The sequence below is a fragment of the Pseudorca crassidens genome, chromosome 11 (genome assembly GCF_039906515.1).
Source record: "Pseudorca crassidens isolate mPseCra1 chromosome 11, mPseCra1.hap1, whole genome shotgun sequence".
Classification (NCBI taxonomy): domain Eukaryota; kingdom Metazoa; phylum Chordata; class Mammalia; order Artiodactyla; family Delphinidae; genus Pseudorca; species Pseudorca crassidens.
The window spans coordinates 78,162,595-78,234,683 of record NC_090306.1 but is presented as its reverse complement, the minus strand read 5'-3'; the positions used below and the strand labels follow the sequence as shown (position 1 = coordinate 78,234,683).

General features: G+C 40.5%; 1 protein-coding gene and 1 pseudogene across 1 annotated transcript; one reads left to right on the top strand and one right to left on the bottom strand.

The window, feature by feature from the left end:
* Positions 1-20,044: 20,044 nt before the first annotated feature.
* On the top strand, positions 20,045-22,746 carry BTG1 (BTG anti-proliferation factor 1). Its single transcript, XM_067697525.1, has 2 exons — positions 20,045-20,523; positions 21,435-22,746. Exons 1-2 carry the CDS (start codon positions 20,376-20,378, stop codon positions 21,800-21,802), a joined length of 516 nt encoding a protein of 171 aa, XP_067553626.1. The 5' UTR covers positions 20,045-20,375; the 3' UTR covers positions 21,803-22,746.
* A 39,785-nt stretch (positions 22,747-62,531) lies between these two features.
* LOC137202934 (large ribosomal subunit protein eL39-like) lies at positions 62,532-69,752 on the bottom strand (annotated as a pseudogene).
* Positions 69,753-72,089: the final 2,337 nt, after the last annotated feature.

The following is a 72,089-nucleotide window of genomic DNA, read 5'->3' as shown; positions in this document are numbered from 1 at the left end:
GTGTAACTTTTCTTTTTTTTTTTTCAAAATGTCTCAATTATTTTTAAAAATTTATTTATTTTTGGCAGTATTGGGTCTTTGTTTCTGCGCACGGGCTTTCTCTAGATGTGGCGAGCAGGGGCTACTCTTCACTGTGGTGCACGGGATTCTCATTGCGGTGGCTTCTCTTCTTTCAGAGCACTGGCTCTAGGCACGCGGGCTTCAGTAGTTGTAGCAGGCGGGCTCAGTAGTTGTGGCTCGCGGGCTCTACAGTGCAGGCTCAGTAGTTGTGGCGCACGGGCTTAGTTGCTCCGCGACATGTGAGATCTTCCTGGACCAGGGCTCGAACCCGTGTTCTCTGTATTGGCAGACGGATTCTTAACCCCTGAACCACAAGGGAAGCCCTGGGTGTAACTCTTAATATGCTTAAAACTCTTGGGTGATTTCCTAGTTATTCTTTGGATAAGATTAACATCTTAAATACACCTTAAATGCAATTTACAAGGTGCCTCAGGTTCTAGCCTCACATACTTTTCCAGTCTTACCTTTGGTCTCTCTCTTACTCTCCCTGTAAGGACCACAGGATTCTGCTTTGGGCAAACCTGTGTCCTCTTTGTAAATTCGTTTCATTAGTCTGGAGAGCAATTCTCATCCCCTCAGGTCCCATCCAGGTTAATTCGTACTCATTTTCAGATCTCTGACTTTTTACTGCTGTAGGAAAGACTATTCTGATTGTCCTTCTGTCCCATCATCTAAATTAGACTTTAATAGTGCCTGTATTTCTCTTTTACACCAATTTTCAAAATGGCAAATATATACTTACACTATTTACTTAATTTCAGTATTCCTACCACATTCCATAAAGTGTGGGACAGGTCTGTTCTGTTTGTGGATGGATCTTCAGGGCTTAGTCAGTACCTTATTATTATTATTTTTTAAACATCTTTATTGGAGTATAATTGCTTTACAATGGTGTGTTAGTTTCGGCTTTATAACAAAGTGAATCAGCTATACATATACATATATCCCCATATCTCCTCCCTCTTGCGTCTCCCTCCCACACTTCCTATCCTACCCTTCTAGGTGGTCACAAAGCACCGAGCTGATCTCCATGTGCTATGTGGCTGTTTCCCACTAGCTATCTATTTTACATTTGGTAGTGTATATATGTCCATGCCACTCTCTCAGTTTGTCCCAGCTTACCCTTCCCCCTCCCCATGTCCTCAAGTCCATTCTCTACGTCTGCGTCTTTATTCCTGTCCTGCAACTAGGTTCATCAGAACGATTTTTTTTTTTTTTTAGATTCCATATATATGTGTTAGCATACGGTATTTGTTTTTTTCTGACTTACTTCAATCTGTATGACAGACTCTAGGTCCATCAACTTCACTACAAATGATTCAACTTCATTTCTTTCTATGGCTGAGTAATATTCCACTGTATATATGTGCCACATCTTCTTTATCCATTCATCTGTCGATGGACACTTAGGTTGCTTCCATGTCCTGGCTATTGTAAATAGAGCTGCAATGAACATTGTGGTACATGACTCTTTTTGAATCATGGTTTTCTCAGGGTATATGCCTGGTAGTGGGATTGCTGGATCATATGGTAGTTCTATTTTTAGTTTTTTGAGGAACCTCCATACTGTTCTCCATAGTGGCTGTATCAATTTACATTCCCACCAACAGTGCAAGAGGGTTCCCTTTTCTCCACACCCTCTCCACCATTTATTGTTTGTAAATTTTTTGATGATGGCCATCTGACCGGTGTGAGGTGATACCTCATTGCAGTTTTGATTTGCATTTCTCTAATGATTAGTGATGTTGAGCATCCTTTCATGTGTTTGTTGGCAATCTGTATATCTTCTTTGGATAAATGTCTGTTTAGGTCTTCTGCCCATTTTTGGATTGGGTTGTTTGTTTTTTTGTTATTGACCTGCATGAGCTGCTTGTAAATTTTGGAAATTAATCCTTTGTCAGTTGCTTCATTTGAAAATATTTTCCTCCCATTCTGAGGGTTGTCTTTTCATCTTATTTATGGTTTCCTTTGCTGTATAAAAGCTGTTAAGTTTCATTAGGTCCCATTTGTTTATTTTTGTTTTTATTTCCATTTCTCTAGAAGGTGGGTCAAAAGGGATCTTGCTGTGATTTATGTCATAGAGAGTTCTGCCTATGTTTTCTTCTAAGAGTTTTATAGTGTCTGGCTTTACATTTAGGTCTTTAAATCCATTTTGAGTTTATTTTTGTGTATGGTGTTAAAGAGTGTTCTAATTTCATTCTTTTACATGGAGCTGTCCAGTTTTCCCAGCACCACTTATTGAAGAGGCTGTCTTTTCTCCATTGTATATTCTTGCCTCCTTTATCAAAATTAAGGTGACCATATGTGTGTGGGTTTATCTCTGGGCTTTCTTTCCTGTTCCATTGATCTATATTTCTGTTTTTGTGCCAGTACCCTACTGTCTTGATTACTGTAGCTTTATACGATAGTCTGAAGTCCAGGAGCCTGATTCCTCCAGCTCCATTTTTCTTGCTCAAGGTTGCTTTGGCTATTTGGGGTCTTTTGTGTTTCCATACAAATTGTGAAATTTTTTGTTCTAGGTCTGTGAAAAATGCCATGGTAGTTTGATAGAGATTGCTTTGAATTTGTAGATTACTTTGGGTAGTATAGTGATTTTCACAATGTTGATTTTTCCAGTCCAAGAACATGGTATATCTCTGATCTGTTTGTATCATCTTTAGTTTCTTTCATCACTGTCTTATAGTTTTCTGCATGCAGGTCTTTTGTCTCCTTAGGTAGATTTATTCCTAGGTATTTTATTCTTTTTGTTGCACTGGTAAATGGTAGTGTTTACTTAATTTCTCTTTCAGATTTTTCATCATTAGTGTATAGGACTGCAAGAGATTTCTGTGGATTAATTTTGTATCCTGCTACTTTACCAAATTCATTGATTAGCTCTAGTAGTTTTCTGGCAGCATCTTTTGGATTCTCTATGTATAGTATCATGTCACCTGCAAACACTGAAAGCTTTACTTCTTCTTTTCCAGTTTGGATTCCTTTTATTTCTTTTTCTGCTCTGATTGCTGTGGCTAAAACTTCCAAAACTACGTTGAATTATAGTGGTGAGAGTGGACAGCCTTGTCTTTTTCCTGATCTTAGAGGAAATGGTTTCAGTTTTTCATCATTGACAATGATGTTGGCTGTGGGTTTGTCATGTATGGCCTTTATTATGTTGAGGAAAGTTCCCTCTATGCCTACTTTCTGAAGGGTTTTTATCATAAGTGGGTGTTGAATTCTACTGAAAGATTTCTCTGCATCTATTGAGATGATCATATGGTTTTTCTCCTTCAATTTGTTAATATGGTGTATCGCATTGATTGATTTGCATATATTGAAGAATCCTTGCATTCCTGGGATAAACCCCACTTTATCAAGGGTGTATGATCCTTTTAGTGTGCTGATGGATTCTGTTTGCTAGTATTTTATTGAGGATTTTTGCATCTATGTTTATCAGTGATATTGGCCTTTACTTTTCTTTCTTTGTGACATCATTGTCTGCTTTTGGTATCAGGGTGATGGTGGCCTTGTAGAATGAGTTTGGGAGTGTTCCTCCCTCTCTATTTTGGAAGAGTTTGAGAAGGATAGGTGTTAGCTCTTCTCTAAATGTTTGATAGAATTCCCCTGTGAAGCCATCTGGTCCTGGGCTTTTGTTGGAATATTTTTAATCACAGTCTCAATTTCAGTGCTTGTGATTGGTCTGTTTAAATTTTCTATTTGTTCCTGGTTCAGTCTCAGAAGGTTCTGCATTCCTTCCGGGTTGTCCATTTTATTGGCATATAGTTGCTTGTAGTAATCTCTCATGATCCTTTGTATTTCTGCAGTGTCAGTTGTTACTTCTCCTTTTTTATTTCTAATTCTATTGATTTGTCTTCTCCCTTTTTTCTTGATGTGTCTGGCTAACGGTTTATCAATTTTGTTTATCTTCTCAAAGAACCAGCTTTTACTTTTATTGATCTTTGCTATAGTTTCCTTCATTTCTTTTTCATTTATTTCTGATCTGATCTTTATGATTTCTTTCCTTCTGCTAACTTTGGGGTTTTTTTGTTCTTTCTTTAATTGCTTTAGGTGTAAGGTTAGGTGGCTTTTTTGAGATGTTTCTTGTTTCTTGAGGTAGGATTGTATTGCTATAAACTTCCTTCTTAGAATGGCGTTTGCTGCATCCCATGGTTTTGGATCATTGTGTTTTCATTGTCATTTGTTTCTAGGTATTTTTTGATTTCCTCTTTGATTTCTTCAGTGATCTCTTGGTTATTTAGTAGTGTATTGTTTAGCCTCCATGTGTTTGTATTTTTTACAGGTTTTTTCCTGTAATTGATATCTGGTCTCATAGCGTTGTGGTCGGAAAAGATGCTTCATACAATTTCAATTTTTTAAAATTTACCAAGGCTTGATTGTGAGCCAAGATATGATCTATCCTGGAAAATGTTCCATGAGCACTTGAGAAAAAGTGTATTCTGTTGTTTTTGGATGGAATGTCCTATAAATATCAATTAAGTCCGTCTTGTTTAACGTATCATTTAAAGCTTTTGTTTCCTTATTTATTTTCATTTTGGATGATCTGTCCATTCATGAAAGTGGGGTGTTAAAGTCCCCTACTATGATTGTGTTGCTGTCGATTTCCCCTTTTATGGCTGTTAGCATTTGCCTTATGTATTGAGTACTCCTATGTTGGGTGCATAAATATTTACAATTGTTATATCTTCTTCTTGGATTGATCTCTTGATCATTACGTAGTGTCCTTCTTTGTCTCTTGTAATAGTCTTTATTTTAAAGGCTATTTTGTCTGATATGAGAATTGCTACTCCAACTTTCTTTTGATTTCCATTTTCATGGAATATCTATTTCCATTCCCTCACTTTCAGTCTGTATGTGTCCCTAGGTCTGAAGTGGGTCTCTTGTAGATAGCATATGTATGGTTCTTATTTTTGTATCCATTCAGCCAGTCTATGTCTTTTGGTTGGAGCATTTAATCCATTTATATTTAAGGTAGTTATCAATATGTATGTTCCTATTACCATTTTCTTAATTGTTTTGGGTTTGTTATTGTAGGTCTTCTCCTTCTCTTGTGTTTCCTGCCTAGAGAAGTTCCTGTAGCATTTGTTGTAAAGCTGGTTTGGTGGTGCTGAATTCTCTTAACTTTTGCTTGTCTGCAAAGGTTTTAATTTCTCCGTTGAATCTGAATGAGATCCTGGCTGGGTAGAGTTATCTTGATTGTAGGTTTTTCCCTTTCATCACTTTAAATATGTCCTGCCACTCCCTCCCGCCTTGCAGAGTTTATGCTGAAAGATCAGCTGTTAACCTTATGGGAATTCCCTTGTATGTCATTTGTTGTTTTTCCCTTGCTGCTTTTAATATTTTTTCTTTGTATTTAATTTTTGATAGTTTGATTAATATGTGTCTTGGCGTGTTTCTCCTCGGATTTATCCTGTATGGGACCCTCTGTGCTTCTTGGACTTGGGTGACTATTTACTTTACCATATTAGGGAAGTTTGCAACTATAATCTCTTCAAATATTTTCTCAGTCCCTTTCTTTTTCTCTTCTTCTTCTGGGACCCCTGTAATTCAAATGTTGGTGCATTTAATGTTGTCCCAGAGGTCTCTGAGACTGTCCTCAATTCTTTTCATCCTTTTTTCTTTATTCTGCTCTGTGATAGTTATTTCCAATATTTTATCTTCCAGGTCACTTATCCATTCTTCTGCATCAGTTATTCTGCTATTGATTCCTTCTAGAGAATTTTAAATTTCATTGATTGTGTTGTTCATCATTGTTTGTTTGCTGTTTAGTTCTTCTAGGTCCTTGTTAAACGTTTCTTGTATTTTCTCCATTCCATTTCCAAGATATTAGATCATCTTTACTATCATTACTCTGAATTCTTTTTCAGGTAGACTGCCTATTTCCTCTTCATTTGTTCTGTCTGGTGGGTTTTTACCTTGCTCCTTCATCTGCTGTGTGTTTCTCTGTCTTCTCATTTTGCTTAACTTACTGTGTTTGGGGTCTCCTTTACGCAGGCTATACGTTCGTAGTTCCGGTTGTTTTTGGTGTCTGCCCCCAGTGGCTAAGGTTGGTTCAGTGGGTTGTGTAGGCTTTCTGGTGGAGGGGACTGGTACCTGTTTCTGGTGGATGAGGCTGGATCTTGTCTTTCTGGTGGGCAGGATCACGTCTGGTGGTGTGTTTGGGGTGTCTGTGACATTATGATTTGAGGCAGCCTCTCTGCTAATGGGTGGGATTGTGTTCCTCTCTTGCTAGTTTGGCATAGGGTGTCCAGTACTGTAGCTTGTTGGTCATTGAGTGGAGCTGGGTCTTAGCATTGAGACGGAGATCTCTGGGAGAGGTTTTGCCGTTTGATATTACGTGGAGCCAGGAGGTCTCTGGTGGACCAATGTCCTGAACTCAGGTCTCCCACCTCAGAGGCTCAGGCCTGACACCCGGCCAGAGCACCAAGACCCTGTCATTCACACAGCTTAGAAGAAAAGGGAGAAAAAAAGAAAGAAAGAAAGAAAAATAAAATAAAGTTAATAAAATAAAAAATAATTATTAATCATTAAAAAAAATTAAGAAGTATTAAAAAAAAGAAAGAAGAGTGCAACCAAACCAAAAAACAAATCCACCAATGATAATAAGTGCTAAAAAACTATACTAAAAGAAAACAGAAACAAAACCAAAAAACGGACAGACAGAACCATAGGACAAATGGTAAAAGCAAAGTTATACTGACAAAATCACACAAAGTCCACTGTCTCAATTTTGGAAAGATTCATTGTCTATCCAGGTATTCCAGAGATGCAGGGTACATCAAGTTGGTTGTGGAGATTTAATCCACGGCTCCTGAGGCTGCTGGGAGAGATTTCCCTTTCTCTTCTTTGTTCCCACAGCTCCTGGGGTTCAGCTTTGGATTTGGCCCCGCCTCTGCATTAGGTCACCTGAGGGTGTCTGTTCTTCGCTCACACAGGACAGGGTTAAAGGAGCAGCTGATTCGGGGCTCTGGCTCGCTCAGGCCGTGGGGGAGGGAGGGTTACGGAATGCGGGGTGAGCCTGCGGCGGCAGAGGCCAGAGTGACGTTGCATCAGCCTGAGGCGCGCCGTGCGTTCTCCCAGGGAAGTTGTCCCTGGATCATGGGACCCTGGCAGTGGTGGGCTGCACAGGCTTCCTTCCGGGAGGGGCGGTGTGGATAGTGACCTGTGCTTGCACACAGGCTTTTTTGTGGCCGCAGCAGCAGCCTTAGCGTTTCATGCCCGTCTCTGGTGTCCGCACTGATAGCCGCGGCTTGCGCCTGTATCTGGAGCTCGTTTAGGCAGTGCTCTGAATCCCCTCTCCTTGTGCACCCTGAAACAATGGTATCTTCCCTCTTAGGCAGGTCCAGGCTTTTTCCTAGACTCCCTCCCAGGTAGCTGTGGTGCACTAGCCCCTTTCAGGCCATGTTCACGCAGCCAACCCCAGTCCTCTCCCTGGGATCTGACCTCCGAAGCCTGAGCCTCAGCTCCCAGCCCCCACCTGCACTGGTGGGTGAGCAGACAAGCCTCTCAGGCTGGCGAATGTTGGTCGGCACCGATCCTCTGTGCGGGAATCTGCTTTGCCCACTGCACCCCTGTTGCTGTGCTCTCCTCCGTGGCTTTGAAGCTTCCCGCACCCTGCCACCCACCGTCTCCGCCAGTGAAAGGGCTTCCTAGCGTGTGGAAACTTTTCTTCCTTCACAGCTCCCTCCCAGAGGTGTAGGTCCCATCCCTATTTTTTTGTCTCTGTTTTTTCTTTTTTTTTTTGCCCTACCCAGGTACATGGGGAGTTTCTTGCCTTTTGGGAAGTCTTAGGTCTTCTGCCAGCATTCAGTAGGTATTCTGTTGGAGCCGTTCCACATGTAGACGTGTTTCTGATGTATTTGTGGGGAAGAAGGTGATCTCCACATCTTAACACCTCCGCCATCTTGATGGTCTCCAGCCAGTACCTTATTTATCAATCAAACTTGTGGAATGAATTTATGAACACCACAGAACACTCATACATCAGACAGTTTAACAGTGAACTTATTCTCAGCTCTTGTTGGGAGGGTCAAATTAAGAATGCACTACCTGAAGCATGTTTCCCTGAATGTTTTATATAAGTATGTAAAATTGTTCTATGTTATAAATTGATAAATTTATCAGAATTTAATGCTAATACAATTTTGGGGGAATAGAGTCCTTTTTTTTTTAGTTAGCAAGAGCAAAATACTTTGTTGTGTTTCTCTTTTTCCTGGACTCCACGAAGCTCAAAAGTAAATATATGGCTTATTTACAGGAATGTTCTCCAAACCCAGATTCCTGGTAAAAATTCTTTCTACTTTCTTTACATGGCATATTAGGCCTTTTATTTATTTATTTAAAAAATCTGTTACTATGTAACAACCTAAGTGGGAAAAGAATTTGAGAAAGAGTAGATACATGTATATGTGTAACTGAATCACTTTGCTGTATACCTGAAACTAACACAACATTGTTAATAAACTATACTCTAATATAAAATTAAAAGTTAACATAAAAAAATTTAAAAATCTGTTAGATATTTGCTTCACATCAAGTTGCCTCAATTTTGAGTAATTTTATTTTGATTGTGTTGAAGATATAACTTTTCTCATTGTAGTAAGTCCAGAAAAATATATAAATAGCACATCTTTGGCCATACCTGAACAATTGCTAAGAATGGAAGCTACAACCAGGCTCAGATGGTTCCTTTTTTTGTTTTAATTAATTAATTTACTTTTGGCTGTGTTGGGTCTTCATTGCTGTGTGCAGGCTTTCTTTAGTGGCAGCGAGTGGGGGCTACTCTTCGTTGCGATGCTTGGGCTTCTCATTGAGGTGGCTTCTCTTGTTGTGGAGCATGGGCTCTAGGCACGTGAACTTCAGTAGTTGTGGCTCACAGGCTCTAGAGCACAGGCTCAATAGTTGTGGTGCATGGACTTAGTTGCTCCACAGCATGTGGGATCTTCCCGGACTAGGGCTTGAACCCATGTCCCCTGCATTGGCAGGCGGATTCTTAACCACTGTGCCACCAGGGAAGTCCAAGATTCAGGTGGTTCTGAGTGTCCTGAATGAAATTATATGATGGCCTTAGGCGTGGGAAAGAGGTTGGGGAGGGTAGATGTCCTTGAAGTCGCTCTTTTTTTAAAAAAGCAGCAAAATAAACTGGAGTCGGTTATGCACTCCTCATGAAATTCAAACAACTTATTAGTACACTGTGGAAGCAACTAGGCAGAACTCAGCTTCTTGTGCCATAAGTGTGGGGCGTAGCCTTGCCTGTGTGTATTCAGTTTGAAAACTAGGACCTGCTGGGTCAATTCTTGCTTCCCTGATAGGCAGGTTTTCAAGTTACTTCCCTAAATAGAGCAGGGGGTTGGGGATGGATGGGAGAGGAGGTGACTTAAAGGAACTCATCCCTTTAGGAGGTGGGGGAACTTAATCATAGCTCTGCACTTTCTTCAGATTATTAAACAATGAGTGTTTATGAAATCAAGAAAAATATTTCCCCCCCCAGAGCTTTCTTTTCAAAGAGTCCTCTGTGTGCTCTGGCTAATTTAAAAAGAACCCCACAGGGTGCTTATTTTTTTACACATATATTGCCAGAGTAGTTCCTGTTTTGGTTTAAATGTGTTCCTTCTTTTTAGTCAGATGAAAGAGAACTTTCTTTAAAAAGAATTTGTCTGCTGATTCTGTTTGTTCGAATGAGCCTAAATAAAACTTCTGTTAAGAGTTTAACTGTTGAGCTAAGTCCTCTCAGCTAAATTATCTGGCAATTTTCGTTCTTAGTTGGACTATGTAACTGGAGTGTTCTTATTACCCTCTTTCCTACCTGAAATGTCTGCCTCCCCCGAAGACTCCTCTGAAGTAAATGTATTGAGGAAAGGGCTTTTTCCCTCAATTCGGTTAGCATATTCCTCATGGAGTGTGATGTTAGGGTGTGGGTGTGTGGAATATGCTAGGCGCCATAAGTAAGCAAGTCATTCTGCAGCAGGCAATGGCCTGGGAGAGGAGTGACTAGGTCAACCTATGGAGAAATGACATCTTGAAGGCTTTAGAGATGGTGACAAATGTCTAAAGGAGAAGGGCCGTGGAAAGAGGATGTAGAAGCCCCCAAAGTTGTCCCCCATCAGCCTAGCATGCAACGATAACATGAAGCTTTCTTAATGCAGAGTTTCGGTCAAGAGGAAGTTCTGGGATGATACAACAGGAAAAATAATTAAACAAGCAAGCAAACGAAGAAACAAATAAATCATTCTTTGATACATGCTGAACATGGATGAAACTCAGAAACATTATGCTAAGTGGAAGAAGTCTGATATAAGAGCCTGGAACAGGAGAAAAGGGGGCAGGGCACAACCATTAAAAGAATGACATAGCCCTTGAGGATACAACATAAACTGGTTAGAACCTGTTAGGTCCAAGATGGCAGAAGATTTGACTTCCAGTAGACCTCAAGCCTCATTATATGCTCATTGTAATACATCAACATGCTAAATGACACACCCACAGGCACCATGACAGTTCCAAGGGTGACTACAGAAGGCCAAAAAGTGGGCGGTGGTCAAATTCCTGGAAATCCCTGCCCCTTCTCCAAAATAGTTGGAATAATCCCCCCATTCGTTAAGCTATAAAATTACCCAGCCCATAAAAACTAACCACCCCATATTTGGGAGCCACTCTAGCCTTCTGAGACAGACCGCATTCTGCCTATGGAATGTGTATCTCTCTAAATAAACCTGCTTTCACTTACCATGGTTCACTCTTGAATTCTTTCCTGCAGGAAGCCAAGGACCCTCACTTGGTAGCCCATCCCAGGGCCTTGCCTGAGACTTGCGACATGACCATCCTCTCTGTGCCCCAGTCTCCTGCAACAGGCCCATTTATTGCATGATTTCCTTTATATAAAATGTCCAGAATGGGCAAATCTATAGAGACAGTAAGAAAGTTAGTGGTTTCCTGGGGCTGGGAGGGCCAGGGGTAAGACTGAGATTTTGCTGAGGGAGATGAAAATGTTCTGAAACTGATGGTGGCGATGGCTGCACAAGTTGATAAATTATCTCAAAATCATTGAATGGTACACTTGAAATGGGTGAATTTTATGATATGTGAAATGTATCTCAATAAAGCTCTCAATAAAGGCGAGATCATCTATTCAAAGGGACTAAGGAAAGATCTTCCAAGGATAAAGTTAGAAGTGCTCATCTTAACTCTCATAGTCCCCATCACCTAAAGATTATACAGACAACTTTGTTTCTACAAGGGAGAAGACCATGAAATGAACCATTCCTGAGTGCTTTAATGCTGTGTCTCTTACTACTGTTTCAATGTTTGAAGTCTACTTGTGCAATAAATAGCAAGGTCAGACATTAAAAACAACAGGGAGAAGGACCATTCCTTGAATTTGAAGGTGGTCATCACAGTCAGAATTCAAATAAGTTCTCAGAAGATGAGAATGTTTCCTACATTTTGCTGAAAATGATGAAAGATTTAAAGAAGAGGCCTCTACTAAGAAACATGCAAATATAGAATGTTTTCAACACATGCAGTAATGCTAATAAAGGATCCTTTGCTTTCACATTCAACTAAATCAAACTGTAAACATTATCTAGGCTGAAGATTGCTTCTGCTTCATTTACAAGTATTTACTAAACAAATGGCTAAGAACACAAGATAATGGGAAGTTTCTTACTTTATCCCCTTTGGAAAATAAACGCAATTTGACATGCTAATCATAGCCCCCCCTTCCTTTTTTTTTTTCTTTAGAGGACTTCTCCTCCGTAGCTAGAATATAGTCTTTTCAGGAATTTGGATCAGACTAACTTGCTATGCCCCATAAATGATACATCCTAAATTGCATTTTCCAGTGGGATTTCAACCCTGGAATTCCTGCTAAAGTATACCAAAATGCATGATGGTTTCCACAATCATGTTGGGCATCTATTAGAACCTCTATATTTATTTATTATTATTATTATTATTTTGCGGTACGCGGGCCTTTCACTGTTGTTGCCTCTCCCGTTGCGGAGCACAGGCCCCGGACGCGCAGGCTCAGCGGCCATGGCTCACGGGCCCAGCCGCTCCGCGGCATGTGGGATCTTCCCGGACCAAGGCACGAACCCGCGTCACCTGCATCGGCAGGCGGACTCTCAACCACTGCGCCACCAGGGAAGCCCTCTATATTTATTTTTTTTTATTGCACTTACTTTTGCAACTAGAATGAGGTTTTGTTTTAGTTGGACATTTAGTTTTAAATGGATGACGTGGCATTACTTAATGCATGTAAATGCTAATCTGCTTTGAGATTTTAAATTCAAGTTCCTTAAAAAGGGCAAGTTGCTGCTTTTCTTAGAAGTGAAAATAAAAGCATGGACCATGCCAACATTTGATTATATGATGATTTTACCAAGCTTCCTGAGTATTATCTTCTCTCTTGAGAGTAACATATGGACATCACTTTATATTCTCGCTTGCCTATTGTCTCAGAAGCTGAGAAAAATTCATTTTACCTAGACTGAAGAACCTCAGAAAAGCAAATAACCACTCAAAATTTATTTGATACTTAAAGGCAGTGTTTACATATTAAATTAGTATGCTTTTTTTTTTTTTTTTTTTTTTTTTAAGGGACAGGATTTCTGTTTGAGATAGTATATGCCTGGATAAGAAGTTTGTTTGCCAGCTTCAAATTACAGAATTTTTGCCATTACTTTTTTAAAGCAGTTGTTCTGAAACATTAGTGTCTAAATAGTTGAACCCCACTCCTAGAGTTTCTGATTTAGTAGGTCTAGTTTGCATTTCTATCAGTTTCCTGGGGTGATATTGAGATGGCTGGTCTGGGGACCACACTTTGAAACTCCCCTGCCCTATTAGAAGGGGAGGTCCATGTGCTCCACATTCAGAAGGTTATAACTACTGTAGGCCAGGATCATAACTTATAAGAACTTTGTATGATTCCTTAAAGTTTTCAGTTTTCCAAAGTTGATTCTTATCATCTGTCTCTTTCCCCACACTATTGTTAAATCTTAAAACTGAAATAGATTGTTGGTGCTGGGAAGATGCAGAAAAACATCCAATAAGCCTGAACACTGGGGGTCTGCCCCAGGAGACAGAGTAGATAGCGACAGCTTTAAAAAGAAGAAAGTAAGTAGAGTCATAGGATCTGCTAAAAAGAAGAATAAGAAGGTCTGAGAAGGAGGAGAGATAGACACAAAAGCAGCCCTTCTTGCTGCTCTCCAGGCCCTCCATGTTAGCTCTCAGAGGTCACCAGACTCCCGTTAGTTGCTGGGGAAGAGGGACCGCGGGGTCAATCTGCTTCCTCGTTCCTCCTGCCAATTTAGGCCAAAGGAGAAGTGAGATGCTTAAATAGTCTAAAATAGAAGGTATTTTTGCTGCTTTCTCTTATCTGCCCCTAGGGATAGTTTTCATTCCAGAGAAATTATTTTATTTGGCAGATTAATGTTTTAATATGTCCTTTGATTCATTTTTCAGTGAGCCTTTTAAGAAATGTAGCTGTGTTTTCCAGGGTATGTCAGCCATGAGAAGTCTCCCAAGCTGCCTTGAGTTTTGTTTTTTTTTTCCTTCTACCATCTCTACTCATCTCCAAATAGTTTTCTACCTTTATAAGGTTTTCTTTCTCACAGTCCCTTTTAGAAAAGGTAGTATCAGGAACTCACCTCCAAGTTTTGCAGTTTAGGACTTGAGGGTTCAAGTCTGGTCATAAGACCTGGAGTAAATTACTTATTTTCTTTAGGACTGAAACCTCACATGTTAAATGCTGTCAGTTATGCTTAAACCTGGTGGTGTTTCTGGGAGAATTAAATGGGATGCCTCTAAATTCTTAGTACAATGTCTGGTACACCATCAATGATGTTAATCTGTATGATCATTGTTACTGCTGCTGGGAGGCAACTCTTTAACCCTTTTTTCTCCTCTTCTTTCCAAACAATCCCAATTGCTTTATGGAGAAGAAACAGTGTTGCCCTAAATCTGTACGTCACCCTCTGATTTCTAGTTCTCTTATGTTTCTTGATCTAAACCTAGTACAACTGACTTAGTTTGTGCCCTTGGATTCCTACCTAAGCAAAGCAAGGCAGGTTGCCAGATGGGGAGGCTGCTAAAAGTGGTCTCCTTCCTGTGGGTAACCAAAAAAAGAATAAACAAAAGGCATTAAGTCTCTAGTTGAAGAGATGAGCCCACATGAAAGCTAAATTATTTAAAGATTTAAGTAAGAATTGGAGACAAAAATAGAAGTCATTTCAAATTACCCCTATTTAATTCATCATCCTTAGGGCTTTCCAAAAAATAAATCTGGTCATATCACTTCCCTGCCAAAAATACTCACCCACCCCTCACTCCCAGCACCCTATGCCCCTCTCTACCCACCAGTTTTTTCAACATAGTTTATCTTCCTCATACTGGTTTAAGTCTTTAAGATACTCCAAGGTCAGGCCCCCTCTTTTTCTTCCTTCCAGAGACCTAATTATGGGCCAGCTTCACTGACTCAGCAGAGATCACTCACTTCTGGGGCTTCCTTATCTCCTTTTGCCTCCATACACACCCCCAAATAAATGCCCTGTCTCTCTTTGCTATTAACACTCTGTAAAGAACTCTCCTGCTTGAACCTGTACTTGTTGGTTAAGCTGTGAGTTTTCTAAAGCAAGCACCAAGGACACCTAGCACTCTATCTGGAAGTAAGTTCACAACAGAGGTCGCAATAGATAATACTTTAGTGAATGCTGTCAGCTGACCAGCAACAATGAGACTCCTCCAGCTCAGCAAGGAAGTCTATGGGCCTAAAGGTGCCTTTGGGGAGGGAGGGGCCAGATAGGGAATAAGACCTTTGCTGAGTGGGGATTACAGGGAGGGGAGGTGTGAGGGGGTGAGGGGGGAAGGCCTACTGGACAACCTTGTGAACTGTAATACAGCCATTAAAGAAAAAAATCTGGGACTTCCCTGGTGGCGCAGTGGTTAAGAGTCCACCTGCCAATGCAGGGAACACGGTTGGAGCCTTGTTCCAGGAAGAGCCCACATGCCACAGAGCAACTAAGCCCATGCGCCACAACTACTGAGCCTGCGCTCTAGAGCCCGCGAGCCACAACTACTGAAGCCCACGTGCCTAGAGCCAGTGCTCTGCAACAAGACAAGCCACCACCATGAGAAGCCCGCGTACCATAACAAAGAGTAACCCCCGCTACCCCCCTCTCTCTGCAACTAGAGAAAGCCTGTGCTCAGCAATGAAGACCCAACACAGCCAAAAATAAATAAATTAAAAAAAAAATACAAAAAAACCCTGACACTTTCTTAGCAATGATGCAGGAAGCCTGGATCACAGGGATGAAGCGGGAGACTGGAGTTTAGGAAGGACACCTCTTGAGCAACTTCAGGATAGAATGGCAATGTGAGAGAGCGGCACACAAGCAAATGACACGCATAGGTAACCTGATGTAAAAATACTAAAATGTGTCTACATAATAACATGTGGGGAAACAAAACAAGAAACATTAAATGGGCGCAATGTGGACACTACCACAGTATTTCTTAAGCAGCATATCCAAGTCACTTTGGTCTCCATTTCATTTGCTTTGGAAATGCAGCCTAAAACAACGTTTATCTACAAAAACTATTTATGCAATAATCTAACACTTATGGCAGCCAGGAAGACAGTGCCATAGAGTTGAGTTACTTATCTTTTTAAATATTGACTGTCCGATTTTAAGCAGCAACAACTCTGTGTGATTCGTCACCTGACAAATTGCAAGTCATGTGGGTTTTTTTGTTGTTTGTTTTTTGTGGGTTTTGTGTGTTTTCTTTTGCAAGTAATGGTTTTGATGGACTCATTTGTATTTAGATGTCTATTTAACATCAGTCAACAGCATTTACTATGTGTTGGCCTGTTTCTTAGGCATTGGGTGTACAACAGTGAGTGACAGGGACTTCTCTGGTGGTCCAGTGGGTAAGACTCCGTGCTCCCAATGCAGGGGGCCCAGGTTTGATCCCTGGTTGGGGAACTAGATCCTACATGCCACAACAAAGATCCTATGTGCCACAACTAAGACCCCGTGCAACTAAAATAAATAAATAAAATTTTTTTTTTTAAATAATGAATGACAGAAGATGCCTGCTCTGTAAGAATTTACAGACTAGAAAGGAAGAGGGTCTAGTAAACATAGTAAATCTAGTATGTCTGATCAGTACCAGGGCCAGGACAAGGGGAAGCAGAATACTGTAGTTACTCAAGTCCAGAGAGTCAGGGAAGGCTTCTTAGAGGATGAGCAGAAATAAGCTAGGGAAAAAAAAAAAAGGGAGGAGATATTCCAGGCGGTGGGAATAGCATATACAATGAATAGTTTATGCTATTAAGCTATTATTAGCTTAATTTAGTGCTATCGTGTTCATAGATTAATAGTTTAGATGACTTCCCAATAATGAAATGCAAAAGGTGACATTTAACGACTTAAAATTTATTCAATTCAAAAGGCCATGCTTTATTCTGATATGGATACCTTTCCTACTTTGGGGATATTATAATGTCATGTTTTCCCCAAAATGATAGTGACAGCAGATGATAAGGTAATTCTTTAAAAAACATCTTTGGCAAAATAAAAGATTTTCAAACTGTGTTGATCCCTAAGTTTTACTAGTCTATGAAATAGAAAAAGAAGTTCATTCCCTCACCCTATATAAATGTTTTTTTTTCTTCTTCTCTCCTTCTTTTTGGTTAAATAACACAATTACTCAAAAAGTCTACAGATTTGGATTTGTTAGTCCAAAGCAAACTGTTCTAGTAACATTTGAGCTGAGGGATGGGAATATAATGCCCAGCCCTTTGAGGATTCTAGTTAGTTGCCTGATAGTTTCCTCTATAGAAAGTACTTTCTGAGCTCTTAAGCACTCCAAAGACCTGACATTTGTTACTTGCAAATTTATTTTGAAACCCAGGTTCATTTTCTGGATTGTTTTGACATATTTCCTAAGATTTTTTTTTTATTGCTTTGATTGAAAATTTTCTAGGTTTTAGAAATTAATTAGATAATTATCAAATTGCCTGATGACAATATATATAAGCTGGCTTATATAGATATATAAGCTTATATATATATAAAGATATAGATATATGTATTTGAGTGTTTACTTAGTGCTGGAGACAGTGCTAAATAATCTCTAGTTATTCCACGTAGTCTTCACAACAACCTTTATAATTTTTAGATTACAATGCAGAGAGGTTAAATAACTTGCCTAAGGACACAGAGTCAAGAGATGGGTTTGTAAATAGTTGGGAGTGCCCTGTAGTTTAGCATATCAACAAGATGAGAAAGTGCCTTTATAAACTCAAAAGCTGTCAAGAAACACCTCCTTGTTTCTTGGATGGGAAGAGCCTTACTAAACTTCTGGAACAACATTACTAAACATATATGTCTGGATTTGAAAACCATTAGCAATTAACATTGTACACTATCTAAAGCTTACATTTAGGACCAATATGTATTTCCTTTTTTTTTTTTTTCTCCTTGAGTACTCCCTAGATCCTCTCGGGGTAAAAGAGGAATGTCTTAAATCCACTTGTCTGTTAAAGGAAAGATTTAAAATGGTAAACACACACATACAAAAAAAAACAGTGGGAGGAAAAACCCTTCAAGAATATGTGAGTTAAACTTTCTGTTAACTCTATTCAGCTGAATTTCAGAAGCATTCAGAAAGGGTCCAGCTGCTGCCTGGGAAGGCAGTTAAAACTAGTGGACATTTCAGGGCTTCCCTGGTGGTGCAGTGGTTGCGAGTCCGCCTGCCGATACAGGGGACACGGGTTCGTGCCCCGGTCTGGGAAGATCCCATATGCCGCGGAGCGGCTAGGCCCGTGAGCCATGGCCACTGAGCCTGCGCGTCCGGAGCCTGTGCTCCGCAACGGGAGAGGCAACAACAGTGAGAGGCCCGCATACTGCAAAAAAAAAAAAAGTAGTGGACATTTCATAATGTATGCAAATGTTAAGTCATTACATAGTACACCTGAAACTAACATGATATATATCAAATATATTTCAATGAAAGAAAAAAAAGTAGTGGAGAAAACATGAGCTGGGAGACAGGTCTGAGTTCAGATCCAAGCATTTTGTTATCTTCATTATTTCTATTTTGTAGATGAGTCAATTTAAGCTCAGAATTAGTGGGAGTCCAAGTTGGAGACTAGGCTTGAAGGAGAAAAACTTTCACCTGATTTCTAATGTAATGCTCAAAAGACTGATGATGTAAGGAAAATGAACAGAGCAGATGATTAAGGGTGGGTGGGGTTTAGAGGGATATCAGAAAATCTTGTTCTAGGGCTATGGTAATTTTAAAGATTTACTTGTTTCCCTATCTCCTTTTTGAGTAGTGAAAGGTTTCAGATCCCTAGTGAAGTAATTAGCATGACGTTTATTTTTAAGCACAGTTATATCTGAAAAGTCCTAGAAGGAAACAAATGTACCTATTTCCCATTATTTTTGATGCATTGATGCATTTAATCAAAGAAAATAATTTCACAAGTCAATGCTTTTAAAGAATTTATTTTTATTATCCTTTAAAGTATTTATTTCACATGTAACTACCTAATTACTGTGTATGAATGAAAAAATAATCTAGAAGTTATTCTTTCAAGCCCCGTTTTACGTATTTCATTTAAACAACAAAATTTTTTCTCCTGCTGCTTTATAGTAAATTCTACTTTTCCTTCATTTCTATACCCTTTGGCTCAGTACTGTGTTTTGCAATATTGATGACCAAGTAAGCTCAGGATATTTATTTCCATCTGGCAGAGTTCAGCTTCTGCCTCTTGTTTGCTTTCTCCATCTGCCCACCCAGCTCACCATCTTTTTTTTTTCCTCCTCCTTAATGGAGTTCGGGTTAACCCTCTCGCAGGCCTAATCCTTTTAGCAGGCTTGCGCCTTCGTATTTTTTTTTTCCCCTAGTTTTGCAAGTAGGACTTCAAGTAAACTTAAATGTCTGTGCCTAATACTTTCACAACCTTCACATTTTACCTTTTTTTGTTTTTATAAAGAACAGCAGAACGCTAAGGCTCAGATAGTTACTTGGATTAGAAAAAAAGGAAACAACCTTCGGTTTTGCGCGTAAACGGTGTAAAATGCATTACAAAGATTTTTTTCTTTTTACAGACTAAACTTATTACGGTTGCCATACTTCTCTTCAGTAACAGGCTTTCTTACCAGTTTTAACCTGGATTCAGTAAGGTCTCCACTCTGACTCCTGAAGTTACTGAAACAGCAACCACAAAAGGCTTACTAACCTTTTATTTATTTATTTTGCAATTAAACTTTGACAAAGACATCCCCCAATCCTCCCTAAGGGTGGAGCATAAACGGCTCTGTGGCGTCGGCTGCACGTTTGCGAGGGGAACTCGGCTCCGAAGGCTGCAGGATGCCCCGCGAGAGCCGGTTCTCCCTCCTTTTCTCCGCACTCCCTGTATCCTCAACACTTGTACCCGCATCCCGCTGCCCCGTACGCTCTTCCGGCCTTTGGAACCAGCCACACAGACTCGGCATGGGGACGGGATGTAAACACCGAGTACAGCTAGCGGCCGGTGCCGTGCAGGCCGATCCGTGCCGCCGGCGCGGGTGTAGACAGCCTGAGCCGGGCGGCTTTTATCTGCACAGCATTAAGCCTCCTTGCAGGCGAGCCTGGGCAGCGCACTCCTTCAGAAGACGCGCTGGCGCGGCGCCTAGACTTGCTGAAGCGAGAAGGAGGGGCGAGGGCTGGGGGCGGGGCTTTCACACGCGCACCCTGTTTCCTCCGTCCCCCGCCACTGCTCCCCCTTCTCCGGCTGCCACTCGGGGGTTTATTTGTTTACAAGCGGATTACGTCAGCTCCTCCCTCTCTTCCCGGTCTATGGGCCCGCCCCCTGGCCCCTTTTTCCCGCCCCCTCCGGCTCCGAATCTGCTTGCGTCACAATGGTGCGATCTCCGGAATGGCTGGAGTCGGCCGTCACGCTCCCGCCACGCCACTTCCTTTCCGCGGCGCTATAAAAAGTGATGCACGGCCTCTGCTTCTCTTTGCCGGTCTAAGCTGGAAATGCAATTGTTTGAACCTTCGGAGGTTGCGGAGCTGGAGGCGGAGGCGGCTGGGGAGGTCCGAGCGATGTGACGAGGCCGCCGTCGCTCATCTTTTCTTCTCTCCTGCCGCCTCCTACCTCAAAAATAACTTTTTTACTATAAAGAAAGGAGAAAAAAAGTAGCCGTTCGCGCCTCACGCCCTCTCTCTCTCTCAGCCCTCTGACCTGTGAGGGAGCCCGGGGTGGCCGCTCCGCCGTCGGGGTCGCGCCGCCGAGCCCCGGCCGCCCCGGGCCGCCCCCGCCCGCCGCCCCCATGCATCCCTTCTACACCCGGGCCGCCACCATGATAGGCGAGATCGCCGCCGCCGTGTCGTTCATCTCCAAGTTCCTCCGCACCAAGGGGCTCACGAGCGAGCGACAGCTGCAGACCTTCAGCCAGAGCCTGCAGGAGCTGCTGGCAGGTGAGCAGACCACGGCGGGAGGGCGATGGGCGCCGGGGAACGCCGCCGCACATCCCCGGGCCGAGCCGTCGGGGCCGCGGGAGTCTCGGTGGCGCCGCGCTCGGGTCCGGCCGCGGGACGGTGGCTGGCGCGCTGGGCAGTCGCTAACGGCGGGTCCCGAGGAGGGTTTGGGGGCTGGGCCGAGGGCGCTCCCTCCTCCCCCCACGGCTGGCAAACCGAGGGGAGAAGAAAATAGACGCACAACAAAGAAACTAAAGCCGACCGAGTCTGGAGCTGTGGTCTTCGGACGGTCCGCGGGTTTGGGGGACAAAGGAGCCGCGGGGCTGGGGTTGGTTCGACGCCCCCTTTCCCCAATCCCGTCCAACCGTTGCGGGCTCGGCGGCCCGGCCCCGGGGTGGGAAAGCGCGCCGCTGCCCCGAAGCCAGCCCGGGACGGACGTGCCGTCTCCCCCCTCCTCCTTCCCCTTCCCATTAATCATCGGATTTGTCACCGGTACAATTACAGCCCTGCCCAGAGCGTGGTTTAGGGTTGGTTGTTTTACTTCCCTTCGGGGTTAACAGTCTGGTGGCGCTTCTCTCCTCCAAAGCTGTAAACCCCATTGTGTGCGTCTGGGGTGGGGTGGGGAAGGTAAACAGGCTCCCGGCTGGCGGAGGCTGCGCGCGTGATTCCCGTTTTGGCGGCCCAACCGGTTGGTTCCCGGAGATTGTTTTGTCCCGTACTACTGCTATTTCTAAAACCCGGCCCGCGTTTCCCATCCCCGCACACGCACAGCCGCGAACGCGATGCTGGGCATTTAAAAAAGTTGATAGTTCGCATTTTCACTCCAAGGAGCCAGCGGAAGAAGGAAACTACGGCGGGAACCAGCAGTAACGGTGTCTAAGCATTGTTTTCTCTGTTCTTTTCTTCTATAGAACATTATAAACATCACTGGTTCCCAGAAAAGCCCTGCAAGGGATCAGGTTACCGCTGTATTCGCATCAACCATAAAATGGATCCTCTGATTGGACAGGCAGCACAGCGGATTGGACTGAGCAGTCAGGAGCTGTTCAGGCTTCTCCCAAGTGAACTCACACTCTGGGTTGATCCTTACGAAGTGTCCTACAGAATTGGAGAGGATGGCTCCATCTGTGTGCTGTACGAAGCCTCACCAGCAGGAGGTAGCACCCAAAACAGCACCAACGTGCAAATGGTAGACAGCAGAATCAGCTGTAAGGAGGAACTTCTCTTGGGCAGAACAAGCCCTTCCAAAAACTACAATATGATGACTGTATCAGGTTAAGATATAGTCTATGGATGCATCATCTTATAATGGATGGATAAATTTGATTTTTGCTTTGGGTGGGCTCCTCTTGGGGATGGATTATGGAATTTAAACCATGTCACAGCTGTGAAGATCTGGCACAAGATAGAGTGGTAAAAAAAATTTTTAAGTGACAGTGCCATAGTTTGGACAGTACCTTTCAATGATTTAATAGCCTGTGAGTCCAAGTAAATGATCACCTTATTTGCTAGGGAGTGAAGTCCTAGGGTGGTTTTAGTTTCTCCCAGACATGATACCTAAATTTTTACATCAGTCCCTTTAACGCAAATCTGTGTTTCAAAGAACCTTTCTCTGCAGTAGAACTTGCAGAGAAAATTTGCACTATGACACTTAAAGTTGTTATCCTTTCTGGCAGCTCAATAGGAAAGCTCAACATTTTAAACATGGTAGTACTGGAAATTTTATGACAAGATTTTTACCTAGCACTTAAATATGTATAAATGTACATAAGACAAACTAGTAAGCATGACCTGGGAAAATGGTCAGACCTTGTATTATGTTTTTGGCCTTGAAAGTAGCAAGTGACCAGAATCTGCCTTGGCAGCAGGCTTTAAAAAAGACCCTTAAAAAGACACTGTCTCAACTGTGGTGTTAGCACCAGCCAGCTCTCTGTACATTTGCTAGCTTGTAGTTTTCTAAGACTGAGTAAACTTCTTATTTTTAGAAAGTGGAGGTCTGGTTTGTAACTTTCCTTGTACTTAATTGGGTAAAAAGTCTTTTCCACAAACCACCATCTATTTTGTGAACTTTGTTAGTCATCTTTTATTTGGTAAATTATGAACTGGTGTAAATTTGTACAGTTCATGTATATTGATTGTGGCAAAGTTGTACAGATTTCTATATTTTGGATGAGAAATTTTTCTTCTCTCTATAATAAATTGTTTCTTATCTTGGCATTTTAATTAATCTCTTGTCATGATTACAGAGGTTCAGCTAAAAGAAATATATTTCTCAGAAGACTTAGTTTCTGTAAGCCATGTGAATGTCAGTTGCACACTGGTCATGCTGAAAAACATTTGATAAGGAGTGAAGATGATCTGTGTATACATATTTAGGTGTTGGAAGATAAACACAGGGGTAACATGATTTTTCAAAAGTTCTAAAGTGAAAACATGGACACATTCCCAGGCTAATGAAATGAGGATAAGAGACAAAGGTAACATCAACCAAAAAGAATGATACTCAAAGGATTACATTTCACTGCTTCCCTGTTGAAGTGAAGATATAAATGTTCTATTCTGGCCCACCTTTGAAAAACAGTTATTTTGCCCCATGGATTCCTTGTTCAATTAGAAAACCCTGGGGCAGGTGACCCGTAGCCTTAACCACCAGGCTATAATCACTGCACAGAGATTGGTTGCTTTTTGCCTTTCGTCAGCTGCAAGATTTACATAAAAATCACTTAAGCTGGAATTCAACAAAAGGTATGTTTGAATTTTTATTCTGAAATTGAAATGCTGAGTTTTTGATTCCTCATTCTCAGACTTACTTCAGATAAGTACTAAGAACCTAAATGAAACAAATGAACGTTGAATGCTGGAGTGTAGGTTACTCCACTACCCCATATGATAAAGCTTGTTTTTAATTCTTTGGCTGTAGGAGGACAACATGGTTTTTCAGTGAAAATTAAAAATGGAAAATTTTGTTTTTCTCTACACAAGTAACGTATTAACATATAGTGACTTTTGGGGGGTATTCATGCAAACATGTTCACACTGGAAATATGCAATCTAGGTTACTTGAAATCAGTAGTTCCAAATAAATTTGGAAATTGATTTCTCCCTGTAAGATTAAATTCTGATTTTGTAGCCACAGGAATACACAGCTAAACAAGCAGGTGTTTAGAATACAAAGGATGTTTGTGTACTTTATTGGCAGGCGGTCCTTGAGAGTTTGAATTATAACCACAACACATGGACTACCCTTGCCACTTACATAAATGGTTTTATTTTTCAGTCTGTTTTTTGGAATTCCCCCCCCCCCCACCTCCTCCAGTTTTTCAAACTTAAATTTACAATAAAACAACTGATAGTATGGTTTCTACACAGGTGCTAACTGCTACTGTTTACCAACTGCATTTCATCTGGTAACTCCTTCGAAGCTAGATAACTGATAAAGCTTTGCACACTGGGACCCGAGGCAAAGGATGACTTCCAGGCAGTTTAGGAATAGGTCAATATTTTAGTACCTAAAACTTTTTTTTTCCGATGGGGAGTCATTCTTCAAGATTTTTGACATCGGACTTTTTGGTACTTTAAAGAAATTTGGTGGGAAGAGAACTTAATGAAAACATTTTATTTTAGAATTCAGGTGATGTCTGGCATGTAAGGAGCTGTTAGAGTTCCAAGACTTGCAAACATCTCAGACCTAGCATCCAGCTGTTTCCTGTGACTTTAACCTTAACATTCCCCAAACAATTGTCTCCAGGATAGTAGCTGTTTGATACATCTTCTTCATTGCTTCTGGGAACGTTTTGCGGAGCTATTTTGATAAAAGCATTTGAGTGTCTGTTGTATGCACAGGCAGGTGTGTGCCAGGCCTGCACACGTAGACATTTATTTACGTACGCACCAGTGTGTTGTGTACTTTTTAAAAAAAACTTTAATAGTGGTAGAATTTAAAGGGCTTTTTACACTGCCTGAGTTAAAAGATAGTTTCTTAAGAGATCCTTTTAAGAAAGGGTGACTGCTTTCAATATCATTAGTTGCCACTGGCACCAGGGATTCATAGTTATTGGCAATAAAGTTTAGAAATAATTATTCTGAGTTTTAACAGGTAGTTTTAAAATTACTTCCTTTTCTCCAGATGTTAAGTACTGTCTTGGTCTATGACACTGAATGAAGCAGGGCTTAAAGTGAATTGTGTGGCAAGAGTTATCCTAGTTCATGCAGCGTAATGTGGCTGTTTCCATGCAGTCTGGAATGAGAATCACGTGTCCTTACCCTTAATTTCCAATATTTCTGTGATAATAGACTGGAAAGGCGACCAGAAAATTGCTTTCTGGTACTATTGCACAAATGGTTTCCTTAAGTCACTATAACTCAAATTGCAAATAATTTTGTTTTGTATATAGGTGTTATAGATTACGGAATTGGCCTTCAAGTTAAGAGGAAGCAGTATTCCTGACTGTTGTAGTGTTTAATGACTAAAGGTTTTCAGACTCCCTTTAATCTTAGGAACAAATACATCTACTATTAGACATTTTCTTAGGTGATTTTTTAACATACCTGATACTCTCCTTCCTCTTTGCAGAAGAGATATGAGACAACTGAAACAGTCTTGTATATTGAAGTTTAAAGATATATCCTCTCCACTTTTCAACTTTATTTCAGACAATGTGATAAGATGCTATTGATAAGCTATATAGGGAGATTTTGTCCAAAGTTTTATATATACACAAGAGATTTCAAAAAGTGTATTTTGGATTGTCTGAAACGGTAGCTTTCGTACTTATCTGAAGGTATACAGACTGCAAATAGTTGAGTCTCTTCTCTCAGTCTCTGCAGTCGAACTTTTATATATGGCTGCTGCCAAAATATAACAATGGTTTATTTTTCATGTTTGGAACATAACAGTATGAAAAAATCTTTTGTAGTGAAATAGTTTGTACTACTAACCAAACCCAAACCAAGCTGCTTCACTGAGTCCTTAAGTAATTTACATTAATACAAGTGGGCCAGAGGAATTCATATGTTGAGTTATTTCTGGTTATTTCTATAGATCTTTATATTTTCTTCTGAGAATAGCAGGAGGTGAAGGAAGATCATTAAGCAAGATGTTAAGTTTGGTATTTTTGAGATGCTCTTAAACAAGTAAGCCTTAAATTGTATTAATAGTGAGGATTGACACCATTTCCTCAATGACAATTTGTGGAGTATATGACAGTTTTTTTGACTGCCATTTTAACTTGGTTTACCAGTTCCTTTTGGCATTTTTCAGTGTGTCAAACAGGAATAGAAAAATGGTAAGGCTTCCAGTTGTAGTATTCTGAATTTTTTTTTTCTTTTTTTAATGCTTTGTCGTCTCATAGTTGCATAATCTTACAAGGAATGTTTTGGAGTTCAACTTCTGACTTTTATATGAGCCTTTGCATGATAATTTGTCATTTTAGTGTTGAAGATGCAGTGATCTTTTGGGAATTCTGTAATAAAGTAATAATACTGAGAGAAGAACTGATTTGAGTCTAGGGTTGGATAAAAAGGGAAAGGATGGGGGAAATGAATAGTGGGAAACTTAGCTGACATGGAGGAATTTAAAGGTTTGGTAATAAAAAGGCATTTGCTATGGTCTTAGGTGTTTATCAAGAGAGGTTTGTGCAGCATGGTCTTTGGCAGAGAGTTTGGGAAATACTACTGTAGGGATTCTGTAATTCATGAATCTGGGACAAAGTCTACATTCAGTTTGTTTGTGAACAAGCAGGTCAAACTGGTAGTGAGGTTTATGGCACATACTAAGTGGAAACTGGGCTTGGGGGAGGAGTGGGTGGGAAGCATAAATAAAGCATACTCCTACAGGCATTTTTAAAGAAATTCAAATAAGTGTTTAATGCCTTTTTCTCAGTGTTTTATAAAGGGAAAAGATTTTTTTAAGCTGTTATAAACCATAAACCGTTCGATGATTATCTTTCCGGTACCTTTAAGTTGTGAAGACCATTTGTGACTACATTCCTGGTGATAGAAGGATAATTGAGTGTAGGCCAGACACCTAACATCACAAGAGAAGGGACCACAAGGCTGGGAAAAGCAGTGGAGTTAACTGCATTCCTGTATTTGGAGAATATTACTTGAGACACTAATTATTTCAAACTGTACATTGACAGAAGACATGTTTACTCGTGGGTATACTTAATTGTCTAGATAGGTCATCTCCAAAGTTATTTTATATCATTCTTTTAAAATATCGTTGTGTGTGTTTTCATGTGTGTATGCAAAAGCACATGGTACATTTTTTAAACAAATGTATCTATATATATTGGGGATGTACTAAACATTTTATTGACGGGTGCATGAACAAAAATGTTTAGAGACTATTTCTCTAAATTATCACTAAAGTAGATGAGTGTTTTTTCCTCTCAAGAATAAGTTGTGATTATTATGTTCTTTAAGTGATAAGTCTTAAAAGAAGCTGTTGTAGCAATCCAAAGAGGGTGGTCTTGTCTAATTTTCGCCTATCTGCTTGAATCCTTAGTTGTAAAATTGAGACATCTTTTACAGCCAACAGATACCCAATATTAAGGGCTAATACCAATTCAAAATCCACATCCTCCTATATATTATGTATTGCTATGTGTTGAAACTCATATTTTATGTTTTTAGAAATTTTCTTTTTAAATGTTAGGGTTCTTGTAACATTTCATTTATTTGCATGGCTGTAAAAGGAACTGACTTAATGAAGTTGTACGTCAGTGATTAGATTAGTTTTAGCAATTATAGTTTAGCCAGAAATCCCCTGTATCTTTTCCCTCTTCTTCTGAGCAATCCCTAAACGTTTAGGAAGGAAAGATGACTAACCAATTGGACTTTATTTGAGACGATTCTATATATGGGCATAAACCCAAAGTGATAATATGTAGCGGTTACGCTATAAGCAGGATTGAATGCATTTTCCAGTCTTGACTTATGGCAGTTTTGTCCCCTCACGTCAGTAGACTAAATGGAGTTGTATTTCCTGTAAATTGCACTTGTGAGCCTTCAGGTTACCAATGTACATTTTTATTTGACCTTCCAACAACTGGGTGAGGTTGGCAGGTGGGTAGGTCAGTATTTTTTAATGTTTATTTTATGGATAGAAAACTGAGGTTTAGGGAGTTTAACTTGCACCAAAGCTAAACAGTTAGTAAATGGTTAATTCATAATTTGAACTCAGGCCTTTCTGACCCCAGAATCCAAGCTGTTAACTATTGGTATATTGTGGTGTACGATTGATTTACCTTGTTTTCACATTGTTAGAACATGCATGTTTTAACTTCTCATTGCTAATTGACCATCATTGGTCATTTTAAGCCTAGAAATTATTTTACTCTCCATTCCCAGGAAGCATAGAAAGGTCTTAAAACTAGGCTTCTTTCTTTAGGAGGCAGTTGGGATTTAGTATAAAAAATACTAGTCTTGGACTTGGAAGAGTGAGTAGGAACTCATGCCTGTACCAGCTCCCAGCTTGTGACGTTGGACAAGTCGCTTAGCCTCTCTGAGCTCATTCACTTCTTAGGTAAAACTGGAGATAAAAACATGTCTGTTGTTAACGTCAAACATGGGAAAACACGTAGCAAGGAATGGCTGGATTCTTAGAAGGTGGATAGATACTCTATATCATGGAAGCAGATGAAGGTGGATTTCTTGGTTTCTTGAAACTTTGATGGTGTCACCTGATTGTGTTTGGAGTTTCTTGAAAGTCTGCTTTAGCCAATAACTGAGAGAAATATACTTGTGTTTTTGAAATAATGGAAAGTGAACTGCTTATCCCTTCCTCCCACTTTTAAGGGTGAGAATACAGATAACCCAGGCCTTGCATATTTATTTTATAGACTTTCCCTTAACACTGTGGTTTTCAGAGCAAAGGGCTGTGGGGGGGTGGGAATTCTTCAGATCTTTTATCTGTATTGAAGACACTTTAAATTGGGACAGGGAGTGACATTACCAAATGTGTATAGTGTATAGAAATGCAGCCCCATACAATGCACATTTGCATCCATTATCATCTTTAATCCTCACAACTCTTTGCTATATAAAATAAGTTGACTTTTCCCAGGGTTTGCAGTCCTTCCAGCCATATGTATTTGGCATGTTTTTGCAAGAGATTTTCAAACAGAACTCAGGGGTTCCCAATCTTCTTAATCTAGAGTGGTTTGAGTACTTCCTTTACTGCAAAGAAAAGCAGTCTTTTTATAAGTTATCAGTTTGGGTTTGAGTTTCTTCTTGTGATGTAACCTGATGCAACGTTTGCTTGAATCACTAATAATGTAATTGATTTCTTCTAGTCAGTCATAAGTGACTCAGTGACCACGGGTTCTTTTTGGTTTAAACTCAAGTCCCTTTTTCTATGTGAAGATGTCTTCATTGAATAGCTTGGTGCTAGGTTGTATAAAATTGCATAGCTCTATGAAGTACGCACTCAGCCAGCAGAGCTTCTTGCTAATTTATTTTGCAATAGTATATAGGAAACAAAAGGCCTCAAGAGACTTATAGGCAAAATTCCTTTAACCCTTTCAGAAGTCTTGCATCTTAAAGCCCCTGTGTAGTTCAGGCCCTGCTTGCAGTTCTGTGTAGCTTTATAAATTAGTTAGTGTGTTCCTATAGTGCTTAAGTTTGTGATGTTAGAATAATTGTGATGTAAGAATAAGAATAACCTAACTGAAACAAGGTTTGGGTGGCCAGTGTTGTCAGAACAGTTATCCCTTGAGACAGTAGTTATGGTTATAGAGTTAGAGATGACGCTCTTATGAAATATTGAAATAATAGATGTCCGCTCTCTTCTAACTCCCAGATTTTTGCATTTGCCTCATTGCCCTGTCCTTTAAGTCTGCTGGGATCCTTTTTTTTTTTGGCCATCCGACTTGCGGGATCTTAGTTCCCCTGACCAGGGATTGAACCCGGGCCCCCACAATGAAAGCGCCGAGTCTTAACCACTGGACCACCAGGGGATTCCCTGGGATCCTTTCTAATGGTTAAAATATGATCAGTGTTTTGTCCTGTATCTGTTACATTTATAGAACACATACTTACTGAGTCCTCTATGTGTCAAGTACTGTGCTATAAGCATTGAGGATACAAAGGTAGTCACTGTCTCTGCCTTCAAGGGGCTTAGAGCCTAATGGCAGAGAGAAAATTACCCAACAAATGCAAAACTTGGACCTGAGACATAGGAAAGGAATGTGGTGGAGTGGTGTTCTGAGAGATGTGACTACCACAGAAAGGCTTCCCAGAGGAAGGGATACTTGAGCTGAGATCTGAAGGATGGGTAGGGGTTTAAATGAAGAAGGCAGGGAAGAGTGAAGTGTGTGCGGTGAATGGGAGGGATTGAAGGAAGACTGGTGTGTCTGGAGTGGAGAGGAATTAAGGAATGAGGGGTTTTTTAGGTAGAGTGACCATGTAATTTGATCACTAAGTTTATCAGCCAGAATATGACTCTTGAGAGTAAAACAGGATGCTATTAATAATTAAACCCAGACTACGAGCTTTGGTCAGAACACGCAGTCACCTCACTTTTATGGGCCATGTTGATATCTCTTTGAATAAGGGCTGGGCAACCAGCGGCACCTCTACTTCCTAGTGAACATGTCAGGGAGTTAAAACACCTTATCCAGTCCAAAAGGAACCCAAATAGACCTCAAAAGAGTGTTTTTCAGAACAGCTAGGTTGTAATGATTTGGTACAGACAGAAATGACTTTCATTATTTTAAAGGTTTAGCCTGGCAAGTTGGGTTTTAGTGTGTTATTGGATTAGAGGTACTTCCATGGTGTATGAAACAGCACAATTCAAACATATCTTGAGTGTTTTGCACATATTTTTGTTATAGCATTTGTCATTTTTTAAAAAAATTTTATTCTTGGCTGTGTTGGGTCTTTGTTGCTGTGTGCGGGCTTTCTATAGTTGCGGCGAGCGGGGGCTACTCTTCGTTGCGGTGCACGAGGTTTTCATTGTGGTGGTTTCTCTTGTTGCGGAGCACGGGCTCTAGGTGCGTGGGCTCAGTAGTTGTGGCTCGCGGGCTCTAGAGCATAAGCTCAGTAGTAGCGGTGCACGGGCTTAGTAGCTCTGTGGCATGTGGGATCTTCCTGGACCAGGGATCGAACCCGTGTCCCCTGCATTGGCAGGCGGATTCTAAACCACTGCACCACCAGGGAAGTCCAGCACTTGTCATTTTGCAATGAGTGTTTATTTAAATAGAATTTTTTAAAAAGTTTCATTCTGGGTTTACATTTTGAGTGTAAGTACCTCCTGTACATAACTTTCAAGGTGTGAGCCACTTGAATTTTTCCCTTTAAATTGATGTAAGAACTTTATACAGTTAAATGCATAGAGTTCAGTGAATTTTGCACACCCATGTAATCCACACTCTGATCAAGAGATAGGACATCTCTTCTACCCCAGAAAACTCCCTTTTGAGGCACTTAAAATTTGATTAAGAAATATGGTTGTGGAGCCAGGCCTCAAATTCAAAATGAGTTGTTTTCTCTCTCCTTCTATAACTTTATTTTTGCTTCCTAAACATGCGGTAATGGTTACTTTAAACATGAAGCAAATTGTCGCCAGAAGAAACCGTTGCCTTTCAACTAGTTATGATTTAGTGGTTACTAATATAGTACATCCCTGCCCAATTTGCTATGGCTTTTTAGTCTTTTAAAGTGAGTAGTAAAATTTGAGTCATATCCCTATCACTGACTCACAAACTTACTAAGGATTGCCTGGTGTTTATTATTAGGCCGAAACTTTAGAATCTTGAGCAACTGAAAAAGATTGTGATAATGCCAAATTTACATAATATTCTTCCCTAGCCACCACCTTTTTCTTTCTTTTTTTTTTTTAATTAATTGATTTATTTTTGGCCATGTTATGTCCTCGTTGCTGCGTGCGGGCTTTCTGTAATTGTGGCGAGCAGGGGCTACACTTTGTTCTGGTGCGCGGGCTTCTCATTGTGGTGGCTTCTCTTGTTGCAGGTCACGGGCTCTAGGCACGTGGGCTTCAGTAGTTGTGGCACGTGGGCTCAGTAGTTGTGGCTCGCGGGCTCTAGAGCACAGGCTGCAGTATATGTGGCACGCAGGCTCAGTTGTTGTGGCTTGCGGGCTCTAGAGTGCAGGCTCAGTAGTTGTGGCGCACGGGCTTAGTTGCTCCGTGGCATGTGGGATCTTCCCGGACCAGGGCTCAAACCCATGTCCCCTGCATTGGCAGGTGGATTCTTAACCACTGCGCCACCAGGGAAGTCCCCACCTTTTTCTTTTAACCTGATGACGTCAGTCTATAGACTTTGCAGATATGGAGAGGAGACAAGCAAATCTTAAACCTGTATGTAGAGCTGAGTCCTAGCCTTGCGTACTTCCTTCCATCTCAAAATTCTCAACTCCAGTTGCCAAGGAGCAGTTAGAATATTGACCTAAGTTACAGCACAATTAGTTGTGAAATTGATTGAACTCAAGAGCTGTATGTCACTGTCTTTAAAGATTCTTGAATGCGGAGATGGGAAGACTTGTTCTAAAGTGACTGTTAGTGAGTTTGGAATCTGCTGAGGGATAGGGGAAAGGAGATAATCATCAGTGATTGAAAAAGGAGTTTACTCCTTTTTTCGCCTGTAGATTTAACGTTCTAATTTGGAACCTGATCTGGAATCAGATCTTGAATTAAGTTTTTTTTTTCCCCTGAGGAAGACAGTGCATTTATTTTTCTTAGCAAAGTATCTGCTGCCAAAGCAGTGGTGGGTCATGATGGTGATGGTGGCGAGCGGCTTAGACGTTTCTTTCTCAGGGCAATACTACCTAATATTTCACTACTAGTTAGACATTTTTTCCCCCCTAAACTCTGTTTTAGAAAGAATGAGTCAAAATGTATAGAAGGTTAAAGCCATATGTGGTTAGTGGAGAGGCTTGTCAGTAACCCATTTCCAGTTGGAGAAGCCCCTTCTCTGATCACATATTGACATTACTAGCAGATTCATGCCTCATTTTTAAAAAGTTTCATGCATTAAGCACAGGAAAATTTAATATGACATTTCATTGTATGTATGTTGAGGATGATTTTTCCTTCCTTCCTGCCTCAGTCCTCTTACTGGCAAGTCTTCCTGTAGCACCAGACAGCTTTAGACTCCCCCCTCTGCTTCTCTGCTTCTGTAAGAATCAGACCTGATGCTGCGGACACTTCCTGTAGACTCTGTGAGTGCTGGGACTGTGCCGAGCACCTATCTGCATCCCTTCAGTGACTCCTCATCACAGGCCTGTAAGAGCAGACGGATTGTTACCATAGTCACCTCTGATTCAAAGAGATCGTGGTATAGCGATATTAGAAGACTTGCCCAAGGGACAATTTGAGGCTGGAATCCAGGTTTGTTTGAGGTCAAGCACCAGTTCCTAATCGATATCAGGTCCCTGTGCCCTGCTCTCTGATCCCATAGTATTGTGATGGTTTGTATCCATGTCTGATTTTCCAATTAGACAGAAGGTCTTAAAGACAGGAACTCTTAGGCCAGAGCTTTAGAAGCTACTACAATTAGTTAATCTGCTTATTCATAAATATTTACTGAGCACCTACTATGTGCCCAGCATTGTTCTAAGCACTTGGAGTTATAGCAATGAACCAAACGAAAATCATACCCTTAGAGTGGGAGGTAAGCAGGCCAGTAAAATGTATGCTGTCTCAATTGGCACTTGTGCTGAGGGGCAGGGCTACTGTGTTGGTGCTGTGAAAATGGCCCCAGTCTTGCAGCATTGTGGGGATCCAGCAGAAAAGGGTGTAATACAGGGAAGAGGGTACTGTTGCTATTTTTTATTTATTTATTTATTTATTTATTTATTTATTTATGGCTGTGTTGGGTCTTCGTTGCTCAGCGCGAGCTTTCTCTAGTCATGGTGATTGGGGCTTCCCTTTGTTGTGGTGTACATGCTTTTCATTGTGGTGGCTTCTCTTGTTGTGGAACGCGGGCCCTAGGCGCACGGGCTCAGTAGCCGTGGCTCCCAGGCTCTAGAGTGCAGGCTTGGTAGTTGTGGCGCATGGGCTTAGTTGCTCCGCGGCATGTGGGATCTTCCCAGACCAGGGCTCGAACCCGTGTCCCCTGCATCAGCAGGCGGATTCTTAACCACTGTGCCACCAGGGAAGTCCCCAGGTTTCTATTTTAAGTAAAATAGGGACGGTATCACTGATAAGGTGACATATGAGCAGAAATTTGAAGGAGACCAGAGAAACAGCCTAGGAGATATCTGGGAAAAGAACATTCCATTCAAATAATTGAATGAATTCCAAAATCCTTCTAGGCTCATTTCTCCCCAAATATATAATTGTAATTTGGCATTCTTGGACACTGTTATAATGTCAACCAACCTGGTTTACAGCAGTTTTTTCCTGACCACTTTTTACTGAGTTTTCTGGTTAGTGTATGCCCCAGGAATTAGCACAACTTTGATTACTGGAAAACCCAGCTGGAATTTTTTTTTGTTCTCCTCTCCATCTTAGAGAGTATTGCAAATCATAATAAACAGGCTGATAAGCTGCCTTGAACTTTGTACAAAAAGTTGCGGTGAGCGGGGGCTACCCTGATTCCTTTAAACTCTATATCTACAATAAATATGAAACGAGAACTGATGTTCAGTATGATACAGCAAGGTGCTCAATATTTTGTTAGGATGTTTAGCTAGGCAAGCTAACAGACAAGCCCTGAAAACAAAAAGGGTTTTCTTGCTGACATTTAGATAACTGGAAAATTCAGTTATCCAAAATGTCTATTTCTTACAGAATCTGAGATTACAGTACAGAGACTTGTTATCATTTAGAGCCCCAGGCCTTTCATATATGAGACAAGATAAAAGCAAGGGTAACATTACCTTCATCATACAGTCACTCAAAAAATCATGGAATACTTACTCTTTAAGTTCTGGCGGGTAATTTGGTCTATTCTTGAGTTACAGGAAGTCCCTGGTGTTAGGGTATAAAAATGAATGTTTCTCTGGTTCCACTTGCCTTATCAAAGATGAATGAAATGTACTTTCTCAAATATGTTTCACTATGAATTCTGCCCCATCCATGCTGCAGCCCAAGAAGTAATATCTCCTTTCAAACAGTTTGAAACTTGCTGTATCCATCCAGTCTAGGTGGTCTTCTTTTTGCTGTATAAAAATTGGATGAGTACTTTAGGCATTTCAAGGTTGAGTCCAGATAAATAGTAACCAGATAATTCTGGCCATTTGACTAAAGATGGTGGGATGGGATTGTGGGGAAAGGGGAAGAGAATGAATTTAAAAAGGGAAAATACACTTTTTTTTTTTTTGGCTGTGTTGGGTCTTCGTTGCTGCGTGCGGGCTTTCTCTAGTTGCGGTGAGTGGGGGCTACTCTTTGTTGTGGTGTGCAGGCTTCTGATTGCGGTGGCTTCTCTTGTTGCAGAGCACGGGCTCTAGGCGCGCGGGCCTCAGTAGTTGTGGCTCACAGGCTCAGTAGTTGTGGCTCGCGGGCTGTAGAGCTCAGGCTCGGTAGTTGTGGTGCACGGGCTTAGGGCTTAGTTGCTCGACGGCATGTGGGATCTTCCTGGACCAGGGCTCGAACCCGTGTCCCCTGCATTGGCAGGCTGATTCTTAACCACTGTGCCACCAGGAAACCCCTGCCTTCATTTCTTAATGAGTGTCCCCTTTGTTTTTCTTCCTTCCACCTAACTCACACTGAACTTGTCATCTTAGACAGAAAAACACTCTCCTGTGTAGAATAAAGTAAAAACATCTAAATGTGTGGTTGGACAAATTTATTTTTAACTTTTTTTGGTGTAACACTGTGTGTTAGGCAATAATTAAAGTTCTGGTAAAGCTAATTGAAATGGGGCTCTTTAGTTGACTATTGCATACTTAAACGGCTTTAGGGTGTTATTAGAATAAAAATACATTTCAGCATCTTGAGTATAACTCTCTGGCCTAGTATAGTATATTTTTTCTGTGAAAATGTTCATTTCACCAGAAATTTATATCAAGGGAATAAAACCCAGCATGTTTGTGTGGTTGGGTGTGTTACATATGTTTGCTGGAGGGCTGGGGTGAGTAGAGCGTTAGCATTGGGAAGAGGAGAGGGTAAAATTCAAGAAATGGTGCAAAAGGAAAACTTCTGCAGCCTTTGAGTGTCACATGTGTGTCCCTGTGTATGCTCTTCTTAAATCAGTGCTTAAATCAGGGAAGGAAATGTGCTGATAAGCTTTAATTAAAAAAAAATAGGGTTTATTCTGCTGCCTGGCCACTGATTTTGATAAAAGAAAGTAACAGAGAAAAGAATATTTCTTTTACCACGGTCTGTCATCACACCAGAAAACTGTGTCCCTGGGTCCATAACATTTAAAACCTTATCCATTTTGATTGAGACTAAAGTACCTGACAAAGAAAATGTATGAACCAGGAGGGTAGAATTTTCATAAGCTTTTCAAATCACCAGGCTTTAGGGAGCGCCTACTACGTGCAGGGTCTCTCTTCATTAGAATCAAGTTCTTCACGCTGGACAAAGCAGTATACAACTTGGCAAACCGACAAGGTCCTAGCCACACACTGGTGGTGAAGTACCAAAAGCTACAGCATTAAAAAGGACAAAGGAGCAAAAGGAGCCTTCCATTACCTAAAGAAGGGGTGAAGTTAGAATTCCCCCTTTATACTTAGACCTGGATTAAATGCCCATCTATGAACTTAGCACCCAGGATGGTAATGCTAATTATAAGGTGGGGTTGCCCTGATTCCAAGTACAGAAGATAGATACTGAGGCTGCTGTGCCCATGCAAGGCTCTGATTCTGTGGGCTTGGTTTTTTCTGGCATTAGCTTGGCCACCAAGCTCGAGTTTAGCCGTTAGGATTTCAACTTTAAAACGCCAACAAGGACTGCCCTGGTGGTGCAGTGGTTAAGAATCCACCTGCCAATGCAGGGGACACGGGTTCCATCCCTGGTCCGGGAAGATCCCACATGCTGCGAAGCAACTAAGCCCATGTGCCACAACTACTGAGCCTGTGCGCCACAACTACTGAGCCCGCGTGCCACAACTACTGAAGCCCATGCCACTCTAGGGCCTGCGTGCTACAACTACTGAAGCCTGCGCGCCTAGAGCCCGTGCTCTGCAACAAGAGAAGCCACCACAATGAGAAGCTCGTGCACCACAAAGAAAGGTAGCCCCCGCTGGCCGCAACTAGAGAAAGCCCACGTGCAGCAACCAAGACCCAATGCAGCCAAAACAAACAAATGAAAAAAACAAAAAAAACCCAGAAAACTGCCAACAAAGGGTCTCAGCCCTTTTCCTGCTTTGATAGGCTCAGCAAAAAACAATCACAAACCACAAGTTCCTGTGGTCATTTCAGGGTTATGTGTAATTTTGGGTATACTCCATTCTCTCCCGGGAGAAAGCATATTAGAACATTAGAACGTAGGAGGGAAGAGTAACACTGCTAAAGATACTGTATCTCTGCACATAAAAAGTTAACCCTCCACACACCACGGTACCTACTGTAACCCCGATGGCAGCCGGGTTCACCCGACTGCTCAAGAGCTGGAAGGATCAGACCCCCCCCCGCTTCCGGCCTGATAAAGTCCAATGTCATTTTCAAGTTTTCACTCATCCCTAGGTAGCACACCCTCTTCTCTGAACTCGGTCCTTGATCCCCCAGCTGCGTGGGCTGTCTAGCCAGGTGTGGAACTCATCTGGCATCTTCACTCATAGAAGCAGAGCATCTCTTTGTGCAGGTGGCTTTAGCAAACGAGCTGAGAAGATGGAGGAGACAGACACTGCAGCAGCCTAGACATCTTGAATTACTTGGATTTTTGTAATGCTTTGGTTCTTTCTGGATCCCAGGCTCCAGGTCCTTTCTCCTTTCCCCTCCCCACCGCCATCATCTCCTCTCTCTCCCTCCCTTCCTCTCTCCTCCTCCCACTTTCCCTTCCTTTCCTTGTCAGTTTTGTCTCTCAGGAGCAAACCTCAAATTCCTAAGGGAATAAAGAGATCAAGGCTGATAACTGCCTCTTTCTGCTATCGCTGAAGGAAAAACAATGTTTTCCCTTTTTTTCTTCTATTTACAGTCATTTTTTGGGTGAGGTTGCAGAGAAAGACAAGTAATGAGGGACGGGGAAGGACAGTTTGAGTCTTCAGGATTAGCAGAAAGACCTCAGAGACACCTGCCTGTACTTAGACACCCCAAGAAAGCCTGAGGGTCAGAGTGGCGGCGGGATGCTTTAGGCACAGGCTCTGGAATCTGAGATTCGAATTCGGCTGCTTGAATCCAGCCGAAGCACTGTTGCCGGTGCCAAGAGGCAAGGCACTTGATCCTCTCCGAGTCCCGGGTTGGGTTCTTGGCCTGGAAAATGGAGTTGAGAATATATCCAACCTTCAACTCCAAAATTCAGCCTCTGAAAGCAGGTTTTGGGTTTTTTCCCTATCTAGGTTTGGCAAAAACACTTTTGGCAGTAAAACCTCACCTGGCGTGAAGAAGCAGTCTTCTTCCTTTGTATCTGTTCACACATTGTGCTGTAGGAATGTTCATATGGTTGAGTTCCAGGCCCCAAGGAAGGGATTCATACCCTGTGGTACATGCTCCATATGGACTCCCAAAATCTGAAAAATGCTGAATTGCAGAAACACAAGTGGCCCTTAGGCATGGGATAAGGTTATCCACCTCGGAGGGTATTGGGGCATAGCTAATAGCTGTGAGGGGCTTAATGGGAGCCAGCATGGTATAATCACTCAGTGTTGCCACTTTCACCATTGCACTGTGCTCTTGAATGACAGCGGGAGGCTATGTCTAGCTCCAGGAATAGCTACAAAACTTTGTGTTAGGAAGTACCTAAGACCCTGCAGGTTACACATCAGCTTATTTTATTTCTGTTGTCTATATTTATCTTGAGTGTTGAATTTGCTTCCGATTTTCTTTTGGGGTGGTTTCTCAATGCCCTCTAACTCGACTGTTTTATGAGGAAAAATAGCATTTTCTCCCACCGCTGCCCCCCACCCATCTCTCTCTCTCTCTCTCTCTCTCTCTCTCTCTCTCTCTCTCTCTCTCTAGCACTTAAATGCCCTTTCTTCTTGATCACAGGGAACCAGAGAGCTGATTACTGATGATGCTGCAGAGCCTTTCTCTGACAGTGGTGATTAATGGTCAAAAGATGCTAAATGTGAAACAGTAATTCAGGAAAGCTCTCAGGACATTTTCTGCGGAGCCAGGTGCTAAGAACTTCTCAACAGGGACAACTTAGTGGGGGAAATGGAAAATGAACACACACAATGTAAAACTTTGGCTATAAATATAAGCTGATTTGCGGGAGAGAGTGCTATTTTGTTCGGTGTTTCCTCCATGGTATGGCCTGTTGCCTGAGGTAGTTAAAATTCTTTTTCCTGCCTATAAATTTAGGAGCTTGAGTATGAGGAAGAATAAAGAGGGCTGAGCTAGAAGAGCTTGACTGATTGAAATAAAAAATTAAACACTTTTTGTCCCATGGTGATAAGATAATCAAAGTATCCTTCTATTGTAAGAAATACTGATGTTTAGTAAAAACAAAACAAAAGAAAAAACTGGCAGGAAGTTGTGGATTCATTTTGCCTGTTGAAGCCAGTTTTCCAAACTCTTGCTGAGTGGAGACTGTTTTCTGAGGATGCACTCCATGAAATATTTTAAGTTGTTAGAAGTATTTTTGGTTCTGTTTTTTGTTGTGTTTTGTTGTTTAGATTTTGGATTCTCAGATTCTAAGATCTGAGTTTCTGTGTTGTTGTCTTCATAAAAAAAAAAAAAGTAAACGAGTGAAATAAATCATAGTCAGTGCAAAAGAGATGCAAACAGCAATGAGAACTTAAAGTTTTAATAATGTTTTACTTTGTAAACTCAGCCACAAGTCATTTCTTGTTGACAGCTATTTTAGAGGCTGAAGAAATAAATTTGTCTTGAGCACAATTGCTATGAATTTTTTTATATAATCCACATTTTCCCTCTTTAATTGTCATGGCTTTCTGAGTTCTGAATGGCACACAGCTCCCCCACCTCCTCAGGTCATATTGTCTCAAGACAAATACAAAATGTGTAGAACATTAAAGCACTCACAATTGGTGTGAGGGGAAAAGAAGGAAATCACAAAATCTCTCTCCTTATCCTGTAACGGAAGAGCGCAAGTAACCACATTTTTCTTGGCTTTCTTTAAGGGCACTCACAGCCCATGGAATCCACTTGAGAATAAATCAGTAACCACGCCCCCTCCCCACCATCCCTGTGATCAGGGCTGCATTTATTCAGTCCCCAGGTATGGAACCACAGCAGGCAAAGTCTGATCTTCCCCTCAAACAAAATAGGATTTAATCTCTTTTTGTTTCTTAAATGTCTTTTTAAATTTCTGAGTCCTTTGTTTCTTAATTTTTTTTTTTCATTCAGTGAATTGTTTTTAATTTTGATTTTGTTCAAAGGTAAATCTAGCTCCTGGTGTCCTCCTTCTTCTGTACTAAAAACACATGCATGACAATTTACCAAAGACTGAGGAGAAAATGGCTCATTCTCGAGTGACGTGTTCAGTAGCAGAAGAAGTTAGGATCTGGGAAGTTTCTATGCATGAAAGGGTCTGGAAGGTCTTTGTTTCAAGCTGTTTGAGTCCACTTTAGCCAGTCCAGGCACATTTGTTGTATCTAAACCTCTTTTCCTTTCCTTTCTTTTTGAATATGTGTTCAGTATCTGATTTTATGAGCATCAACCAATGTGCAGGATTCGGCTCAGCTCTAATGAGAATTCAAAGGTCATGACGGCACAGTCATCACCACTGGGAGTTTATAATCTAATGCAGAAAAGGGATTGACAAAATCTAATAGTAAGACAATATATTGTGTCATCATAAAGGTACAGAGTGAAATGCTCAATTTAGGGAAGGCTTCATAAGAAAAGGGGCATTTAAAGGAGACTGATGGGTCAATAGTGAAAAGGGAAGGATGTCAAGACTGAAGGCTTAAGTTCAGTGAACAGAGTATTCCAGTGTACCTAGAGCTCAAGGTATGTGTATAAACTAAGACCTTGTCCTAAAAAAAAAATCACAGTCTAGCGAGGGAGAAATGTAAATAAACGAATGAATGAGAGTACACTGTGCACCCTGAGTCATGCCCAAAGACCTTCGGAACATCGAAGAAGAAACCCTAACCGTGGTGGAGGCTGGGGTTGGTTGGAAAGCTTCACTGGGGTCTGAATCTTGAAGGAGTAGTACTTTGCCCACAGAAATAAGAGAAAAGCATATGTAAATTCCCCTTACCCTTTTAACTTGTAACAGACACACAACTTTTCTGGGGCTTTCTAAGGAAATTTTATTTCAAGGTTCTGCTAGGCAGTAGTTCTCCCTTCTCTGAATTGATGTGTAAGGACACCAAGTTCTGCTTTTTCTTTCCTTACTGATTTCTCTTAGTTTTTTCCTCACACTGTTCTTATTGGTATTTATCACTTTTCTTTCCTCAGTAAAGCTCCATTTGCTTCTCAACCTGGACCCTGTAGGAAGCACCCACGCTGTTTGGTCACCATGCTGATGACCTTCCAGAGGTCACCATCTCAGGTCATCTTCCCCAGCATCCCTTCAGTTTCATTAAGCAAAACACCTAGTTGTTATAAAGGCATGGTGGGACCCTTGCTTTCTACAGAATAGCAGTATAAGAAGCGACCTCAGGATTGCACCAGGAGATGGTGTTTCAAGTTGAGGCTCTAAAGTCAAATTGCTCAATTCTGCCACTTAGTAGATGTTTAATCTCAAACTAGTTACCCAATCAGTCTATGCCTCAATTTCCTTTTCTATAAAATGGAAATAATACAGTACCTACCTCACAGGGTTATTGTGAGAATTAAATGAGATAATCCATGGAGAGCATTTAGCACTGTGGTTAGGATGTAGTCACATTTTAATAAATATTAGCTATTATTTACATTTTTTGGCCAGCCATATAGCACCTTCTTGCTTTGTATGCTGTATGATGTCAGCCTGCAATGGTCTATTTTATGTGTCACCTTGACTGGGCCATGGGATGCCCAGATATCTGATTAAACATTATTTCCAGGTGTGTCCATGAGGGTGATTCTGAAAGAGACTAGCATGAACAGGTGGACTGAATAAAGCAGATGGCCCTCTCCAGTGTGGGTGGGCATCATCCAATCCATTGAGGACCAGGAACTGAACAGAAAGACTGAGGAAACTTGGGTCCTTGTGCTGCTGACTGAGCTGAGACATCAATGTTCTCCTGCTCTTGAGAATGCTCAAGCTTTTGAACTACACCATACGCTTTCTTGAATCTCCAGCTTTCAGACAGATGTGGGACTTCTCAACTTCCATAATCGCGTGAGCCAATTCCTCATAACAAATCTCTTTCTATCTATCTGTCTATCTATCTATCTATCTATCTATCTATCTATCTATCTATCTATCTATATATTCCTATTGGTTCTTTTCTCCGGAGAACCTAATACACAGCTTTTCTAATCAAAGTGTAACCACTTTGCAGCAAGCAGAATCAGCATCATCTGGGAGCTCATTAGGAATACCTATTCTCAGGTCCCGCCTTGCAATTTTTTTTTTTTTTTTTTTTTTTTTTTTTGCGGTACGCGGGCCTCTCACTGTTGTGGCCTCTCCCGTTGCGGAGCACAGGCTCCAGACGCGCAGGCTCAGCGGCCATGGCTCACGGGCCCAGCCGCTCCGCGGCATGTGGGATCCTCCCGGACCGGGGCACGAACCCATGTCCCCTGCATCGGCAGGCGGACTCTCAACCACTGCACCACCAGGGAAGCCCCCGCCTTGCAATTTGAACAAGACCCCTGAGTGATTCCCAACCACATTAGAGCATACAGTTCCCTTATTCCCCATGAAAACTTCATGGTTGTATCAATGCTTTATCAACTATGGAACAGCCACAGCCTCACACCACAGACTGAAGATCAGCCAATTAAAGACAATTTCAGCAAAGACGCAGAGTTAACAAAGACGTAGCCCCATTTCAGATGGTGCAGTTCTAGGGAAATAACTTATAAGGGTTTTTTAAGGCCTCACAATTTCAGAAAGATGAGAACAGGAGGAATAGATCCCTACTCTGAATATAGTTCCATACCACAGAGGAGGAGGGGAACTGGAGGGGAAGAGAGACCTAGTGACCAGGGACAGTGTTCTTTACGCTGTTCTTAAAAAGAGGCAACCTAGAAGAGAATTAAGGGAACAAGGGAGAGGAGTACCTGAGACTCAACGCATCTACTGAGGAAAGTTGACTAGACAGAGATAAGTAAGAACAAATGGAAGGCCTTTGAGCCAAGAGCTCTCACACTAACCTAGTTTCCTGTGGAGTTAACTTTTCACAGAGAAAGGGGAGAATGACAGGAACTTAAGACATATTTCTCTTAATGGGATTGGCTGGGGTGAGGATCAACACATTTGTTGGAAAAGTACTTACAGACAATAGAACCATATCTGAGCTTTAGCTACTCACTACCTTCTCTTCCCTCCTCAGTTTTCCGAATGACTGAAACAATACACATTACATTCTCTCAAACGTTCAGATTTCCAGCCTGAGTCCTAATGGACAATTCAAGGGGACCAGGTAAACACTGAAATGGATTGATGGTAATCCTCCAAAGTTATTGGGCAATATCAGGACCAGATGAAATTGTGCCCAATAAAAGTTGAATAAGTAGCAGGAAAAATGGGATTTCCTTACAATCATAAAAAAAAAATGAAAAAGCAATGTGACATGTAAAAGAAAGGTGGCACATAATACGTGTTAGAATAATAATTACTTCAGGAAATTAAAAACAATAGACTAGATTTCCTCCATCCTCTCAAAGGGATTTCAGTCCTGGTGAATGGAAAGGTGACCTGGCATGCTTAAAGAAATTGAAGGGGAGAATATGATCAGGTTTGAAATGAAAATGGCTTTAGAAACAGAGAGGAGCAGCATCAACATTGAAAAAAGATCAGAGATATGGAGCGTAAGCACACAGGAGGCAGTGGAAAAATAGAAGGCAATGATAGAAATTAACTAGGAGCTCATAGAAGTGGAGACCCAGCACAAGGACAATTTGAGCACCAGACGATGAAAAACTAGAATGAGCTGGAACTAAGTAATGCATCAACAACTTATAAACATACTGTTTTCCAAAACGAAACAAAGCAGTGGCAGAGGAATGCATGCAGGGTTTTATCATTTATTTAAAGCTTAAAAACAGATAAACATTTCTATGTGTATAACACATTGTGAGAATATAAAGCAATAGATGAGAATGATAAACTCCTAATTTGAAAGAGTGACTACCTCAAGGGATTGGGGGATGGAATCTGAAATGTATACACAGTGAGCTTTGATGGCATTGTTATATTTTTTCTTTTTTTCAGGTAAGGTAGTGGGAAGATGATTATTCATTGTATTATTATTTATAGCTCTTTGTTTTGTGCTTTTGAAGATGTGGTAGAACAGGCCTCCTCATACTTTATAGATGGGAGTGTAAATCCTATTAAATTATTTCTGGAGCTCAGTGAGCATTTTCAAAATTCATATTCAGGCATTCCTTTATTCAGATTTCTTCTATTATATCTTAAAATTTTTATATTATAAAATGTTTAACGTATACAACAAGGTTTAAAGAAAACTTTTAGAAATTCTAATTGTAGTTGCATTAATTTTAGGTTCTTTTTGGAAGGATTAACATTTTAATGACAGTGAGTCTTTCCACATAGGAGATGAAAAATACCACAATAGCTGATCATATTTGGTTTCTAAGGTTTGGATGAGAAAGCCAAATATCTGTTCTCATGAGTTGAGAAACCAAAGAATTTGTTCAAATTTTCTGAATATATTTGGCTCCTTAATTGTATAGTGAGAATTGAGATTAGTAAGGAGTACTATCTGAACTGTAATTTGTTATTTTGCAACCTAAACTCTCTGCAGTAAAATGAACTGGGCCCAGACTCTTTCTAATGGTAGATTGTTCATGATATTCTAATTTCTTCTCTGGTGAAGAAGAGAGGGAAAATGTTATTTTTGTTTCACATTGTCTTTTTTGTATTATTTATATCTCCATATCCTTACTTATTTGTATCTGCTTGATTCATCAAATTCTCATGCAAAATCATGCCCACTATGGCTCTGATTTTTATGATGGTTATACCTGTCTTTGTCAGAGTTTTTTGCTTTATGTATTTTGCTGCTGTAGTTTTTGGTGTGAAGGAATTCATTCATTGTATTTGTAGATGTCATAATATGCCTCTTTTCCTTGCTTAATGGTCTTGATCTTGAATTCTTATCTTATCTTGATTCTGCCATTTCTACTTTCTGTTTGCCTATGTTTGCCTGGTGTAATTTTCCACATGCCTTTATTTTCAAGCTTTCTTTATCATTCTGTTTTAGGTGTGTTTCTTGAATACCACATTGGGCTGGTGTATCTGTTAGGATAATTTGGGTTGTAAGTAATGTGCACTGGTTTCAAAAAATAGAGGAAGATATATTTGCTCTTATAAAGTTGCAGGATAGGTTTCGTTTCAAGCATGGCTTGTTTCAGTTTTGCTGCTTGATTTCTCTCAGTTCTTTCAGCTCTGTGCTCCTTTGTGTGTTGGACTGCTTCTCTCATGGGAGCAAAATGGCCAGAGGGGTCCCAGGCGTCCCATGTGTTTATACCTCACAGTCCAGAGAATGAGAAAACTCCTTTTCTGAAAACCTTGGAAACTCTTTAATCACATGTCAAACCCTAAAAAAAAATCACTATGACCAATGGTGTGCCATGCCCCATTGAGTCTGGGCCTGTATTATTCATCCTTGAACCAATCACTTTGGTGAGGAGATTGGTATCATGATAAATGGTTAGTTTGGGTGAATTAAGGCTCAAGCCTAAAGCTAAAATTTGAGATTAATTCCCACACAAGCTAATGTGCTATTATTCAAGAGAACAGAGTAAGTACTGTAAAGAAGTTAGCACAATTCTCACTATTGCATAACAATATAATTCTATATCTTCAGAAGCCAAATGGATCAACTGATAAAACATACCAGAAATAATTAGAAATAATGAGTAAGATTGTTGTTGGAATATTAATATTCATAAGGGAAAAATCAATAGTTTTCCTGTTACAAAGAATAACCAATTAGAAAATATAATTGAAGAAAATATTAAGTATAAAATATATTGGAATATATTTATTAAGAAACATGCAGTATTTATATGAAAACATATTAACTTTGAGATTTAAGATGTTTCTGGCTAGAAAAACTTAATTTTGTAAAGATGTCTGTCCTCTTTAAAATACTCTCTTTGGGGTGTGTGTTTGGGGAGGGAGGTTTGGCAGTTGAGACAAAAGATTTAAAAGTGCATCTGATGAAATGAATTATGCTATACTATCCAGAAAATGTCTAAAAAACAAAACAAAACAAAAAACCCCCAAACCAGGTATAATGGGCCTTTGAAGTAGAAGAAAGCCTTTTCTCACCAGATGTATAGACATAGTATAAAGCTACAGTAATTAAAAGCAATGGAGTGCTGGTGAAAAAACAAATAGAGAAAATAGTTAAACACAATAGAAAAATCCAGAAAAAGACTAAAGTAATATAAAGATGGCTTAGCACATTAACACATTAACAGAGTGTGTGTGTAAATCCAAGAGAGTATATGAATTATTCAATATATAATTAGACAATAATTAGTTATTTGAGAAAAAATATAAACCAGATCCTTATCTCACAGCTCATACTAAAATCAGTACCAGATGAAATTTAACTGTAAATTGAAGTAGAGTAGGCCTTTTTATGAATGATGGGGAAAACAATCAAGAAATATGACTATATAGTTTTTAATTTTTGTATGTGAAAACAAATATATTAGCAAACAATCCTTTCCCTCTAGCTAAGAAAACTATAAAATCTGGACAAAATTTTAAGAGGAAAAAAACCATTTAAATCACCAGTGAGCTAATAAGTCAAAGAAAAGAAGAAAAAAAAAAAGAAAAGAGAACTGAGCTTTGCATTTGGGACTGCTTTTCCATAGAGGCATCTGCCAATTTTGGAAGTTAAGTGGGAGGCTGATAAGATGAGCTGAGCCTTTAAAGACGCTTAGGTCTAGGGGAGGAAAAGAAGTTCAATGCTGCCAAGGAGGGAAGCATTGGTAAACTCACAGGTTTTAGGTTGGGACTCCAAACTAAAGAGCTACATTCCATGAATAAGGATGGTCCTGAAACAGGTCTTCCCCAGAAGGGACTGATTTTGTCATATAATGATTGAATTAACATAATTCAGGATTGCTAGTGTCCCTAGCCACCTGTCATAAGCAAACAAAATCTCTGAAGGAAGGTAACATCCTAGTCTCAAATTACCTCTTACCGCTTTTCACATGCAATATCTGACATTCAGTCAAAAATAACCAGACATACAAGGAATCAAGACAGTGTAATGGAAAATCAAAAGAAGCAGCAGTTGGTATAAGGAACCCCTCAGGTACCTTAAAATTGGAGTTTTCATACAATGGATTTTAAAGTAAATATAATTAATATATCTGAGATAATAAAACATGAGACTGATAATTTCAACAGATAACAGTAAATTATAAAAAGGTACAAAATGGAAATTCTAGAACAGAAAAACAAATATAACTGAAATCAGGAATTCAATGGAGGTTTAACATGAAGCTAGACACATAGAAGAGAGACTTAGTGAACTGAAAGATAAATATGAAAAAAATATACAGAATGAAGCACATAAAGATGAAAAGATTAACACACCCACACACAGAAAACAATGTAAGAAACATAGGGTAACTAATGAAAAGTTCTAACCTATTTGTTAAGACTCCCAAAAGGAGGGAATTCCCTGATGGTCCAGTGGTTAGGGCTCTGTGCTTCCACTGCAGCGGGCATGGGTTTGATCCCTGGTTGGGGAGCTAAGATCCCACATGCTGCATGGTGCAGCCAAAAAAATAAAGATAAAAATAAAAGTAAAATGATGGGAAAACTCCTGCAAAAGAGTTTCTATAAGCTGAAGTCTCATCCTTCAAAAATGAGCATGAAATAAAGGCATCCTTTGATAAACACTGAGGGAAATTTGGCACCCACAGACCCATACAAGAGGAAGTACTAACATGTTCTATTCTGAAAAAAGACTGTTGTTTTGGATGGAAACTCAAAGATATAGGACAGATTTAGAGCCTCAAAAAGGATAAATATTTAATGTTGTTGTGAGACTATAATAATAGTATCTTGTAGGGCTAAATGTATCACAAATAACATGTGTTAAGAGAAGATAAAAGGAGTTAAAGTGTTCTAAGTTTTTTGCATTGTCTGGGAAGAAGTAAATATACTCATTTATCTTAGACTACAATATGTCATCTATGCAGGTTGTAATTTCTAGTTTAACAAATAATAGTAAGATAATGTATAGCTACCAAGTTAATAGAAGGAGGAAATGGAATTATAAAAAAGTAATCAAAAGAAAAGAAAGAATACAGAACAATAAGTAGTACAGATAAAAAGCAAATAGCAAAACCCAATCATATCAATAATTACATTAAATGTAAATGGACTACATATTCCAATTAAAAGACCCATATTGTCAGACTAGATTAAAAAATAAAAACAACCAACTATATGTTATTTTTACTTAGAGAGACACTTAAAATACACAGAAGAGACTGAAACCAAAAAGATGGAAAAGTTATATCATGCAAAAATTACCCAAAAGAAAGCTATTATCACTATGTTATTAAAAGTAGACTAATGAAAAATGAAGAAGAAAAAGTTGTTGTGGCGGGCAGGAAGAGAGAGAAACCAAGCATTCAGTGTAAGCAATGTTTTTGAAGGAGCCAACCTCTCTCTGACGACAGTGGGCAAAATGGAGTAAATGGGCTGATGAATGTGGAGCATGTGTGCTAGAAACTAGTGGGAGATAACATAGGCTTGGAAAGATGGGATCAGATTAGGGAAGGCCTGCAAATTCTTTCAATGGACATTATATGTCATAGATTTGGTCATGACTTTAATTGGTGAGAAGCTGGTATAACTGCAGTTAGTGGGAGTGAAAAATAAATTTAAACCTGTCATTATCAACCTCATTAACAGCTTTTGGATTATTGGAATAAGTCTATTTTTACCTACTGTAAGTGTTAAAATCTCCTTAATCACCCTCAAATAGTACAGTGGTGGTGATTAAGAACTCTGGCTCTGCAGAATTTGCCTGGGTTCAAATTCTGCCCTCACATTCTGCATCCAGTTCTTCCTAGCTGTATGACCATGGGCAAAGACTCTTAACCTCTCTGAACCTCTGTTTTTTAAATCTATAAAATGGGAATATTGGGAGAATGTAACTACTAGGCTTGTTCTAAGAATTAAATGAGTTAATATTCATGAAATATGAGAACAATGGCTGGAGCATAGTAAATGCTTAACAAATGGCTGTTATGTTTTATTGGTATTAAAATTATGCCTTTACATGGGAGATTGTTTTGGTATCTAAATTAAATACTGCTTCAGTAAGTCTAAGGAAACCAACTGGACAGCATTTTTTTCTGGTCTTGCTCTATCCTCAACTCTGAACCAGGAGCTTAGTAATATGTCTGGTCTTTCCTACTTGAAATATATTTCCCAAAATCTGGCAAACAGTGAAGGAGTTGTTCCTATGTGCGGGCCCTCTAGTTGGCACTGAGAATGTTCTCCAGTAAGGCACAGGCTGTACCCCTGAAGGAGCTCACAGACCTGTGAGTTAAGAATTTCCATGAATAGGGCTTCCCTGGTGGTGCAGTGGTTGAGAGTCCGCCTGCCGATGCAGGGGACACAGGTTCGTGCCCCAGTCTAGGAAGATCCCACATGCCGCGGAGCGGCTGGGCCCGTGAGCCATGGCCGCTGAGCCTGCACGTCTGGAGCCTGTGCTCCACTACGGGAGAGGCCACAACAGTGAGAGACCCGCATACCGCCAAAAATAAATAAATAAATAAAAAAGAATTTCCATGAATAAAGGATTTCCATGCAGTGGGATATGGCTAATAGGAGGAAAGATGTAGGATGAAGAATGCACTTTGGAAGCAGAGGAGAGGGATATTTTCTGGCTGGGTCATAAGAGGAAGGCTTCCCAATGGATTGGGAAGGAAAGGCTGGAGAGGAGATTCTAGGCATAAAGAAGTACATGTGTATAGAGGAGAATGGAAGTACTGGCCATGCTGGCGAGTAGCTAATGGCCCATAGTGTGGGGAACATCAGATGAACAGAATGGGAAGTGGCATTTGTGAAGGCTGGAACAGCAGGCCAGAGTTGGGTTGTGACTGCTTTTCCATGAGATTTAGAATTATTCAGGATTATTTTAAAGGCCACTCTTTTGTAGTGAACCTTCAAATAAAGTTATACTTAAGGTATAGTTGTACTTTTCAGTTTATGGAAGAAACTCAGTATGCATGTTCCCTAAGTAGTCAAGCATTGATAGGAATTTAGGGCTTCGACATAGAATTATTCTTTCTTTCTTTCTTTTTTTTCTTTGGATTTGTTTTATGTTCACACTGATTACAAGAAAAACTAAAGGCCTTTGGGTTTGGACTTTCAAGGTGAAAAAGTAGTACATTTGTTCAACCTTTTTTGATTTTTCATTTGTTTGTTTTTTTTAATTGAAGTATAGTTGATTTACAATATTGTGCTACTTTGAGATGTACAGCACAGTGATTCAGTTATACATATATATAAAATAGATAACCAACACCAACAAGGACCTACTGTATAGCACAGGGACCTAGACTCAATATTTTGTAATAACCTATAAGGGACTATATATATTCTTTTTCAGGTTCTTTATGTGTGTGTATATTTTATATATATATATATATATATATATATATATATATAAAAAACAGAATTACTCTTTCTTAAACTAAGTGATACTATGACCAATTAAATGTGCACTTGTACTTGCTGAACTGTTCCATATATGGTTATACAAATTATGACTATAATAACAGTGATGAAAATAATAGCATGAGTAATAATGCTATCTAACATTGATTGACAGCATTTTATGTGTCAGGAACTATTGCAGAGTCTATTAATTTCATTAGCATATTTAATCCTCATTTTGAGGCAGATATTATTATGTATATAAGAAAACATTTTATAAGCCAGTGAAAACACTAAACCAATGGTAATGGTAGGTTATGTTATTTTCTTAACATGCGCAGTAAACCTCGTCTGCCTCTTATTTTCCTTACGTGCTCATCTTTTCTTTAGTTTTATGCTATAGGCTAGAGAGAGAGACAAACAAAAACCAAGTGGAAGGAGGGGGAGAGGGAGATAGACAAAGAAAGAGACAGAGACAGAGGGAGAAAGAGAAGAGAGAAATGGGGAAAGGGAAGATCTTTAGGAAATTATTATCCCTAACTGCAGTTTGAGTTTTGTTTTTCTTTTTAAAACTCATTCAGAGAGAAAAAAATAAAAACAATCTTATCATATAAGAATATTATTCTACCTTGCTGATTTTGCCTAGGTTGAGACTGGTAGGTGCTGAATTTGAGATTCTGGAAGATACGCTGGGTTTCAAGCAGATGGAGAGTTTGTCTTGCCTTTCAAGCTAGACTCAAAGTAAGCCCTATGACATAATATCATTCTCCTTCCCACTCACTACATTTGCACAAAATCAGGTTCTCAGGTACCAGCTCAAGGTAGTCACTAACTTTCCACTTAGAACATTTACTTGGTTGTGGGAAAAAATAGAATAATGAACATTTGAGACTCTCAAAGTACTATTAGGAAGATATTAATGGACATCCCCTTAAGACTGTAATTAATTCTGCAAGGAAATTATGATGGAATTGTCAATTTAGAAATTTAAATTTTGGACTTGGATTCAAAAATTTTAAGAAGAAGAAGAAGAAAAAACCCTTGCAGAAGCAGGGATTCGCTTAAAGTTCTTTTTAATCCCTAATGACTGTGGGTCTAAGATTTTTACAAAATGGGAGGAAAGAAATTATGTGTAATTTTCTCATCTGAACTAGTCTCCTTTTGCCCACTCCTTCCCAAATTTCAGCTGCTTAACATGTCGGCCAAATCCTGCAGTGCACGTCACTTTAGAACAATCTAAGTGGGAAAACCACGGAGATCCACTGCTTTAAAATTACGCACCAACAAATCCAGAATAATCAGAGGAAACACAAGACAGATTAAGTTTTACCTAAAGTGGAATTTAAGGCCTGCCATAAGTAATAGATTCTCTTTCTAGGATAATTCGAGGACAAAAGCTTATTTGACTTCTTCAACAAAATAGCAGGTCACTATTTTACCATTAATGTCACCAGAATCATGAAGACCTTTCCCGATAAAACTAATCTATTTTTTCTTTTTGCCACCACTGTACCACCCTCTCTATTTTAGTATCTGCTACTCTCTGTTGCAATTCTTGGTTTATATGCCTATCTCCACCATTAGATTATGACTTCCTTGAGAGCAGGAATCTCTTCTTATTCACTCTTATAAAATGTATTCTCAGTATATGCCATTATATCTGGTACATGGTATTCTCAGTATATGCCATGGTAGGCAGTCAACCGATGCTTGTTGAATGTATGAATGAATGAGTGCATGCATGCCATGGTGTAAGCAATACATTAGTAGTTACAAGTCCTGGATTCTATTTGAGCTCTGCCATTAACTAAGTTACTTTGATGGCTGATTTAATGTTTCTTCATCTATAAAAGATGATTTTGAAAATTTCTTCCCACAAATGTTTCTTTCTAGAGCAAGAGATTCACAGCATTTTATAAAATGTGAAGTATAAAACACATTACAAATGAATATTTCGAATTGTGATATCTGACCACTATGTTTTGGATGGTGTGGATATCGTGTACTCTTTTTTTCTCACTTTGCCAAAGGTTTCAATTACTCTCCTTTCTGGCTTATTTTGTTTCTTTTCCACTGATTCTTAGGGTAAGAATAGAAGTGAGGAAAACAGTCATTGTATTGAAGATATTGAAGGTCAGAGAACTTTGTTCGTAATGCTGGCTGCTAGGAGCTTCATTTCTCTGAGCCATTTCCATGCCAGCCTAAAATAGCAACCTGGTGCCTAACGTGTGTTATAATTCTACTACAGTTTATGACTGTGAAGGGAAACACAGTGGGAGAAGGTAGATCAAGTTGGATTTTCCGAGAAAATTTCAATCCACAGGTTTGAAATTGAGTGACATCTTATTTTTAAAGTCGTTTACAACTATGTTTAGGCAACAATTGCCCTAGAAATGTTCCATGCTTTGGGAAGGCTTACATAATTGCTCATGTGGAGATTGCAAAATCATTCCTCAATGTGAACCTAACCCAGAGAAGGAAAAGTCCTACTCGAAATTTCAGGCTTTCCCTCCTGCAGAGATGGAAGCAGGGAGGGGGACGTTAGAAGGGGAGATAGGAAGAGGGAGGGGTTTGGTTTGCGTAAGGAGTGGAAAAGTCATTGAAGAGTTTATAAACAGCCGCAGAGCACTGAAGCAGCTGCATTTGAGACTGCGGGTGGGGGGAGGGGAATGTACCATAAACCCAACCACTGGTCCTCCTTTCAGCAGAGAAGGAGATTGTTGTCCATTTTGTGGCTTGTTCTTCCATGCTTTGAAGATTGATGTCAAAATAAAAGCAATGAGATACTCATGGTCTTTTCTTTCCTAATTTGTCCATTGAAAAGCAACTTCTGAGAAGGCAGGATTTTGCGTGTGCTGCAGATGAGTTTTATTCAGAACCTGTTAGCTGTCACTTCAGAAAATTGTTTTTCTTAATTTTAAGAGAGCAATGAAAGCCTCATGGAGAAGTTTGTTACCAGAAATCAGTTTAGGAGTCTCTGATTTGGGAGAGGGTTGGTGCTCTATGATCTAATCCAAAGCGGGAGGAATTTTTCAAAATTATTGAAAGCAGGGTAGGTGTAGAAGATATTAAAGCTCTTAAAGAGAGTCTAGTTAGGGGATTTCAAGGCCAGGTACTTGATGTTTTCCCAGACAGTCTTGTAGCTTGGAAAGGAGAGATCTTTAAATCCTTGTACTCTCCTTGTGTCCGTGTGTGTGTGTGTGTGTGTGTGTGTGTGTGTGTGTGTGTGTGTGTGTGTGTCTGTTTGCTAAACAATTAAACAAAGAGACAAATAATGCCCCCTTTCCCAGGTCTCCAGGATATTTTCCCCCCAAGCAATGTCACATGCAACCTCTGATTTTGCAGGTTCAGGGCGGCTTGCCCTGTGTAAGACAATAGATATGCAAGATAGCAACAGGGCAGTTGCTCAGAGGCCTTGGCCTTTATCAGGATTAACTGTTACACCAGTAAGCAAAACAGGGCGGCAGGGTTTTTTCCATCACTGGCCTTGGCTGTTCCTGGGTGCCAGATGGCATTATATCCACGAAAAACAAAAATGCTGCAAGTTATAATGTTGACCAGGCACTGTTACTTCCACTTGATCACACTGTTTGGGGGCATGCTTTGATGTACAAAACACTCCTAAGATACTGAAGTGCATTGGCAGCTGGCTAATGGCTGGAAAGTTGCAAACCCTGCATTGAACTCTTCTACCAGACTATTCAATGGCAAGGTAATGGCAGGCCTGAGCCGGAGAGGGAGCAAAGAGGCTCGTTGCCAGGCAGGCCCGGGACTCCTGGGCCAGTGGCTGTGGAAGGGCTGGTATTTTTCTCTCTTCAGTAGAAGTGGTCTGTGCCTGCAGCAAAGGAGAGAGAAATCCATCCAGGCCAAGCTCAGGCTCATTTTGAAGTGGCTGCTGGAATTTGCATAAGAGCCTGGTGCAACAGGTAAACAAATACGGACTGAAGTGGAGGTGATCTGAGACCTGTTAGTTTTTGTTTCTGTACAAAGTAGGGCCTCATCTTTATGCAAAAATAAAGGTCTTTTGAATTAAATTTGACTTTGCTGCCACTAATCTTTTCGCTGGCCTGATTCACTGGGAAAGTAGAGCATGCATAATTGGATAGGGAGGCATTTTCTCACCCCTCTCTCCCCTGATGCTACAGGCCAGCTCCATGGAGATACACCTCGGGTACCAGTCCCTTCGGGAAGTCCTCCTGTGTCCTTTGCCCCACAACCCTGCCCCAATCCCCAATGATTTGCCAGCCACCAAAATTTCTTCCACCAGCTGGACTCCCCGCATCTAAGCAGAAATCCTCTCCATTTAAAATGCTTTCTGGGACTTCCCTGGCGGTCCAGTGGTTAAGATTCCATGCATATCCAATGCCAGGGGTGCGGGTTCGGTTCCTGGTCAGGGAACTAAGATCCCACATGCTGCGCAGCATGGCCAAAAAAAAAAAAAAAGCCTCCTGATTCTGCAGTCTGCTCTTATCTATGTTGTTAGAACATAAACTCAGGCAGAAACTCTCCTTTTAGACCAAAGGTCAGGAAACGATGGGCCAGCCCAGGAACCAGATCCAGCTGGCCACCTGTTTTTGTACAACTAACAAAGCTAAGAGTTTTTATATTTTTAAATGATTGGAAAAAATCAAAAGGCGAATCTTTGGTGACACAAGATCATTCTATGAAATTCAAATGTTAACGTCCAGAAGTGAAGTTTGATTGGCACCCTGCCGCACCGCTTACTTACATAACATCTGTGGCTGCTTTTTGCTGCCGCTGCAGGGCTGAGTAGTTGCTTCAGAGACTGTAGGATGGCCTGCAAATCCTAACATGTTTACTATCTGGCCCTTTACAGAAAATGTTTGATCCCTACCTTAAGCTTTTTGCAGAACCACAGAGCGGTCGCTCAGTGCATCTTTCTGATACTTTCTAAAGTCTGAGGATAAGTTTAGCTGGGTGAGAAGTTCTCCACAACCCCAATATTGTCATATCCCCTTTATCTGAAAAAGTTGTTCGTGTTACCATTTGAGACACTTCCCTTCCTTCCTAGCTTAAAATGGAACCAGTTTTTGAAGTTCTTGCTAAAGTTTCTTTTCTGCACTCTGTCTCTCCACAGTCAACACCTATATGACCTTTAAACAAAAACTTTAAGTTTGAAAGGCCCCACGGGTATCTGTTCAGCTTAAGTGGAAATCTGTGGGGAAATGTTGGGGTGGGAGGAATCTGATGATAAAGCTTCTTATTGTGGCGTTTTCACTTTGCAGATGCCCTCTGCCAATCCACAGCCTTGGGTTCACAGCTCAAGGTTGGAGGCTTATCTGAGCCAACAGAAATGGATCTGCCCATCCCATAACTGGTGTCTGTTTCTGCTCAGAGCTCTGCCTTTCTTAGTTTGAATAGTGTCTTCTTCTTCAAACAGAGTCACTGACCACGTTTTTGTTTCCTCTTCATCCTGTTTGTCAGAGGGGACTGAGTGTGTGGTCTGTAACTTCCTACCTACTCCACTTTATCTTACGGTGCTGGGACCTTCTTTTTGAACTCTGGCTTCGCAAGATTGTGGACCACAGCCGTTCGGGGGTCTATTAAATGTAGAGTCTTTCTTCATGAAAAGATACAGCAGTTGGCTCTATATGGTGGATTATGGGTGACTCTTTCTTGTGCTTTTCTGTGTTTCTTAAGGGGACCATGTATTTCTTTCATATCAAAGAGAAAAAAAGATTTAAAAAAAGGGAAAATACTTTTAAAGTAACAATTTGGTAATAATCGCTACTTACTGATGAGTGTGTCTCAATTCCTTCCTTCCTTCCATCTCTTCTTGAAGTGTGCCCAGATGTGTACAAATAGTATTTAAACCCATGAAACTAGATAGATCAACTTTATATATTATGATTTTATCAAAAAACCATATGTGTGAGAGAGATAGAGAGTATCTGAGAGCGTTGTACTTGCATTAAAAAACAAACAAACCTGGACTTCCAGTTTCCAAGGACAATAAGTAAAAAGCTGAACAAACTGAAAAAAAGACCTGGAATAATTCTCATTGAATTATCAAGAGTAGGTATCTCCGTAAGTAGACTGAGAGGTAATGGATACTTTTACTTTATGTTAAACTTGATGGATTGTTTTAAATTTTTAATTGTGATAATATATTACATTTAGAATGATAAACAATATTTGAAAATAATTTAAAAACTCCAATGCCACATATATTTCCCACAGACCCTTTGAATATCCATTGTCCCCACCTACATCTGTTATTAATCAGCCCCTCACTCCCACCCCCTCCCATGGCAAGCAACCCTGACTCTTAGATCCCTAGATCACCCTCCATGGAACATTTGAAAAATGCTAGTCTTATAGCTCATCTGGGATGGGAAAGGGAGTCAAACTTTCTTTATGGCTTCAGGTTTTTGAGTTATGCATGGAAAAGCTTTCTTTGCTCCAAGGTTGTATTATATATATAGTCAGGTATGTTTTCCTTTGTTATTTGTGCTTATTGTACAATTTCTAATCCATCTGGAATTTATTTGTGTGTAAATTGTGAGGTGGGAATCTGAGGTAGGATGTTTTGACCCCCACCATTTTGTAATCAACACAAATTAAAGCTGACAGTTACAAGTGCACATGGTAAAATCAGTTACTAACTAGTTGCTTCCAGAAGAATAAATCTTGACAAATTTATATCTGCAGTATTTGACTTGGGAAAAATTGGACTTGGTAAAAGCAGTGGCCATAGAGAAAAGCTAAGAGTGGCAGAAGTTTTTTTTGTTTTTTGTTTTTTTTTAATTAATTAATTTATTTATTTTTGGCTGCGTCGGGTCTTCATTGCTGCCCGCGGACTTTCTCTAGCTGCGGCGAGCGGGGGCTACTCTTTGTTGCGGTGCGCGGGCTTCTCATTGCGGTGGCTTCTCTTGTTGCCGAGCACAGGCTCTAGGCCCGCGGGCTTCAGTAGTTGTGGCACGCAGGCTCAGTAGCTGTGGCTCGAGGGCTCTAGAGCCCAGGCTCAGTAGTTGTGGCGCACGGGCTTAATTGCTCCGCGGCATGTGGGATCTTCCCGGACCAGAGCTCAAACCCGTGTTCCCTGCATTAGCAGGCAGATTCTTAACCACTGCGCCACCAGGGAAGCCCCAGAAGTTTTAATTAGTAAGATCTAATAAGGGTAAAGCAATGTTCTGTAAGCTGTTATAAGATTTACATGAAAAATAAATTTTGGGTCTCAAAATAATTTTTGGTAAGATAAAAATGGAAATGGTGATAATTAGAGAAATGTTTTAGTTATACTACATAGCAAATTCATCAAGGAAAAATAAAAATAGTTTGATTCCAGAAAATTTTCCAAGGAAAATTCATTCAGTGTTGGTAAAATTATGATTTTTAAAAATTGTTTGTATTGATAAAACCAGAATGAAAAGGTTCTTGGGGCCAAATCAATGGCATCAAGTTGCTCCTTTTCTGCAGAGATCATACTTTATTTTTCTAAATGAGTTTCTTACTATTTTGACACCATGTATGTAGGCACTGATCAGTTCTTCCAACTGGTTTGAAATGAAACTTTTTCATTCACTGAATTCCCATACTTGGGTCTATGTCTGAACTCTTATTTCATCAGTCTTCTTGCCTAATCTGCATTGTTTTTAATTATTGTAGATTTAAAGTAGTGTTGGTAACTAGTGAGTAAGCTCCCTCTACACCCCTATTAGAATTATTTTTCAACATGTTCTTACTGCTCTCTCACATTTATTCTTCTAAGGAACTTTTTTTTTTTTTTTTTTTTTTTTTGCGGTACACCGGCCTCTCACCGTTGTGGCCACTCCCGTTGCGGAGCACAGGCTCCGGACGCACGGGCCCAGCAGCCATGGCTCACGGGCCCAGCCGCTCCGCAGCATGTGGGATCCTCCCGGACCGGGGCACGAACCCATGTCCCCTGCATCGGCAGGCGGACTCTCAACCACTGCGCCACCAGGGAAGCCCTAAGGAACCTTTTTTTTATAACACCTTTATCGGAGTATAATTGCTTCACAATGGTGTGTTAGTTTCTGCTTTATAACAAAGTGAAGCAGCTATACGTATACATATATCCCCATATCTCCTCCGTCTTGGCTCTCCCTCCTACCCTCCCTATCCCACCCCTCTAGGTGGTCACAAAGCACCAAGCTGATCTCCCTGTGCTATGCAGCTGCTTCCCACTAGCTATCTATTTTACATTTGGTAGTGTATATATAAGTCCATGCCACTCTCTCACTTCGTCCCAGCTTACCCTTCCCCCTCCCCGTGTCCTCAAGTCCATTCTCTAGGTCTGCGTCTTTATTCCTGTCCTGCCCTTAGGTTCTTCATAACCGTTTTTTTTTTTTAGATTCCATATATATGTGTTAGTATACGGTTAGTATAGTTCACTAAGGAACTGTAGCATCAGGTAGTTAAATAGACCAGATTTTTTTTTTTTTTTAATTTATAACAAAGATAAGCATAAGGTTTTTATTTTTATTTTTTTAACATCTTTATTGGGGTATAATTGCTTTACAATGGTGTGTTAGTTTCTGCTTTATAACAAAGTGAATCAGTCATACATAAACATATGTTCCCATATGTCTTCCCTGTTGCGTCTCCCTCCCTCCCACCCTCCCCATCCCACCCCTCCAGGCTGTCACAAAGCACCGAGCCAATATCCCTGTGCCATGCGGCTGCTTCCCACTAGCTATCTACCTTACTGCGTTTGTTAGTGTGTATATGCCCATGACTCTCTCTCGCCCTGTCACAGCTCACCCTTCCCCCTCCCCATAACCTCAAGTCCGTTCTCTAAGAGGTCTGCGTCTTTATTCCTGCTTTACCCCTAGGTTCTTCATGACATTTTTTTCTTAAATTCCATATATATGTGTTAGCATACGGTATTTGTCTTTTTCTTTCTGACTTACTTCACTCTGTATGACAGACTCTAGGCCTATCCACCTCATTACAAATAGCTCAATTTCGTTTCTTTTTATGGCTGAGTAATATTCCATTGTATATATGTGCCACATCTTCTTTATCCATTCATCCGATGACGGGCACTTAGGTTGTTTCCATCTCCGGGCTATTGTAAATAGAGCTGCAATGAACATTTTGGTACATGACTCTTTTTGAATTTTGGTTTTCTCAGGGTATATGCCCAGTAGTGGGATTGCTGGGTCATATGGTAGTTCTATTTGTAGTTTTTTAAGGAACCTCCATACTGTTCTCCATAGTGGCTGAACCAATTCACATTCCCACCAGCAGTGCAAGAATGTTCCCTTTTCTCCACACCCTCTCCAGCATTTATTGTTTCTAGATTTTTTGATGATGGCCATTCTGACTGGTATGAGATGATATCTCATTGTAGTTTTGATTTGCATTTCTCTAATGATTAATGATGTTGAGCATTCTTTCATGTGTTTGTTGGCAGTCTGTATATCTTCTTTGGAGAAATGTCTATTTAGGTCTTCTGCCCATTTTTGGATTGGGTTGTTTGTTTTCTTGTTATTGAGCTGCATGAGCTGCTTGTAAATTTTGGAGATTAATCCTTTGTCGGTTGCTTCATTTGCAAATATTTTCTCCCATTCTGAGGGTTGTCTTTTGGTCTTGTTTACGGTTTCCTTTGCTGTGCAAAAGCTTTGAAGTTTCATTAGGTCCCATTTGTTTATTTTTGTTTTTATTTCCATTACTCTAGGAGGTGGGTCAGAAAGGATCTTGCTTTGATTTATGTCATAGAGTGTTCTGCCTATGTTTTCCTCTAAGAGTTTGATAGTTTCTGGCCTTACATTTAGGTCTTTAATCCATTTTGAGCTTATTTTTGTGTATGGTGTTAGGGAGTGATCTAATCTCATACTTTTACATGTACCTGTCCAGTTTTCCCAGCACCACTTATTGAAGAGGCTGTCCTTTCTCCATTGTACATTACTGCCACCTTTATCAAAGATAAGGTGTCCATATGTGCATGGGTTTATCTCTGGGCTTTCTATCCTGTTCCATTGATCTATCTTTCTGTTTTTGTGCCAGTACCAATAGACCAGATTTTTAATAACTCATTGACAAGCTGCATAATATAGATATTTTAGCTTTAATCTCCTACTTAAATTTTTTTTACTATCTTGGCTTAATTTTATATATATTTATATCTATCTATCTAATCTTTATATATCTCTACATCTGCATATAGAGATATATATGTAGATATATGTGTGTGTATATATGTTTGGTTTTTAGCTTTTAAATTAATCAAAAATATTTTATTTTTAGCTTCAGACATTTTCTTTTTCTTTATATATATATTTAAAATTAAAGTATAGTTGATTTACAATGTGTTAGTTTCAGGTGTACAGCAAAGTGATTCAGTTTTCCATATACATCTATTCTTTTTCAGATTCTTTTCCCTTATGGGTTATTACAAAATATTGAGTACAGTTCCCCAGACTTATTTTCTTGTTTTGAGCCTTTAATGATCCTTTGTTTTTCATTCCTTTTGAAGATAATTTTAGTTAGCATATTATATTTTGTCCATTATCTGTTTATTTCCCAAAATGATAAGGGCTAAGAGCCCTAGGATCTCCAATATGAGATAATTTTGGCACCTACTTGGAAGTAAAAATGACAAAGGTTTATTTTTTTCCCTGAAATTCAATATATACTCTGAGTGTTGATGAAGGGCCAAGATGTTTAAGTGTCCTTGCTAGTGGGATTTCCCTATGTCTTCTTTCTCTTTTCCAAAGAACAAGCTATTATTTGTCCTGTCCTTTGCTGTGTCCTCTAAATTCTTGGATGAAAATCACAAGGAGATTTTAAGGTCTCCCTCCCGTTTGATGATAGCTGGTGATTTGAATTTGCATTCTCACGTCTCTCCTAAGAGGAGAGCCTTAAGCTTCACAGTGCTATACTTGGCAAATTTGATACTAGGTAATGGACAATTCTTTGAACTGTTGTCTCACTTATATATCACGGGTTTATGGTTTATTTGGAGGTATATCATGTGACCTTTGGGTTTCTGTGGGGTTTTTTTTTTGCCAAACATCCTTTCATATACAAGTCATATTCCATGAAGGCAGAAATTAAATCTAATTTCTAATTCTATTCAGTGTATAAAATAATGCCTGTTATATAGTAGGTACCCAGAAAATATTGTTGGTTGAATGACTTGTCTTCCTTTATTTCCAAACAGAACTTTTGAAAAATGCCAGCTTCTCCGAATTAGCGATTTGTCTGCCCCAGATTTCATTATGGCATATCTGAAACCAGTCTGACATCCCCAAGCCTCTGACTCTTATTGCCAAATTCTGCTATTGGCATCCTCCTCCTAATGTTTAGGCTCAGCCTGTTTCCATCATTTCGATCCTTTTCTCTTCACTCTCTCTCCCCCCACCCCCCTTTATATCCACAAAACGTGTCGATTCTACTTTACACTGTCTCTACACCTGTTCCGTTTATATGGTTCCCACTGCCCTAGTTCAAGACATTGCTCCTTCTCACTTGGCCATTCAAATTTCCCCCTCTTCATTATCCCTTCCTTCTCTCCTCTCTCTCACTTCACCGAAATCCATTTTAATATTGCTTCTAGAACAATCACCCTTAAACGTGTGTGACCCCCATCCCTATATGTCTGTGATGATTTCTTGTTGCCTATAAAATACAGTTCAAACCGTCTAACCTGCTTTGCATATTCTTCCAGAAAGTGAAGAGTCCCAGTCATTATTTTCAGTTTATTCTGTCTCCTGCCATGCACATTCTTCTCCAGCCTGGGTAGTAGTGTACTGTCATTTCCTGGACAAACCCCACAATCTGTGCAACTAGTCTTTGTTCCATCTTTCTGTGCTGTAGCCACACAGGCTCTTTTCAGTTAATTGCCCTACAAGACCTCTCCCACTGTAGTCTTTGCCAGCCATGCCCTCCCCGGTTTGTCTGCCAACTGCACTTAGTTGTTTAACTGTCACTCATTCTCCAGATCTCACTCCAAAATCACTTCACGGCGAAGCTTTCCATGATCCCTTCCAAGGGAGCCTTCCCTGTTTCCCAATCTTTTTTTTTTTTTTTTTCGGTGTCAATCCCTGGATTTACTACTAAACCAAAGCACTAGTGGAGAAGAAACACCAATAGAAAGAGAAAACATCATCTTGCAAGAAAACACATCCAACTGTTCATATAGTAGTGATGTTCTCAGAGTGATATGGTAAAAGGCAAGTGACCTTGACATAGCATAAATGTGTGCCACTTCATATGCGAGGCTCCTTATAGACCCAGCTTGGTTCTTCTCCAATTTCTTCTCTTGGAGTTGTACCTGATTTTATTACCAGTTTTCATTCGAATTCATTGGGGAATGGGATGATTCTGCTTTTGTTTCTTGGCCAGCAATCGCTTAATCCTGAAAGTCTTGTGAGAAGACGTGGCAAGGAGCAACTTCAACCACACGTAGGATGGTGGAGAAGAGAAGAGAGCCCATTCTTATACTAGTCAGATTAAACTGTCATAGCTCTGGTACTAAAAGGTACCTGATATTTATGAGATTATTTGATTAAGAACTGTCTCCCCCACGTTACTTTAAACTCTGTGAGTGAAGAGATCTGGCGCACTCTGCTCACCACTGAATCACCCCTTATGCCCCACACAAGAGCACACACTAAATTCTAGAGAGTAGTCATCTGTCTTGTCTACACCATATGCCCCCTTAGGAAGCTAGAAGAATGGTCAATTTTGTGTTTAAGGATGAGCACAAGCACAAGGCTTTGTTCATGGTAGTGAGCAATAAAGGTTTGCAAAAGTTGAAATGTTGGTTCCATTTGAAATGTTCCGAGTATTATATATCATGCTTCTAATAACATCGAAGCTAGGGTCAGAAGACTGTCTGAATCTTGTCCTCCACTTATACCTCAGTCTTAGCCAGTCAACTCACAGATGTGTGAGGATGCTGATGAAGAGACTGGGATGGAATATGTGATAAGTTCGGTGGGAATCCATCCCTACTAGTAGAAACCCATGCCCTGGTGCTGGTGGGTAATAATAATGATAATCTTTTTTTTTTTTTTGTGGTACGCGGGCCTCTCACTGTTGTGGCCTCTCCCGTTGCGGAGCACAGGCTCCGGACGTGCAGGCTCAGTGGCCATGGCTCACTGGGCTCAGCCACTCCGCGGCATGTGGGATCTTCCCGGACTGGGGCACGAACCCGTATCCCCTGCGTCGGCAGGCGGACTTTCAACCACTGTGCCACCAGGGAAACCCTATTGCTCTTAATTCTACTCACAACAAAATGAGTTGTCCTTCAGCCTGCTTTTGCCAACTATTTCATTTTGGACCAAGAAATGGTGTATTTCAAAAAGCCATCAAAAAGTGATGTAACACAATCAGTTTTAGATTGCCACAGAGAGTTTGGAGAATTTCCTGGGCCCTAGGTGTTAATTTGAAGTCCCAGGAAAGAACACGGGAAGGGACAGGAAAAGTTATACTCTACCCTGCAGCTTTCAAGGAGGTAGGTATTCATGGCATCTTGCAGGGCTGCATTCTGGGTTTTTTCTCATCTTAGCCATTGGAAATGTAGCGTGTGTGTGTGTGTGTGTGTGTGAGAGAGAGAGAGAGAGAGAGAGAGAGAGAGAGAGAGGTTAATCACAGAAAATGTACTCATTTATCTTTCTTGCTCTTGTGAGAAAATTCCTGAGAGATATTCTTCTGAGAGTCAGAAAATGTATTATTCTGATCTCTGTGGGTGTCAGAGATACAAATTCCTCAATTTTGATGACATTAGCACCTAATGTGTTTCTTAACTGTTTCTTTGATAAAGAGAGGACTCTCCTGAAAGATAAGGGCCAGAAGAGGGAGAAATCAAATTTCAGTGTTTTAGAAGAAAAAGCTGAGGTCTTTGGGATTTCAGGTAACCTGCTCAGTGGGGAGTCAGATTCTCCAGATCAGAAAGAAAGACAATGAAATCATTGTCAGGTTCGGAGACTTTTGTAACTTGTCCATGTTTGCCATGGTGGTCATTTCCCATCCCCATCATGACCACCAGCAAAATGTTTAAAATTAAAATCATTTATAGGCGATATGTTAAATATGGTAAATTAATTAATTCAACCCATTTTTATTGAGTATGTATCCTGCACCAGGGGTTCTTCCAGAGCCTGGGAATAAAGCATTGAACACAGCAAAGATCTGTGCCTTCATTGAGCTAACATTCTAGTGGAAAAACAGACAACGAAGGAAGTAAATAAAATCCACAGAGTGTTAGATGCTGTTAAGTGCTACGTGGGTGGCGGCGGGAAGGAGAATAGACATGTTGAAGAGGAGGGTTGCAATTTTAAATATGATCATCAAGAAATGTTTCATTGAGAAGGTGACATTTAAATAAAGATCTGAAGGGAAGGTTAACTATGTGGTTAATCTGGAGGAAGGGTGTTTCTGGCAGAAGAATGCAAAGTTCAAAGACTTCTAGGTTAGAAAAGGAATTTATTGGCTCAATGTATCTGAAAACTCAAGGGCTCAGGCCGGCTTCAGGCATGGCTTGATAAAGGGATTAGGAAAACATATTCTTTTTCTGTTCTCCTCTGTGTGTTGGTTTCAATCTTTTATAGGTTGGCCTTTTGTGGCTCTAGGAGAGCTATAGTGTCTCCCGTTCTTACCTCCTTGTACTTCAACTCTATGGGAAGAGTAAAGGTCTTTGTGTCAGAATCACCAGCAAAAATCTCATTTTGTCTCTTGTTCTGATTGCAGCTTTGCTGATTTCTGAACCAATTATTGTGATCAGAGTAAATGCTGTGTGCTAATTGTTTTATGCTTGTATCACTTGCTCCACTGGAATGGCATGGACTGCAAAAGTACCTATGTGTCTGGGTTTTTTTGGGGGGGTGTAGTGTTCCCCTAAGGAAAATTGGGAAACCAAGAGAAGGATGAGTGGATTTTGGAGCACAAAAGCAGGAAGAGTCCATTATACTATGTCTTCGTGCTTAAATGAGATCCTTGATAGAGCTGTATCTATCACAAACTTGCTGGGGAAAGTCACTTCATCTCTACTGAACCTAGTTTCTCTTTCTCAAAAAAATTAAGAGGTTAGACCCATTAACTTTGTCACATTTTAATTTATACTCTCTGACTGTGTATTTCTTAAAGTCTTAACTTACAAAAATCATGTTATATTATGATATTACAAATATAATCTGTTGAAGGGAAAGTAAAAACAGAGAATTTAGCCTTTATAATGACTGTTGATATTTGGCATAAGGGCCAGCATGCATTTTTGAGTATAGGACTAAGATGCAAAGTTCTCAAAAGCTAGTGTGATCAATCCCAGATGCCTCTGTACTCTGATTTACTGTTTCCTCTACTTGACGAGCTATTGGAAGAAAGGGACAAAGAAAGGGTGTATATCAGAATTCTCTGCTGGGTCAACTTCCAGCTTGGAGTTGGGGGACTCTGCTGAAAGACCAGCTCCAGGAGAATTTTTTTTTTCTTTTTTTTTTTGGCCACACCACGTGACTTGTGGGATTTTAGTTCCCTGACCAGGGATCGAACCCAGGCCCTCAGCAGTGAGAGCACGGAGCCCTAACCACTGGACCGCCAGGGAGTTCCCCAAGAGTATATTTAACACAGTTTTCTATATTTGAAGGTGAGTGGAGAGTCTGCACACCCTTTTGTGTTGGCCTTTGTAACATTATGGAAATGTGAGCATAGGCTCTCCTAAAGGTAGAAGACCCCTGTGATTCATTTCCTAGACTTTGAGGATTACACAGCCCATCCTTAGTGCTGGATTAGAGGGAGAACGGCTGAAGGAAATGGCCCCTCCCCCAGGCAACATCTTGAGCCCTAGGCTCTCCTAACAACTGAAATTTCCAACAGCAAGAGACCTCCATAAGTGTTTTGCCTATGTGTAATATCAGAGCTCAGCATTTTCCATATAAATTTGTGAACGTGTGTGTTTGACACTTGGCATTGCATAACAGAGACAAGTATCTCCAAGCTTTCTGCATGATTCGGGCAACACCTAAAATACCTTTGTGTACAATTTCCATGTGTCAGACATAATGCACTTAGGTGACCCAAGACCCGCCTCTGGGAATATTCTCTTGGAAATTTCCATGCTCTTGAGCACAGTGCACAAAAACCGTATCAGACGCAGAATATCCTTCTTCTTCTATGACAGATTCAGGGATTTATGCACTCTTGGCTTCCTTAACCAAATCAAGATAAATTTCTATCTGGTTTCAGGAGGTCTTCAGGATCCCATGAAGACCATTTGCTTTATTCCAGTCAGCCTTTGTTTCAAGTTGGAAGGGCAGTAATTCAGAAGGAAAGTGGGGTCCCAGAGACTCCTTCCCCAGCCGTCCAAAATATTCTCCTTATCGTGGTTTTACATGGTTGACTCATCAGAATGATATTTGTCTCAGAAATATTTTCCTAAAATAAAATATATATAATAATCTATTACAGCACACTGTGGTCACATATTGTTTCCATACTCTGAGTGTTATCATGTGCTCTCAGCCAATAAGATCTGGTCCAGCAAACTATTCTATACATGTTTGATCAATGACTACAAATCTGTACTTCCTGAGTTGAGTGTGTCTGCAATGTGTGTTGTTTCTTTCATTGTGGTCTCCTTTTCTGTCATTTTTTGTGTTCTTTTCATGGCTTACAGAAAAAGCAATAACAATAGACTTGTTGCAAAGAAAGATATTTGCAATAAATGTGAAAACGTAAGTTTTATCAAGAGATGAGAAGACAAGCCACAGACTGAGAGAAAATATTTGCAAAAGGCATATCTGATAAAGGACTGTTATTTAACATATGCAAAGAACCCTTAAAACTCAGCAATAAGAAAATTTTAAAAAAGAAAAACCTGATTAAACAATAGGCAAAACCCAGATAGATGCCTCAGCAAGGAAGATATACAGATGGCAGGTAAGCATATGAAATGATGCTCAACATCACATGTCATTAGAGAACTGAACATCAAAACAAAAATGAGATATCACTACCTACATATTACAACGACCAAAAGCTTGAACACTGACAACATCAAATGCTGGTGAGGATGTGAAGCAACAGGAACTCTCATTCATTGCTGGTGGGAATGCAAAGTGGTTGAGCCACTTTGGAAGACAGTTTGGCAGTTTCGTACAAAACTAAACATACTCTTACCATGGGATCCAGCAACCATGCTCCAAATGAGCTGAAAAATCTTGTCCACACAAAAGCCTACACACGAATGTTTATAGAAGCTTTATTCATAATTACCAAAACTTGGAAACAACCAAGATGTCCTTCAGTAGGTGAATGGATAAATGACCTGTAGTACATCTAGACGTTGGAATATTATTCAGTGCTAAAAAGAAATGAGCTATCAAGCCATAAAAAGACATGGAGAGAATCTAAATGCATATTACTAAGTGAAAGAAGCGAAACTAAAAATGCTACATACTGTATGATTCCAACTCTAGGACATTCTGGAAAAGGCAAAATCATGGACATGATAAAAAGATCAGAGGGGAGTGGGAGGGGTGAATAGGCAGAGCACCAAAGATTTGGGAGCAGTGAAACTATTCTGCATGAAACTACAATGATGGATACTGGTTGTTATACATTTGTTCAAACCCATAGAATATATGCCACCAAGAGTGAACCCTAATGTAATCTACGGGCTTTGAGCGATAATGATGTGTCAGTGTAAGTTCGTGGATTGGAACCACTTTTTGGGAGATGATAGTGGAGGAGGCTGTGCCTGTCTGTGTCAGGACAGGGAGTCTATGGAAAATCTCTGTACTTTGCACTCAATTTGCTGTGACCCTAAAATTGCTCTAAAAATAAAGTCTATTTAAAAATGCACGTTGTATGGATTTTTGAGGTGCCTTCATGTGGAAATTCTTTGACATGATAAAGGGTGTCATCGCCACATCCTGGGAGAACTAACATTCAGCTCTATAGGAGGGAGAGGAAAGCAACCATGGCTGCCTGACTGCAGCGGCCATGAGGAGACCGACAGTGCTTCTCTGTTAAGGACTGTGCAGTGTCAGCATATTGAGAGCCATTCAGCTAGCAGGTAATCATTCCCGGCCTTGCCCTATGCCTGGGTCTGTTCTTCCAACAAGAAAAAGGAAGGAACGTGGAGAAGGATGCTGCGCACTCTGAGTTTCCAAAAGGCTTTTGTAGGAGATAATTCCCCTCCCTTATCAGAGTTGGGCAGTATCAAGTCCAGCGTTATCTGGGAGGACAACTCAATAGCAGCTGAAGCTGTGTTTATTAGCACAGCTGCTGTAGCAGCAAGAGTCCACTCCCCTGCTGCTACCATTGCTGCCCTCTTGGTGGCTGGGCAAGGAGAAGGGTTTATTGAGTGACTTCGGCTAATAATTACGGTGATGGCCAGCATATAAGGATTGCACACATTGTGCCAGGCAGAACACTGTTTTACATGGATTGTCTCAATCCTCAAAAGAATAACAGCCAGTAGCACTTAGTAAATGCCAGGCACTGTTCAGATATATTATCCTGATTGAATTCTGATGAGAACCTAAAGAGGTGGTTCCGTTATCTTTCCTGTTTTACAGATGAAGCAACTAAGGCTTAGAGAAACTGAGTAACTTGCCCAGTGTCACACAGCTGCTAAGCGGTATAGTCAGGAATCAAATTCAAGGACAGCATGACTCCAGGACAGTCTTTTAATCATAGTTGTGCAGAGTTGTTCCATTACAATTTTATTATCTCTAAAATGTTTTCTAAAAATAAAAGGTCTATAAAAATCCACGATAGGACCATGTGCATACATGTTTTTCCCACGTGTTCTTAGTGTACCATGTGTTCTTGGCTGGTGACCGCTAGCATAACAGACTCTACCACACTCTTAATCAGTTCAGGTGATTGTGTCCCACTCTGATCGTGATTGCTAAAGTCTAGAAGAGAAGCAAAGCCAAACTTTGATACACAGCTGGGATTCCTATTAGTGAACTAAATGTCATTTGAATCTATTTCCTCTGTATTTATTCCTCCCAGGTGCTGGGGTGTCTTCTTCAGCTTCATTCTTATGGGCTTTCTCCTGTAGTCATTTCTCTTTTCATTTTCTGTCTGAGCTAGTTTGGACTTGCGGCCTCTAATTTTAGGCCTCTCACTCTCCCTTCCAAATCACTTCTACACGTGACTGCCAGAATGTTCCTTCTAAAGGACTAGAGCTTGTGAATAATAATCTTCATGGTTGGACCCAGGATTTCCTTCCCAGCTGGACCTCCTACGACTCCCCAGCCTGTCCCCTAAGATCAGCCACACCAAATCACTGACTATCTCCCCAATTCACCATTTCTAGCTTTGTTCCTCTGCACAGATTTTCCCGCTGTGCAGGGCACCCCGGATCCCAGGTGGAAGCCCTTTCCATCCTCAGTGCTAAAGTCAAGCTGCCCTGTTCTGATTTCTCCAGCCTCTTCTCTTTGGAATCATGGGACCTTGGACATACCTTGATCTTGTTGCAGTCGGTATGCATTTCAGCTCACAGAGTTTTTTTATATTGACCAATTTAACTTATATTTTGAACCCTCATTCTGCCTCCTGTTGGATACCTAAGCTCAGGTAAAGCAGGGTACTTCTTCCGTCTCTTTTCTGGGGTTATGTCTAAACACGTAACTTACACAGCTCGTGTAAACCCAGAGCGCTTGGGTTGGGGAATGTGGTCTTGGCTATCACCTCTTCCTGCTGGCCTCTACTTGATGCCTATTGTCTCCACTGTTCCTTTGGTAGTCAGTCCAGACAGGTGGTTGTAATATCACTCTCCTTCCCAGCTCTCTTTTTTTTTTTTTTTGGTCATACTGCGCGGCTTGTGGAATCTTAGTTCCCCAACCAGGGACTGAACCCGGGCCCTTGGCCGTGAGAACAGAGAGTCCTAACCACTGGACCGCCAGGGAATTCCTACTCTCCTTCCCACCTTTGAAGGCCTCTCAGGTTTAGCAAATTCCCTGCTTTGGTGCCCTTCCTGGGCACACAGTCATAGATGTTCCCAGGCTGTGCTGGGCAATGGGAAAGTTTAGGGTGCCAAGGTCTGTCTCTTTCTGGATCACTCTCAGAAACATGAGCCCTTTCTGTTAACTCAGTGAGGCTCTCCTAGATGCAGTGTGCTGGCATTTCTTCTGTGGGCTCTGATGCTCCTCCCAGGCTCCACAAGAGATGGAAGCAAGAATCCCTCCATTACTGGAGCTCTCAGGGTCATTCGGGAGCCCTGTCACTCCGTTTTTCTCTGCATGTGGGCCCTTCTTGCAGAGCCGGTTGCACGGAAATTCTCCTGTGTTTATTGTGACTCTTGTAACTCCCCTCAAGCTGAGGAAATGTTATTCAACAGTGGTGAGACGGGTGGAGGGTGGGAGGAGGGTGTAGGAAGTCTAACTCTAACCCCATCCTGTCATCTCTATGTCCTCAGGCCCAGGCTTTTGAAACTCAAAAACTTTTACTCTGCTTTTTGCTGTAACAGCCTTTCGGCAATGAATCCCATAATGCTAAAAAGGGGCCAAAACCAGGGGTTCTAGAGAAGAAGGGCTGTTAATATTTCAAAGTATCATTATCCTACTGTCGCAGTATTCATCGCATTATTTGGATAATAGTAGTCATCACATTAAAGAAAAACTATACCTTTCCTTTATATCACCTTCTAAATCATGACATAACCCCAGAGAAAAGATGAAGGAAGGCCCTTGAGGCCTGAGCTCAGGTATCTACCAACAGGCAAATCAGGGTTCAAAATGTAAGTTATATTGAGCAACAGAAAAAAAAAAATATGTGAGTTAAAATGTATACCTAGTACACTAAGATCAAAGTATGTCTAGGATCCCGTGAAGACACAGTGCAGGGGAGAGAGTAGGAACTCAGCGTCTGGTGAATGAATTAAGCGATTTAATGATTAATGCTAACAGATTTCATTTCTCCAGTGCCCACCATGTGCCAGGTACAAGCCAGTCTTCTCAACAATTCTTACAAGAGAGGCATTATTTCCCACATTTATAATTGAGGAAAGCAATCAAGGCTCAGAGAAGTAACATCTTTTGTCCCAGATCAAATACCTAATGAGTAGCAAACACAGAATTCGAACCCAGATCTGTTTGACCCCAAATCTTGAATTATTTTGTCTGGACACACTATGTAATCAATTTTATTTAACCTTTGAGGTGCTTCCACATGCAAGGTCACATGTAAGATATATATGTATATGTGTATATGCAGATGCATACGCATATATGATAAAGTCTCTTGCTTTCTAGGGAATTAAATGCATTTTCCAACCACCAGAAAGGATTATTAAAATATATTCTCTTGCTCTGCTATTCTTAGAATTTTCGTGTTATTATTTTCCGTGAAGCTTATTGATTCCTCTAATATTTACTGCCTCACTTATCAATAAAAGTAGGATGCAATGTGACCAGTTTACACTTGGAATCTTAACACTTGCAACTGTGGTTTATTTCCACCAAATGATGTATTTGTCATTTAAGCCATTTAGACATTGGTGAGGATGAAGAAAAAAAAAATGTTTGTGTGAGTTATATGGGGATAAATGTTTTCTTTTTTGCATTGCCTGGCAAGATGGTGGCGGTATTTTTTACAAATAGGATATGTAATTGTGTGTCTATTCCAAGCAGCTTGTTTATATTTTCCCCCAGGGTTTGACTTTCTTAGATGTCTAAAACACTCTGAGGGGAGAGAGGGAATGCCATAAATTTTTACAAACAGACATTGTCCTTGTTTCCCAGGCAAATTCAATGCACCTTCTGTTGGGTAATTGGAATCCAAGAAGTAACATGGAGTGTTTTAACAAAATGTGAATGAGCTGTATTTA

Excerpts from the sequence above, each read along its gene's own strand:
- BTG1 (XM_067697525.1), top strand. The coding sequence starts at position 20,376 with ATGCATCCCTTCTACACCCGGGCCGCCACCATGATAGGCGAGATCGCC. Across the intron at positions 20,524-21,434 it reads CCTGCAGGAGCTGCTGGCAG|AACATTATAAACATCACTGG; the intron begins GTGAGCAGACCA and ends TTTCTTCTATAG.